The 72089-nt window shown below is 37.8% G+C and overlaps 2 protein-coding genes, 1 long non-coding RNA gene and 2 pseudogenes across 6 annotated transcripts; 2 read left to right on the forward strand and 3 right to left on the reverse strand.

Moving 5' to 3' along the window:
• Window positions 1-2874: 2874 nt before the first annotated feature.
• Window positions 2875-4003, forward strand: LOC149197741 (uncharacterized). Its single transcript, XR_016254783.1, has 4 exons — window positions 2875-3247; window positions 3338-3601; window positions 3689-3803; window positions 3952-4003. It is a non-coding gene; the product is annotated as an uncharacterized LOC149197741 (long non-coding RNA).
• On the forward strand, window positions 3708-5813 carry LOC149197742 (uncharacterized). Its single transcript, XM_089408784.1, has 3 exons — window positions 3708-4092; window positions 4310-4800; window positions 5199-5813. The coding sequence occupies exons 1-3, from the start codon at window positions 3708-3710 to the stop codon at window positions 5337-5339; spliced, it is 1017 nt and encodes a 338-aa protein (XP_089264910.1). The 3' UTR covers window positions 5340-5813.
• Window positions 5814-11202: 5389 nt separating this feature from the next.
• On the reverse strand, window positions 11203-12034 carry LOC149197743 (aquaporin PIP1-3 pseudogene; annotated as a pseudogene).
• A 1347-nt stretch (window positions 12035-13381) lies between these two features.
• On the reverse strand, window positions 13382-18051 carry LOC149197744 ((S)-8-oxocitronellyl enol synthase CYC2-like). Of its 3 annotated transcripts, none has more exons than XM_089405938.1 (6): window positions 17855-18051; window positions 17586-17663; window positions 14210-16950; window positions 13872-14119; window positions 13670-13739; window positions 13382-13521 (listed from the first exon to the last, which is right to left on the reverse strand). In XM_089405938.1, exons 2-3 carry the CDS (start codon window positions 17628-17630, stop codon window positions 15796-15798), a joined length of 1200 nt encoding a protein of 399 aa, XP_089262064.1. In that variant the 5' UTR covers window positions 17631-17663; window positions 17855-18051; the 3' UTR covers window positions 13382-13521; window positions 13670-13739; window positions 13872-14119; window positions 14210-15795. The 3 variants fall into 3 exon arrangements, with proteins under 3 accessions (XP_089262064.1, XP_089262063.1, XP_089262065.1); XM_089405937.1 differs by having other exon boundaries at window positions 13670-13784; XM_089405939.1 differs by lacking the exon at window positions 17855-18051 and having other exon boundaries at window positions 13670-13784; window positions 17499-17632.
• A 50232-nt stretch (window positions 18052-68283) lies between these two features.
• On the reverse strand, window positions 68284-70926 carry LOC149197745 ((S)-8-oxocitronellyl enol synthase CYC2-like; annotated as a pseudogene). Its single transcript, XR_016254784.1, has 3 exons — window positions 70730-70926; window positions 70461-70538; window positions 68284-69825 (listed from the first exon to the last, which is right to left on the reverse strand). The product of XR_016254784.1 is annotated as a (S)-8-oxocitronellyl enol synthase CYC2-like (transcript).
• Window positions 70927-72089: the final 1163 nt, after the last annotated feature.

A 72089-nucleotide genomic window follows, 5' to 3' on the forward strand; every position in this document is an offset into this window, starting at 1 on the left:
TAGTGATAAAAATATATTTTTCGTCGGAAGAACATAAGAATTCGATGGGTAGTTTTTAATTATAGAACAACTAAATAAAGCACATTTATTTTGCGGAATGAATAATTATATAACAACGTATTATAATTTGACCTTTCTTCTAGAGGATGACAATGGTGAGTGAGATAGTCCAATCACTGTATTTTTGACAATTTAAGAGGATGACAAGGGTAAGGGTGATTGAGATAGTTCAATTACTGTATTTTTGACAACCTAAAAGGCTAGGAAGGTTACTATTGCAACAAAGATTTTGAAACTGAGATTTAATGTGGTTGTACGTGGGGCACTCTAAGAGGAAGCGATTAACCCCAAAATCAATGTCTTCTAATGAGAAAACTTCTTTCATTGTGAATAGGGTTTCAAAGTTATCCATGACATTTGGATATTCATAAAGCTTTTAAGATAGGAATTCCAGTCGTGTAAAGCAATTTTATTATTATCTTTAGTTTTCCTCCTTAGAATCTCCCTCGAGAATTTCTTAGGCGCTACCTTAGAGAGGTGTAAGAGGTTTTCTTGTCTTTTACGAATATACTGCCTTTTTTTCCTTCTAGTTAAGGCTTTGTATATTTTTATCTTGACAATTTTAAGAGATTCATCAATAACTTCCTTAACTGCTCTCCCAATTTTCTCCTAATTTTGATTTTTTTTCTTTTTTCTTTAAGATTTCATTTTATTTATTTATTAATTTTTATTTTTTTTTAAATATATATTTTCGATTTCTTTTTTTAAATATATGTTTTTATCTCTTTTTACAAAAAAGAATAGAAAATAGAATTGTTGAATTTAAGCTTCTGTGATCCATATCTAATTTTTGAGAAGATTTCTTCGGGGGAGATCACATTATAATACATTTGTGGATGTGTTTCTAGCCAACGAGTGTGGTTCATCGTCAAGACAAGTTGGAAGATCTACTCTCCCTATCTCTGTCAAAGAAATCTTCTAAAAACTAGAAAATAGAATAATGATATTTTTCTTTTTAATTAAATTTTTATTTTTAGAATATAGATATATTTTAAGTTTTATTTGTTGTATTTTTTTTTCAACTAATTTTTTAAAAATCATTATATTTTAGTTTCTTCTTCTTTATTTCTTTTAAATTTGTATTTAAAATTACCCTAAATATTTTGCCCTAATTAAAATTTATTGATTTTTTTTTTAATTTAGAAAATTAGTTTGATTGTCTGTTTTTTTTCCATTATTTAATTTCTTAAAAAAAATAAAAAAATCATATTTTAATTAAAATATATAGTTTTCCCCGTTGGGGATGTTAATTTAGGGCAATTAATCTTCCAATTAATGCGGGGGCTACACGACATTAGTCTCGCATGCAATTAAAACCTTGGAGTGGGTCTTTGGCCATGGAGTGTAGAGTTGGTGGTTCATCTTGTGAGGTGAATACAAGAGCCAAGGGTTATTACTCACCTCGTGGAGCGTAATTTCTGATTAAGGGAGCTTTCCTAGTGTGGAATTTCCCTGTGAATTGCATGGAGTGTAGAGTTGGTGGTTCATCTTGTGAGGTGAATACAAGAGCCAAGGGTTATTACTCGACCTCGTGGAGCGTAATTTCTGAGTAAGGGAGCTTTCCTAGTGTGGAATTTCCCTGTGAATTGCTTAAGGAGGAGCAGAGCCTTGGGGCTGTCCACTTGTTGGTGCGTGGAGGTGGTGTTCCGTGTTCGGGTTTATTGCTAGTTGATAGAGTAGTTTCCTTCTCTTTGTGGGATGGAGAGTCAGAGGTGTAATTTTTCTCCCTTTGTTTTGTTTTCCTTTAGGCATGGTGATCAGGGGCTCATGTCCCAAGTGTCGTAAAACGATCAAAAATGAAAGTGCTCGGAATTGGTTCAAACTTGAATGATTGGAAAGAGCTCGTCCTCCTGATTCCGATGCCGCAAACAGTTCGAAAAACGGTCTCCGTATGCAGAAGTTATGCCAAAAACAAAATCGCCCAATGACTCTTAATTTTTGAATTTCTTCTTTAAAAAAAATTAAAAAAAAAAAATATTCCTTTTGGGCAGCGAATGGCAAGATGCCACGTGGCAGGCCCAGACGCCGCCACGTGGCCCCGATTGACATCAGTATATGTGGCGCATTTCAAAATGTTATGCCAAAAACAAAATCGCCCAATGACTCTTAATTTTTAAATTTCTTTTTAAAAAAAAAATTAAAAAAAAAATATTCCATAGAATATTCTTTGAAATATTTCTTTTGGGCAGCGAATGGCAAGATGCCATGTGGCAGGCCCGGACGCCGCCACGTGGCCCAGGGTGACATCAATATATGTGGTGCATTTCAAAATTTTGTGGGCAGAGTATTGAACCCAAGACCTACAGTGCACAAGTGCCACGCCTTACCGTTGGGCCACAACAGCGGAACTCGCATGCGATGCGGACCAAACTTATTTAAATGTTAAAGTTGGTTTGCGCAGGTGCCTAATAGAAAAAAGTAAGTTTTAAAAAGCAATACCCAGTTAAAAATCAAAATCCAATTTTAATGTAAAAACTAAGCTTTAAAAAACAATACCCACTTTAAAAGCAAAAGCAGGGGAGTGGTCGTGGGAACTTTTTGTTAACGGAGTAGTCTACCTAAACGGTAGAATGGCCCGTTTTCCGGCATCGGCCGGAAAATCGTCCGGCTCCAGCGACTAGAATGTCTTCACCCTCCACCACCCTCTCGACCACCCTCCTTCTCCGGCTCCAGCCACGAGAATGTCTTCCCCCTCCACCACCCTCTCACCCTCTCGACCACCCTCCTTCTCCGGCTCCAGCCACGAGAATGTCTTCACCCTCCACCACCCTCTCGAGCTCGACCACCCTCCTTCTCCGCTTCTCCGCCACCCTCCCTGGCAACCCTGACATTCCCTGCCAGGCCCTGACAAGATATCGGATTCGGATCGCAGGGAACAGACTAGCTATTGCAGCCGCGGTGTATTGTTCGGGAGCTCCTTATTCCGGTTCCATTTGAATTGTCACCCGCGCGCTGGTATTACCCTGTTGCGTAATCGCCAAGATTGCAATGCATAATTCTTGACCTGGAGAATCACTCCATTCCTTTTTCTTTCTTGTGGACCAAATTTCTTCATCATCATCAACCTCATCATTTCCTTAGTTTTGCCTGCATTTCATGGCCATGGAGTCTTACTCGCCCTCCGAGAACTCTCGCTCTCATCTCCATCTATGTGCTTTGGCAGTGTTTCAGAATTTGCTGAACGAAGGTACCCAATGAATTCATTTGGTTATTTCTTACTTTAATTTTATTGAAAATTCAGTCACTTGATATTTGGGTCTTTTTAATTTCAATTCAGAGCTTATCAAGATTATTCATCTGTATCAACTGGGAGATGGCACCGTTTCCGCTGTTCAACGAGAGTTTATGTTCTGCCCCAGCTCCTATAAGCAGATATGCCGTGACATCCACTTGTTCATGCTTGTGGAAAGGAGAAGGCACAGGAGTTCATGGCGAATCTGAAGGAAGGAGAAGAGCGCGGACTTTGGATTTGTATTCTCCATTATAACTGCAATCTCAGCCCTGGCAACTTCATAATTCCCAATATTCTAAACCTAGCCAGGTGGGCATTGCATGACTTTGTTAGAAAATTATAAATAGCCTAGACTTAATCAATTAATGATTAATATATGTCTGTATATATATCTAGGTTTTCGCTATAAATTTGAATGGAGCTGCATTCGTATCCATGCAGAAACCCTGCGCTGAATGCCATACCAGAACTAGCAATTGACCTCGATCGCGTTGCAAGATACGGACAAGCGGTAGATTCTTCTCACCCTCAGAAAAACATGGGCGAGAAAATATTAAACTGTGCATTAGCTAACACGCAGTCCAGATTCCTTAGCATTGAAAGTTTTTGGCCTGCTATTCCTGGCTTAACAACTGTGCTGGACTGTATTGATGATGCAGTCAGTAGGTCCCCCATTGTTGTTGAATGTACTCTGCGCATCGATCAGATCGATGAGTCTTATGGCATCAGAAACATCTGCAAAGAAGATAACCCTAATTCTATCCCTAACCCCAGGCAACCAATCACCTCATACCGGAAAGGTATGCTGCTATTCTTTTCCTGTTGCTTACATTTTACTCTTTAATTTTATGAAGATACACCTAGCAGTCATCAAATTAAAGGATCCAAACCGTTGTAGTTTATGAAGGACAGGGACACTTGACATTAGTACTGCAAATGTCTGGTCATTGACTTATTTGTAGTGGCTCAGAATCACAGACAAGTATAATGCTTGCGTTTATCTTATTTGTGTGGCAGGGTGTTCATCTTGTCACCCAAATGAAGTAAGCTCAATCACTTGCAATAATTCAAGATACCTTGAAAAGGAAAACCACACTGCTGATCAGAAGTCAAGTCTAAGTATAGCAGACATGGCAGTCTTCCAGTCAATTGAATGCAGCCATGCACCACAGAGTTCAAAGAATGATGCTTCTGAGGATTCATCAATGTTATGCTGTAAGAAAACTAATGTGGACCTTCCCAGTAGTGCTGGTGTAAAAGGTAAGAAGAGAAGGGCATCAAGTGAGGAGAAAGATGAGAATAGGCAAATCCACCGAGCACCCACCCAGCGTGTTGCCAACATTGCACTGAAGGATCTTGCAAAATATTTTGATGTGCGAATCACTGAAGCTTCAAGGAGTTTGAAGGTAGGGCTTACAGTCTTGAAAAGGAAATGTAGAGAATTTGGCATCCCTCGCTGGCCACACAGGAAAATCAAGTCGCTTGATAGTCTCATACAGGATCTACAGGTAACTTCTACGGCTTTTTGTATTTGCTTTAGGAGCATCTCTGTATCCTTGCACTAACGTTATAATATCATGCACATTGAAATTGTGGTTCTTACTCAGTGAGGACACCATTCTATTATGTCATTTCATTTAACTACAAAATTATGAAAAATAGTAGAAAACTTGAAACTAGTTCAATTCTATATTAATAAAGCGATGGTTTTATATAGATCGATGTCTTTGTTTCTATCCTCTTGATAATGGTAGCATATGAAAGGACTAAAGATAAATTTCACTAATAAAATAAGAGAAGGCATTTGTTCAGCTACATTATGTTTTATAACAAGTGATTTGTACTGTATGTTTCAGTCGGAGATAATTTTCCTATTGATTCAAATTGAATGCTTGATTTGGGGCAGGAAGAAGCCAAGAGACAGGAGAGAGAAGATAAGGCTGCAGCTATGGCAGCCATGAAAAGAACAAGAATATTGGAAACTGAGAGACAAAAGATTGGGAAGAAACCTGGAATAGACATCCAAAAAGACACCAAGAGATTTTGACAGGACATATTTAAGAGAAAGCACAAGGCAAGAGCTCTTAAAAAGAAGTATGATTAAACAAGTCTTCTGGTAGAAATCACATGAGAGAAGATGGAGATCCATCAGAAGAAGTTCCATCAGTTTCCACCATCCTAACATTGATGATAGATAAAGCCAGAACTTCCCCATCTACCAATTAATTATTTGTGTCTATCTTTTGTTTTTTGTGACAGAATTTTCAGCAAATAAATTCTGACAACTTCCACAGTTTATTGCCAACAAATTTGATGCAGAACGACATGAACTCTTTTTGTGGCTTGGTGCAGAAATCTTACTTCGTCAATTTTTTGTCAAAAAGACTGTGCCTATGAATGTATGAGGTGTTAAATTTCAAATGTTTGGAGATAAGTCAGTTTGGTTATTGACGATACAGATGTTTGTAACGCTATAAATTTTCAAAGTCATCAAAGCAAGGCAAGAAGTCTATTCATTGTTGCCCAAATGCTCTCAGAACATGTATATGGACAAAATATCCATCCATTAATCTACATGTATATGGACAAAATATCCATCCATTAAGTGATTAATCGATATAACAGTAACATTGAAGTACCCACAAATTGCAAATTCAATTTTGAATTCTTTTATATTTAGAGGCTCTGTGGTTTGTATATCAATTACTATTTGCATGTGTTTAAGAACCAAACCCTGCTTATGTACAGATAAGCTCCTTTGTCATAGTTCTTTGGCAGCTATCATCCATCAATGTGAATCATAATTCCTTTTAACTTATGTAACTAAATCAGCCAAGCTGGTATCCAACTCATCCTGTCTCTGGTTTGTCCATATCACGATCATCCAGTTCTCGGGATATTGATCCAACTGCATTTTTGAATTGTTCTGTCAGCAAGTTCAGATACTCTGACCCCAAATTTCTTGCCAGCAGATCATTTATGACTAGTACTACATTTATCTGTTTACTCTTAAATTTTCCTGCCACAGGCTCACACTACTACATTCAAATTTTCTGTTTGTCTTTAGAGATTGATTTGAATTTTGCACCTAATATGTTAATTTGTGCAATACATATCTTTTGTAAGGTGCATGTACACTGAAAAATGTAGCGACTGTGGAGCATTTGCCAATTTGTCATTTACCATTGTTTTATGCTTTTCATTCCTTGAAAGAGGATAAACTCCATAGGTTTGAGCTTTTGCAGTTTGTAACACGTCATTTATGGATATTCGTGAAGTTTATAACATGCCATTTTTTGGGAGGATGTAAACTCCATGCCTTCGAGTTCTGTCAAGTTTGGAACATGCCATTTTTTGATAGACGGTAAACTCAATTTCTTCGAGTTTATCCGGTTTGTAGCATGCCTTGACAGAGGCTAATAATCCGACTTGGAGCCTATCAAAGGCATAATCAGTCTTGATACATAACTCTTATAGTACAGATTGTTTTATTTTAGTTTATTGTTAGGATTTCATTCCTTAAAGCTGGTAGCTTTATTTCTCTGTAAAGTTGATCATTTTCAATGTAATAGGGGTTGGCTTTCGGGCCAAAGGGAGTAGTCTACCAAAAATCAAAGAAAAGGGTGTTGATTGCTTTGCTAAACAAAATCTAACCCATGTAGCATGCTTACAATAAATCCTCACTTAATTATATTATATGACTTGTCAAGATCAAATTCAAGGAAGTGAGCCTTCTTACTCATCTCCCTGGCCAATTTGATGCTCTGCAAGGTGATAATATTCTTTCTTATGATTTTGGAAGCTTGCGACTTGAATCATTTTCTTAAAATGTTTGTAATAACCTTGTGGGAGACATTGAGGAGGGTTACAGGCCTCCCGCCTCAAATTTCTTGGCATAGTAACATACTACAATGTTGACATCATCATAGTTTTATATCATCTCATGACACAAATGATTGGGAAATATAGAAAATATATTTTGTTAAATTGTTGAAGTGATTTGCCTCTCCATCAACAAACTCTGGTTGATCAAAGACATGTTCACATATTTTAGAAACCTAAATGTGAGAACTAGATTGAGATTAAATGAAGATGTTCAATTCTGTGTACAGTTTCACCCATTGCTTATATACTTGTTTTAGTCCCTTTTAGCATTCAGTGAGTGAATTAGTGATCTAAGGTACCTTTTTTTTTCTTTTCTACTCTGCCTTATGGACCAGCATTGATCTCTTTTATATTTGCCTATGAATGGCTTGACATTGGTAATTCAACTATATGAATGAGTTATAGCTCATATTTAGCATGGCTCTTATTGATTCTGTCTGTATATCATTTAGTTGTGGCACGGTAATAGAATACGGTTATTTGCTTTTCTAAAGCATTAAACAAAGAGTGTGATTTGGTCACAAAATGAGAAATTTTGAGTAATAATTCTAACGGTGCATCCATTTTCTATGGCTTCATTTCAAGCTTAAAAAGTGTATGTTGTAAATTTGTAACTTCCTTTTGTATCTATACACTACATCTCTGGAAGGGCAGGAATGGAAGTGAACAGATTCTTGAAATCTGCAAATGAATCTTCAGAGGAACAAACAGTGTTGTAGTGGGTAATAGACTGTCAAAGGATTTGATAAAGTGAACAAACAGTGTTGGAATGGAAGTGAACAGATCTCTTTTATATTTGCCTATGAATGGCTTGACATTGGTAATTCAACTATATGAATGAGTTATAGCTCATATTTAGCATGGCTCTTATTGATTCTGTCTGTATATCATTTAGTTGTGGCACGGTAATAGAATACGGTTATTTGCTTTTCTAAAGCATTAAACAAAGAGAGTGATTTGGTCACTATGACATTTTTCTTAAAATGTTTGTAATAACCTTGTGGGAGACATTGAGGAGGGTTATAGGCCTCCAGCCTCAAATTTCTCGGCATAGTAACATACTACAATGTTGGCATCATCATACTTTTATATCATCTCATGACACAAATGATTGGGAAATATAGAAAATATATTTTGTTAAATATTGATTGAATCTCTCAAATCATGGGTATAAGATGACCAGATGTAGATTTGTGGTTTTTCGAAGTCAATAATTGAAGCCCAGTTATAGTTGAATTGGAAACATCCATTGAAACTTCAGTACACATTTTCAGGTTAAGTTTGTGTTATGTACTATCGATAATTGTCATATTTGTGCCTCTGGAAACATATTAATCTCGTTAACTGAGTTTCGTTGAATAAACAACTGTTAGTTTATTTTATCAGTTTACATGGAATATTAAATTAAACAAAGCCATAGTAGCTTTAAACAGGTGCATTTTTCATTATTCATATACATTCTTGGACAACACCACTTTGAAATCAATCTTTGTTTGTGTTAGATATGGATAATGACCTAGATGAAGAAATTCCCTTAATGACCAAGATGAAGCATATCTATGCCCTCTTAATTCTGACGTCATGGAATCTAGCTATATCTGAGCTCAGATAAATTTATTAGTCGTACAAGAAGACTTCATTAATAAATCTAGGGACTTCAAGTTCTGATGTGTAGTGATTTCACATCTGCTTAATAGGGAACTATTTCAACAGCTCTTTGAAGTTTACAGAGATTTGGTGTCTTTATCAATCAATAATACTTGATAGCCCAATTGGGTTTGATACATGTATGCTTTATGATTATTATTGCCAGGTCTGAAGGCTTAAGTTATGAAATCATTCATTTTAACTGTCATCCGAGTTGGAATCTAAACATGAGTGGAGAGGTTCACTGCCCTACTCAGATTTTGTGGCAATTCCTGTTACTTTATGCTCATCCTTCAATAGTACCTATTCTGCAGATGAGCTACTTTCACACATATATTATAGCTGTTATCAATCAAATTGTGCACCCTGTTTAAGTTAAGACAAGACAATCAGTTAATCACTTTGAAGTTTGGAGATATCAGAAAATGTGATTTCTATAAAACACTCACAACAATAAATAGGATACCCTTCATGGGGTTCATATTAAAAATTGCATCCTGAAAATTTCACTTAGCATCTCCAGTCAAGTTAATAAATCATGTCAACCACATAAAAACAGGCTGGCCAGTAATCCCTTGATAATCCGTGAAGGTCTAAAGGTTCTAAGTCCATCAGATTGTAATTACATTAAAGCATTTAGCCATTATCTATGAAAAGGCTAATGGGGTTGTGGTTCAGCGGTGAAAAATATGGCATGCCAGACCACACACCAAGGTTCAACGGCAAAGACAGCGACATGTCACAATGACTTTTTGCATGTGCTAACGTGAATCTTGATACTTTGAAGATTCAAGAACTATTGAGTCAAGAACTAATTGTTATTCTTGCGCAAAGCCATTAAGTACCATGTGGATCAACTAAAATAGGAGTAAATGACGAGTTAATGGCAAATAAGGGCATTGGTTGCATCTCATTTTTTAGAATCACTAGAGGTAAGTACGTAATTGACTAGATGAGGGCTAGTTGCTAGCAGCAATGCCATAGGTAGTGTTCATCCACGGCCTTCTAGTAGCCAGCAAGCAGAATGCCAGTTATCGACAACATTGGTTGCCTTAGCCTCATTAGCTGCTAGAAGCAGAGTACTAATAGCCATCAAGGTGTGGGGGGATCTGTAAGAATGCTATTGACATTAAATAGAATCTCTTTATGATTTGAGTTCAATTTTGAGCTCATAAGCCAAGGGCTCAAATGTAGCTCCATTCTTATCAAGCACCGACATTCTCACCTTGGCTTTGGAGGTCAGTACTAGCCATTTATGAATTTGTCATCGCAGTTCACTCGCTCAAGCTTTTGCTCATAGTAGTCCTAAATGACCTGGGGTCATTCTCTAAATCAATTGACTTGGCAAAGACCATAATAGGAAACATTATTGGTGGATATGATTCCACTAGAGACATGTTGATTCATAATGAAAAGGAGTAGTGATGAATAAAACCCACGATAGCCTGACCTGATCCCTCTTATATCCCTTACTCCATACCGAAACCAGAGACCAATTACAAGCTCTCTGATGACTGCGTTAACGCCAGGTGATAACCTCCCACATGTAACAATGGCAGCATGGACTTCATCAGGGCTAAAACGTATCTCAGACCGAGGCCCTGCTCTGTGATATAGTACTTGTGTTTCCCTTGACATTGTCTGGATATCCACAACAATGTCCTCCATTACCATATCGTTCTCAGTCACAAAAAACCCTTCAATGGGGCGAAAATACTGGTTATGCATAAGAGGATTTCCAAAAGTGGGTACATCCTGTAAATATTCTCTCAAGTGGGGAGTACCCTGAATCCTCTTCTGCGCATGACATTTTATGACAGCCCCTGCTGTTGATGGCTCCCTTACTTTTCTTTTGCATTGCAGATATCAGGAAAGAATGCAAAGACAGAAACAGAAGATTTTATAAAATTCAAAGATGATGATAACGATGAAAGCTATTAAATCACTCACAAATGGTAAGGAATGAACACACTATATCATTCAGGCACGATAATAACAATAACAATGTATGTTATATAAATGAAAAGAAACCAGAGAAGATGGTATTCCTAACTGAAGTCACCCCTGATGTTCGTTAAACTCGTTTCAGAAACCAGAATTAGTTGTTCCAGAAACTAGACTTTTTTTCAACCACACTGGCTATAGCTTCCATTAAAAAAGAAGATAAAGACGAAATTTACAGACACACCCACTGAGTGCAACAACCAAAGTGTCCATTATTTTACAGTGAGAGGAATAATACACTCCACTGAAGCCCACAAGAGCAGAATTTGCCAGTGGCTTCCGCTGGCCTAAATCACACTTAAAACATAATATATGGATATCATCCATCCTGTAAAACCATTTATCAGACGACAATACACATGCGTTAACAGACCTCTCGGCGTTAAAGTTTAAGCCCCCTCTCCAATATGCTGGGCTAGGCTGGGCTGTTTCTTGGAGCGAGTTTTGAAGGGAATGGCACGAATGATCATCTCATGGTAAATAGCTGCCAAGCCAGCGCCCAAGAATGGACCGACCCAGAAAATCCAATGGTCATCCCAAACATGAGACTTGTTGTAGATGATGGCAGCTCCCAAGCTTCGGGCAGGGTTGATGCCAGTTCCAGTGATGGGAATTGTGGCAAGGTGAACCAGAAAAACTGCAAACCCTATTGGAAGTGGTGCTAGCAGAGGAACGTGAGAATCCCGGGCGCTTCGTTTAGCATCGGTAGCAGAGAAAACGGTGTAGACCAGAACGAAGATTCCCACAATCTCAACACCCAAGCCATCTCCCTTGGTGTAGCCATGAGCCACAGAGTTAGCACCTCCACCGTCCGCTTGGTACTCGCCTTCCATGAAGCCCTTCACAACGCCAGCGCCACAGATGGCTCCCAAGCACTGACATATCATGTAGAACACAACCCGGGGCAGAGACAGCTTTCTGGCCAAGAACAGCCCAAAGGTCACTGCTGGGTTAATGTGACCACCTGAAATACCGGCTGTGCAATAGACGAGACAGAAGATCATTCCACCAAAGGCCCATGCAATCCCCTGAATTCCAACAGATCCAGTGCAAACATTGTCGGCCCACTTGACACCCATGACCGTGAGGATCGTGACGTAAAGAAACAAGAAAGTCGCCATGAACTCTGCAATACCCGCCCTCCAGAAGGACCATGACGCCAACTCCCCGGGTTCGAACAGTGGCGCGGGATCCGGCTCCTTGTAATCCTTTTCCCTCATCTGTGCCGCAGTCCCCAGCGGCTACCTCTCGGAATACTTGTTCGCCTCGAGCTTAACGTCTTCTTCTTTTCCTTCCATTTCAACACAAAGAACCAGAGGATTCTGAGACTGTCTGAACTCAGTCGAAACAAAGCCAAAATAGTGCAGCAAATGCAGAAACTAGACTTTAGCTGTTGTAGAATTTATGACCAGAAGAATTGACCGGCTAAGGTCTGGTTGTTCAATTCAGTTAAGGTATATCATTGATTCTCCGAATACACCTCTGTCAGGGGATGTTAGGCCCCATTCCCTGCGATCCGAATCCGATTTTTTGTCAGATCGGGGGCAGGGAATGTCAGGATTGCCAGGGAGGGTGGCAGAGAAGCGGAGGAGGGTGGCGGAGCTCCGAGAGGGTGGCGGAGGGTGGAGACATTCCGGTGGCTGGAGCCAGAACTCGAAGGCATGGAGTTTACGTCCTCCCAAAAAATGGCATGTTATAAACTTCACGAATATCCATAAATGACGTGTTACAAACTGCAAAAGCTCAAACCTATGGAGTTTATCCTCTTTCAAGGAATGAAAAGCATAAAACAATGGTAAATGACAAATTGGCAAATACTCCACAGTCGCTACATTTTTCAGTGTACATGCACCTTACAAAAGATATGTATTGCACAAATTAACATATTAGGTGCAAAATTCAAATTCAAATTCTCTACATTTCCTTTTCAAGACTGTAAGCCCTACCTTCAAACTCCTTGAAGCTTCAGTGATTCGCACATCAAAATATTTTGCAAGATCCTTCAGTGCAATGTTGGCAACACGCTGGGTGGGTGCTCGGTGGATTTGCCTATTCTCATCTTTCTCCTCACTTGATGCCCTTCTCTTCTTACCTTTTACACCAGCACTACTGGGAAGGTCCACATTAGTTTTCTTACAGCATAACATTGATGAATCCTCAGAAGCATCATTCTTTGAACTCTGTGGTGCATGGCTGCATTCAATTGACTGGAAGACTGCCATGTCTGCTATACTTAGACTTGACTTCTGATCAGCAGTGTGGTTTTCCTTTTCAAGGTATCTTGAATTATTGCAAGTGATTGAGCTTACTTCATTTGGGTGACAAGATGAACACCCTGCCACACAAATAAGATAAACGCAAGCATTATACTTGTCTGTGATTCTGAGCCACTACAAATAAGTCAATGACCAGACATTTGCAGTACTAATGTCAAGTGTCCCTGTCCTTCATAAACTACAACGGTTTGGATCCTTTAATTTGATGACTGCTAGGTGTATCTTCATAAAATTAAAGAGTAAAATGTAAGCAACAGGAAAAGAATAGCAGCATACCTTTCAGGTATGAGGTGATTGGTTGCCTGGGGTTAGGGATAGAATTAGGGTTATCTTCTTTGCAGATGTTTCTGATGCCATAAGACTCATCGATCTGATCGATGCGCAGAGTACATTCAACAACAATGGGGGACCTACTGACTGCATCATCAATACAGTCCAGCACAGTTGTTAAGCCAGGAATAGCAGGCCAAAAACTCTCAATGCTAAGGAAACTGGACTGCGTGTCAGCTAATGCACAGTTTAATATTTTCTCGCCCATTTTTTTCTGAGGGTGAGAAGAATCTACCGCTTGTCCGTATCTTGCAACGCGATCGAGGTCAATTGCTAGTTCTGGTATGGCATTCAGCGCAGGGTTTCTGCATGGATACGAATGCAGCTCCACTCAAATTTATAGCGAAAACCTAGATATATATACAGACATATATTAATCATTAATTGATTAAGTCTAGGCTATTTATAATTTTCTAACAAAGCTGTGCAATGCCCACCTGGCTAGGTTTAGAATATTGGGAATTATGAAGTTGCCAGGGCTGAATACAAATCCAAAGTCCGCACTCTTCTCCTTCCTTCAGATTCGCCATGAACTCCTGTGCCTTCTCCTTTCCACAAGCATGAACAAGTGGAATATTGTCACGGCATATCTGCTTATAGGAGCTGGGGCAGAACATAAACTCTCGTTGAACAGCGGAAACGGTGCCATCTCCCAGTTGATACAGATGAATACTCTTGATAAGCTCTGAATTGAAATTAAAAAGACCCAAATATCAAGTGACTGAATTTTCAATAAAATTAAAGTAAGAAATAACCAAATGAATTCATTGGGTACCTTCGTTCAGCAAATTCTGAAACACTGCCAAAGCACAGAGATGGAGATGAGAGCGAGAGTTCTCGGAGGGCGAGTAAGACTCCATGGCCATGAAATGCAGGAAAAACTAAGGAAATGATGAGGCTGATGATGATGAAGAAATTTGGTCCACCAGAAAGAAAAAGAAATGGAGTGATTCTCCGGGTCAAGAATTATGCATTGCAATCTTGGCGATTATGCAACAGGGTAATACCAGCGCGCGGGTGACAATTCGAATGGAACCGGAATAAGGAGCTCCCGAACAATACACCGCGGCTGCAATAGCTAGTCTGCTCCTGCGATCCGAATCCGATATCTTGTCAGGCCCTGGCAGGGAATGTCAGGATTGCCAGGGAGGGTGGCGGAGAAGCGGAGAAGGAGGGTGGCGGAGCTCCGAGAGGGTGGTGGAGGGTGAAGACATTCCCGGTGGCCGGAGCCGGACGATTTTCCGGCCGGTGCCGGAAAACGGGCCATTCTACCGCCTAGGTAGACTACTCCTTTGTTAACTTCCTCAACACTTTGGCTTAATTTCATGCTATGACATGTTTGAAGATCTTAAACAATAAGCTAAGTTTTCGAATCATAGCGAAGATCTTTGAACAGTGGGCTAAGTTGATATTTTCAAAGTGGAGAATGCAAAGATTGAGATTGTGACACTATCCCTGCGTTTGATCAGAATTTATACGTGCATAATCAACTGGGTATTATCTACTAAATCATGAAAGTTGCAGAGAAGTACTATGAATGTCTACATTGGATCATAAAATAGGGAAGAAACTCAGGCTTCCCTTTACAGTCAAAGAACTCAAGCAGAATTTATGTTTACATAGTCATCTGGGTTTGATCTACAACATCATTAAAGTTGCAGAGAAGTACCATGAATGTCTACATTGGATCATTAGACAGGGAAGAAGCTCAAGCTCTGTTGACAGTCGAAGAACGACTTCCACCAACGGATTGCTTTATTCTATGGGTGATCAACCATATAGTGTAACAGGAAGACCAAAACCATGGGTTTTCCATTTAATTCGTTTTCAAGATACAAAGAGTAAATAAGCTGAGCTGCAGCCAAAACTAATAATGGTTGTTATACAATATTGTGACAGGCATTCAATGATACTGCTACTGCAACTTGGTGCCCCAATTAACACGGTGGGGACATCACAATCCCTCAGCCTGAAATTGCTTTAGTTGTTCAATATTTACAGCATGCACCACTTATAAAGATCGGAATGATATACACACCCGATGCTGTCAGATTGAGATTGTTGATGCACAATTTTTAACACCAAAACTAAATTGTAGGAAATTCTAGGATGGAGTTCCAGCTCTTTATTTGAGTCCATTGCAAAATCACACATCATCAAACATCAAGCAATTTTCAAAAACCTAGTTTTACAAACTATACTTGGACATGACAAATACACGTCGCACTGCAACTATGCTCTAATATTATCAACGCCTCCAACTGATTCAGAATATAGCATAACCATTCTGAATCACAAAAGCAACCTCTAAATGAAACTCCTCTGCTCAGTTCTAATTGGAGACATAAAGATGGATCAAGTTTAAGGAACAACATGAGATACCTTCATTTTGTCTATCCAATATGCCAGAGACGTTTCTGTATTTCGAAACCCAAAGAAACCATACTCTTTATTCTTATTCATGCTATGTACCAATTCCATGGGAAGATTTAATATCATATCTGCAAGCCACCAATTTCCCATTTCCTGAAATTTTGTTGGGTGCAGCTTATTTTCTCTGACAATTGCATCCCAGACTGGACCTTTGTCTTTCATAGCCTCAACCAGACTAAAGCCTTCACTTTTGTATGGTAATGGCTCCAGATCAAATTTTTCTGCTATGATTCCCCACAGGTGTTTCCATTTAGACACATCTCCATTACTACAATTAAAAGCCTGGTTCTTGGCATAGGCGTCTGTGGCAGCCCAAATTTCTTGCTCTGCAATCAAATCTGCATCAGATATATCCATAAACTGTTCCCATGTAATTCTGTTTCCTGGGTATTTGAAAGGCAGCCCTTCATGTTTGCAAATGGCAGCATAAACACAGAGTGTGCATACAACATTCATTAAGCTCGAAGGAGAAAAGCCAAATATGATTGAGGGACGATGAATAGACCATGTTAATCCCTCTTTCTTCTTGGCAGCCTCAAAAACAATATCCTCCAGAGTGTAATAAAAATTGGGCACAGGTAACCTAGGAAGCTCTTCATGATAAGGTGTCTCGTTCGGCTCAAAAGAGCGATTCCTGGCCACTGTATCAGATGGACCCACGTAGTGTTTTGCCCCAGTCTGAAGACAGATGTGCTGTAAATTCTCGGCATTGGGCAGCAATGCATCTAACACATTACTCAACATTTTTCCATTGTCCTCACAGTGCTGCTCCTCTGTTTCCCTGCTCACCCAAACAACCCAGAAGAGATGGGTTACATCCTTCAATGGTGAAATCTTTTCTAAAGTAAGTTCTCTATCCAGAACATCGCATTGAATGTATTGTACTGGAGTATCTGGTGACCAATCTGGCTTAGGCCTCCTAGCAACTCCATAAATTTTCCAAGGTCCACCAGGAGTGTCAGGCATAGGCAAGATTTCTGCCAAGCTATTGCCCACAATTCCTGTTACCCCTATAACCAGCGCAACTCTCTGTTGTTTCCCCGATTTGTCTTCAGAACCTTCAGCTTTGGTATCACATTTTCTCTGCATTGAAATAGGTAAGAGTTACCCGAAAAGCAAGTGCAACAATACAATATAATAAAGCAACAGGGAAATACCAAAAGCAGCGAAGTTACCCTTTAACCCATCTAAACACAGGAAAGTTGGTAAGCTCAAGTGTGCAAACTCTGAAGCTCAAGATACTTTTTACAAATTCTAATATTTAATAAATGCGCAATTTGTCCGGACTCGGAAGGAAAGGAAAAAGTACCTTGCTTGAGCTAATTTTGGCCAGCAATACCAAATGCAGCAGAGTTACCCTTTAACCAATCTCGGATTTTGGATTATGGATATACAGTAAGCTCGGATTTTGGATATACAGTGATCTAGGCTGTTTTTTTTTTAAATATTCCTTAATGCGAAATACTTCAAAAATATTTTTATTAAAAATCACCCGTTAAATTCCCTACCCATAAGATGATATATTACACACTTTGAAAATATAATCCTGCAAACTTACTCCCAAATAAGAAAAACCAACAGAAAAAAACCTGAAAAATATCCATGCTATTAAAAGAAATTCACACACTTACAAGAATTGATTTCGCAGTGACTAGGAACTCATTTCTCATGACAGGGCTGAAATAAATTGAAATAGAATTAGGTTAACAGCCACATACCCCGCCATTGCCAAGGGAACCTGCCTGCCTGGAATACCAGCTCATTGTTATACGCTACACGCTAATCCAAACACCAATCTGCGAAATCAGACATCAAAGCGAAGTTCAGAGAGCTATGCATCCAAAATTCGTGTTAATTAAATCTTGCCCGCCAAACTCATTCGGCCATCCTATAGTCTATCAGTTGCAGTACCAGAAGACCATGTTAGTGGATTCTACCCAATCAATGAAATTTCCACACTATCAGAATGAGTGTGAGATACGATTACCAGATGAATCAGCGTTGTGGTTCAGAAATGGAGGCAGCTGACCAGGGTTTCCTGATTAGGTTTCTGCAACAAATATTGCGTTAGGGATGTTCGGGAATTTCTGCAACAAATACTGCGTCAGAAATGTTCAGGAATTTTCTGCAACAAATACTGCGTTAGGGATGCTCACATATTTGGTTAAAGGAGACCAGAGACGAGGATTTATAAACTTTCTACACGTCAGGGAGGACGTAAGATGACCAATAGATTTAGATTTCTACGGACACTGAGTAGATTCCTCCATGTTTTCCATGTTTACCATTGTGGTGGGGGACTGTGGAATATTTTTTCCAGTAAGAGAAAAGCACGTGTTTTTATATATATAAAAGAAACAGTAAATATAAACTAATGGCTAATGTCACTATTGTCATCTATACATTAAATACCCAGAGGTAGTATTAAACAAAAATTTTGTCAACTATACATTTGATAACGAGAAGCAATATTAAACAAAATAAAATGTATCAAATATTGTTCTAACAAAAATGAAATCATCCATATGTCTGCTTGTAACATATACTGTGCATATATAAAAACAACAAAAAACCGATCTCAAAGCCGCCCTTTGGATAATGCAGATGAACCCAAATATTAGTTGTGATAATTTCATCCAAAAGTTGTTGTTTCATCGTCTACTGTGTTGTCACTCAACTTATTTTTATAGGTACTTTGTCTAATGCATTTTATAGTCCTATTTTAGACATGCTATTTTTATTTTAGTTAAATTCCAATCCAATAAGTTGAATGGTTGAGTTTCTGAGAGAAACCCAAAGATTCTCAATCTGTCTGACGCAACCATTTAGCATTGGTTGATATATTTTTGTGTTACCCCGTACATGTTCATTGATAGTCCGTGAGTCTCCATATATGTGGATGGAGGGAATGTCTAGGTAAGATGAAAATGGAGGGAACGTCTAGGTAAGATGAAAACCAAAAGAGGCCCCATAGGGCCATATTCAGCCTTCATATTTGTGCCCTACCAGCACCCGAGTGAACCCAATATTCTTGTTCCTTTGATATAATGATCCAAAAACCACATCCACAAATGCCCCTTTGTGCTGCTCCATCAAAGAAACCGGCTGGGTAGTCATTCCTAGGGCTTGTCTTCTTGCTTACAATCTTCTTAAGGCCACTGTGGTGTTCATTTTCATAGGTATACCATCCAACAATTCAATCCATCACCTGTGTATCATTTTCCTTATAGTTCTCAAAAATAATTCTATTGGGCCATCTCCATATTTCAGGGTTTACAGCCACATATTTTGTTCCATATGGCTCCATTGGTTGGGGTATTCTCAAGAGGTCACATTGTTGTTAGTGAAACAAAAATTCCAACATGATTTTGAAAAAAATTGGCAGAATTTTTTTAAATTTTAGTTGTTAAGCTTTTAAAATTTTGAATGTTTTAAGATATTTTTTTTTTTATCTTGATAAACAGTGCTGAATCTCTTTCTGCCATCAAAACAAATTTAAACACTTCCACATTCACATTTAAAAAAAAATAAATTCACCAAATTCCAAAGCTATCTAAATTCCTGCACCACTTTAACTTTTATCTTTTATGATGGAATATTTTAACATGAACATGTCCAAATACATTGAATGTAACACCAAGAAATAAAAACTGTACACAATCTGATCACGAAGTAGAAAAATGTTTTGCATCGATGTCATTATACGCCATGTGTTACGGTTTTTTAGAGAAAAAGAAAGGCAATCCTTGACCAGCCTACAGAATCCTCATGCTTAAGCACCGTCTAACAAACCTGCCTGTAACGTTGCTTTTTTTTTTCACTTTATCAACTTATCAACACATGATACCGATCTACAGAAAGCTGGATCAATCTGTAAGACACCTACCTTCCTGTAACGATGATTATTTATCACTTCTATCATCTTATATATTTAACTTTCTGTATCAATCTGTAAGACACCTACTTACGTGTAACGTTGATTATTTATCGCTTCTATCATCTTATATATTTAATCGCCTTTGAATTTTGTGCCCTATTCTTAGTATTTTAATAATAATATGGTGGAGTGTAATTCTTGATACAATTAAAATAGTTTTTAAATTAGTGTATGAGTGAGATATTTTATTTTTAATATATTTTATAACTAGCAATTATACTAGATGTTGTAAAGGAACTGTCTTAAGCCAGTGGCATATAGAAGAAAAGCATAGATGAAGGGAGATGTGATATGTTATGTGATTTAAATATTGTTTATTTTGGAAGCATTTCCTTTGCAATATAATTTACTACCTCTAAAAACATGTAATAAATTAATTTAACTTTGCAAGAGGTTTGATTTAATTGGATAAATTTTTGCACTTCTCAACAAAAAGACATGGCACAAGATGTTTTGTGAGCTACTAAAATACAAGCCTAGATGGCCCACAGTTGAAGCAACATTTCATGTTCAACCCCAAAACAATGAAGCAATCTTCATCCGATAGGAAAAGAAAATTTGAAGGCATTTGACTAATCACCATCTTTTACTTGAAAAAAATCTGACTCTACAAACAATATGATATGACAAATCTGCCAATCCGCCACCAACAGTGCAAAAAAATCCCATGTGCCATTCGACATGCATCTAGTACAAAAAAACACAAGAAATATCTCACAAGTGATGTCATTCTTTGTCACTTGAAGCATTGTTGTCTCACATGAGGCATGTGCTCTGTGACCCTGTTATATGATAGGTCTAGTTGTCATAACTTCACACATTTCCTCACGGGTATACTACCTGATCACATGTTTACTCCATATGAGGACTCTACTTTTGGGTGCAATGAATTCATTGTGCCAGAAGTTCCTCATAGAGATCCATTATTACCCACAAGGTTTCTTATGATCCCCAATATCCCTATTGGAGGTGAGTAGCTTATTTACCCCACCATTGAAAAATTGGATCTCACATGAGGTTGCTACCAATTTCAACTATATATGAGAGTCTGAAGAAATTGCATAGAACTTAGATGAGATGTGCAGTGGGCTTCTGACTTTCCCTTTGTCTTTAAGTGTGAAGATATCATCATATGGCTTGAACTTTCTTCTTCAATGCTAAAATTGGGATCTCATTTGATGTTACCAGTCTAGAATTGAAGCCTTGAAAAGGTTTAAAAATCTTTCAGGTCTACAACCTTCTGAAAAAGAAAGTGTCTCTTTTAGGATTCAGAGGCCTCAAGCTAACTTGATGGTGTTGGTGTGTTCTATGTGAGTGTGTTGACACCTAATCTTTGGGATTAGGAAATTCATGTAAATAATGTAAATAGAAAATAAGGAGATTAAGAATATGAAGAGACACTGGGAGGTGAAGCCCAAGAGTCTCTCCCTCCATGTATATATCCATGAGAAATCTTAATGCAAAAACACAATTCGCATTGTGGAGTTACCTCCTGGCCTGACATGGTATCAGAGCCAACTCCATTTTTAGCTTTTCTGCCCTTGTAACTCCCTTCTTCTACTTCTGCAGCCTGCGGGGAATGGTTCTGCCCTTATGTCTATTGAGGTACCATTTACTTTTGTTACACGAATTTTCTTGTTATAGATATTTAGCATGTGTTGTGATTATTCAAGAATCATTTGTGTGGGTGTGGAATTCAGTCGAAACTGCTGAGATGGTTTGTGATTTTTTCTCGAATTGTTAAGCATTGAGATAAACCACTGTAATGTGTTCTCCCTCACTATGCAATCGACTCCTATAGTGTTTTCTAGGTCGTTCTCGTGCAAGATTACAGACTTTGGTTTATGAATTTTGTAAGTTTATGAGTACTATATACTGGGTATTCAAGTTCAATTATTGGCATACACAGTGTTTGTCCTCGACTGTGCTCCTCACAACGGTTTCTCCTTCCAATAGTGTTGTGTTCTCTCGACATACCACACTCGAAATTCGCTACCTCGCCGCATAGGTGACTCCTCACCTCACTCCCACAACACCCTCGACCATCACAACCTTTGTTCGAGTCACTGCAGCGAACCATACCATAGTCAGTTGGCATCCAGCAGTGATACCTCCCACACACTTGTCCCAAGATCAACCTCGGGATTCCCTACACTGTACACAATCTCCACGGGTCACCCATCGTGGCTCCTCGTTACCACCAAACCCAACTCCTCCCCTCCACCCTCCTACTCACATTTTCAACAGTTGCTCAGAGCCTCGTCCTCTCGAACCTCTCCCTCGAGCCTGGGTCACTCGGTTGCAATTGCTCATTATAACACATTGCTCCCCTAGTCGACTCCCATACAATGCTCCCACCACACTGATAATACCAAATCCCAATTCAACCTCCCCCACATACAACCTCCCCCATATACAACCTCCCCTAAGTAATACCTCTTTCCTATATATCAGAGTGCAATTTTTACTATTTTTACACCAGAAGTGCATTTTTTGCCACTAGAACTGCATATTTTTTCCACCAGAAGTACAATTTTTTATATATATTGGAAGAAGAGTACATTTTTAATGCATTCATTGATATCTATTGTTGGAGTAGTTCTCCCGGGAAAAGAGAACTATCCTAATTGGTCAAGGAAGATAAAACAAACTCTCATTTTCAATGAGTTGTGGAAAGGAGTTTCTATAGGAGAAGGAGATAATGAACCTGCAAAGGCCACCTTGGATAAGAAGATTACCATTTTGGAAAACAAGAACAAAAAGGCCTGTGCCTTGATTGCATCATCTGTAAATGAAGAGGTGAGTTGTCATATTTCACCATTTTCAAATTCTTTTGAAGCCTTACATAAGTTGAAGGAACTTTATGACGCACTCTCTAAACTTGAAGTTGTCCAAATGATGATTAAACTATTCAGTCTTGAATTGAAAAATGATGATCCTCTTGATTTAGCATCAAAAGTAAGATCTATTATGCATGATATCAAGACCACTGGTGTTCAAATAAACATTCCTCTTATAGCTTATGTCAATGCACTATATCCCACTTATTCAAATTATCTTGAGTCATTGCAAACAAGTGAAACCTCAAGGAGATTACCTTTGCCTCCCTTGAGAAGAAGTTTGCTGAGAGAGAGAAGGTTTTTGGGAAGAAGACAACTCCTCAGTCTTATGAAGAAGTTGTGTGTCTTGAACATAAAGAAAAGAATCATACTCAAGATTCTTCTAGAGGAAGAGGTGGTCGAAGAGGTAAAGGAAGAAGAAATTTTAGAGCCAAGTGTGGCAGACAGTTTCAAGGAGAAAACTCTTATCTTCATTACATACATTTCAACATAGATGGACATGATGCATCCACATGTAAGTTGCTTTAGGAGAGAATTGAGTAGGAAATAAATGAGGCCAAAGGTAAAAACCATGACAAAGAGAAAGGTAAAACACTTGAATCTGCTCATTATGTTGTGGCACATTGTAATATTGGAATAACTGAAGACTTGTTTAATGATTCACTTGCTTCTTGGAAAAATGATTGGTTACTTGATTCATGAGTAACTTTCCACATGACTTTTAGAAGATATTGTTTTGAAGAATTTATTGAAATTGTTGATGGAGCAATATACTTTGCAGAAAAGTCAAAACTCAAGCCATCGGGGCTTGGCACCATCAGGCTCAACTTGTTTGGTCTTCAAGACTTTCTTCTACATGATGTTCTATACCTCCTGGAGCTGAGGAGAAACTTGTTGTCCTTGGTCCACATCCGCGAGCAAGGACACTCCACTCATATGTTTGATGGAAAGGTTGAGTTCAGAAAAGCATCAAATTGCTGACTTGTCATGACGGGGATAGAAGAAGAAATACTTCTGAAGCTGCAAGGTACCTCTACTCGTGCACAAAAATTCTCATATAGTTCTCATTATGATGAAGTTACATTTCCATCAAGTTTTATATGGCATGCTAGATTTGGACACTTGAATTAGGACAACCTTCGTAGGTTGAAGAAAAGTGTTGTTACTGGTTTGCCTACAATTCGTAGGAAACTTAAGCAATGTGATGCTTGTATTCTAGGAAAGCATAACAAACAATGTTTTCATGATTCACATTCCAAAGCACATAGAAAACTTGAACTCATTCATTCAAATTTATGTGGCCCAATGCTTGTTCCTTCTACAAATGGAAATAAATATATGATGACATTTATTGATGACTACACCAAAATGTGTTGGGTTTATTTATTGAAGAACAAATCTGATGCTTTTCAAAAATTCAAGAAATTTTATGCATGGATTGAAAATAATGCACAATCTCATATTGGCTCTATTTGCACTGATAATGGAAAATAATACACTTCAAATGAATTTGAAAACTATCTTCACCGGCATGGGATCAAACATCAAACAAATGCGCCATATAACCCCAACATAATGGAGTAGCTGAAAGAATTAACAGGACAATCTTAATATGGCACATTCCATGATGTTTTTCAAGCATGTAAAATTGATGTTTTTGGCTAATGCAATTCTACGTGTTGTGTATATAAAGAATTGGTGTCCTAATGCTATTAGAAACAAGATTCCTTAGGAAATGTCACAGGGGCTTCACTGGGGGAGCAATACCATACCACGTGGGTTCGTATTAGGGGATATATATTGAGGAAAAAATGGCATAATATATTGGGGGATATATAGGGGGTAAAGGGATTTTATATTGGTAGGTATAAAAGACGGAGCTCAAAGTCAATGAAAAAATATAAAGGGGTATAAAAAATGTTAATGAAAAAATGAATACCCACAATATCTAGTGGAATTAGGGGTTTTTTAAATTGGGAAGGCGTATTGGGTTTGTATTGGTAGGGTGTTAAATAATGTGATTGTTAGGGGTATTTTCCAATATGTAGTCAAATTAGGGGTATTGTTTAATATGCCATGAACGCACGTGATAAGTCAAAGGTTCATTGAGTGAAGCCCCTGTGTGAAATGTGGTATGGCCACATTCCTTCGATAAAGCATGTCAAGGTCTTCGGTTCCACCTGTTATGCCTTGATACCTTTAAAGGAACAAAGAAACAAACTTGGTGCAAGGAGTCATAAGTGTATCTTCTTGGGGTATTAAAATACCTCCAACGCATATCGTCTCTATGATGAAGTTAATAAGAAGTTTGTTGTATCTATAGATGCGATCTTTCTTGAATCTTCCAAGGCTCACAATGTTGTTGAGCGATAACTTGATCGCTTAGATAGAGTTAGACATGCAAAGTGATTTCAAGAATTTGATAATCAAATTTCACATCTTGAAGGGGCGATTCCTATACTAGATCAATATGGGGAATCTTCTTCTGAAGCACTCTCTCCCCAACATAAAGCTTCAGCCACTGATGACAATTTGAGTGATGTGATTGAATGAATTGGTAGAGTCAATCTTGATTTAGTCCCAACTCAGTCAACTAAGCAGCCTACACCATCTTAGAAATTTCCTCCAAAATGTTTGACAAAGACACTTGAAAGTGTTCATCCTAATGAGGTTGAAAAGACTGGAACATGAAATTCAACCAGGCAAACTGGAGGTGATGCAGACAATTTTGATTCACCTATTGATATGGATGTTTCTTATGATTTTGAACTAAATCTGTCCTCATATTTTGAACCAACTTCCTTCAAAGAACTCGCTTCTCATAATGAATGGAAAGAAGCGACGAAAAAAGAGTATGATGCCTTGATAAGTAATGACACATGGAAGTTGGTTGATCCTCTATTGGGAACCAAACCAATTTTCTGCAAGTGGGTCTACAAGAACAAGTATAAAGTTGATGGCTCACTTGACAAGCACAAATTGAGGCTTGTGGAGAAAGGTTTCATACAGAAGGTAGGGGTCCATTACGAGGATAATTTTCCCCCATAGCAAAATGGGCTACCATCTCGACGCTCTTTGCCTTGGCAGCTTAGAACGGTTGGAAAGTCTATCAAATGGATGTAAAAACTGCTTTCTTGAACGGAGATCTGAAAGAGAATGCTTTTATGTCCCATCCAAAAGGATTTGTTGTGAAGGGCCAAGAACACAAAGTATGAAAGCTTGTGAAATCCTTGTATGGCCTCAAGCAAGCACCACAAGCCTAGTATGAAAAGTTAACTGAGCATCTTCTAAAACTCAACTTCAAACATTATGATCTTGATGATGTAACTTTGTTTTTCAAGAAAGTTTTCAAAACAATTGTATATCTTGTGGTGTCTGTAGATGATCTTTTGATGACAAGGAACAATGAGAGCTACATTGCATCCATAAAAAGGGAATTGAGGAAAGGTTTTGAAATGACTGACTTGGGCTATGTTCACTACTATATTGGTATTGAAGTAACTCAACATCCGAAGTTTATATTCCTCCCTTAGAATAAGTACATTGTAGATATGTTGAACAGGTTTGGCATGCGTGAGTGCAATACTTTGACTACTCCAATGGAACAAAACTCTAAGCTCACATCCATTGAAGGAAAATAATTTGAGGATGCAACAAAGTATAGATAAATTGTAGGAAGTCTCAACTACTTGACTACTACCAGATTGAAAATTTAATTTTTTGTTGGAATCCTCTTCGAGTTTATGCAAAAGCCTTGTGGGAGACATTGGTCTGCTGCAAAAAGAGTTCTATGGTACTTAAAGGGAACTCAATACTTTGGACTCAAGTATACAGAGGTGGTCGGCTTCATCTTGATTGGATACTCTAATTCAGACTTTGATGTAGATAAAGAAACTGGGGTATCTACTTCAGGTTATGCTATGAGTCTTGGATCGGGAGTTGTCTCTTGTAGGTCATGCAAACAATAAATTCTAGCAGATTCCAAAACAGAGGAAGAATATGTGGCAGCAACTAAAGCAACAAAGGAAATTATGTGGCTCGGGAAAATTCTGGAAGATTTGCAGGTTAAACAAATCTTCCAGAATTATCCAATCATTTTGTAAGTCTGATATGTATCGCTCCCATATTACATTTACACCAGAAAGACCCAATTCGCAACACCTTTCCATATGGGGTAGAGTTGCATCAAATCATAATCTGCTAAGCTATGATATAAGAGAAATATACCCTTGTCATGTAGTAGTTTGATGACCTGTGACAGACTAAGTGTAATCGCCACACATTCCTTGGATGAGATCAATCCTTACTTTAACCTTTGTACCAAATCCAATCTCCCAATGAAGATTTCCAAATAGCCATTGTTTGATCTTCATAAAACTATTCTAGATATATGAACCATTTCTTTTAAGAACCTGTCTAGCACTAAACCACTCCAAAAAAGACAAAATTTTCATATATTTTTCCTTTACGATTGCATGCCAAATACCGCTTCCAGATATTGTTCGCTAAAAGCTCTTTATGAGGAGAGCCCATATGAAAATATTGATATCTTTTAAGCCTCATCCACCAAAGTCCTTCAGCTTTGTAATTTCACTCAAATGGAACATATGAAGCTTTTTTCTTCCCTTCGCCCTAGGCCAAAGGAAATTTTCTATAATGGTTTTGATTTTCTAAATGATTTTACTAGGTAACATGTATAAATGCATCCAATAATATGACAATCTGCAATTAAAAGTGTTTGTAAGTCATCACCAATCCATTTCCATTATATTTCTATTTACTCGTGATTTAATGAAAAATGACCATATACACATTTAGATTTTTTATTTATTTTGGCATATTTTTCTATTTAATTATGGGTTATTAAAGAAAGAAAGTCACATGAATTAAAATATCAAAGTTTAAATCTAAATAAGATAATTTATTAAAAACCATTTTTTAAGTTAGAAGAGTATTTTAAATATTTTATTATTATAATTTTAATTAATTTTATTTAAAAAATAATTTAAATATATAAAAAATAAAAATAAAATATTAATAATTAAAATTATACTTCAATAAATAATTTTTTAAAGGCTAAAATCCAATTTAATAGTGCAAACAACAATTATTATTTTTTTAAATCTACATAATTTAAGACGTAGTCTAACTTGTAGATGAAATAGCTTTTTTTCACAGAATTCACTAAAATCTGCCAATATAATTTTAAGAATTTTTGTTGTTTAAAATGCATTTTTAAATGCATAAATAAATTCAGTGCCACTAAAACCATTGTAGCACTCAAATTATGCAGATTAAATAGTTTAAACTCAAGTTTTTAAAATCTCTATCATTATGATTAAAATTAAACAGAAAAAATATATTGAAAAAATCCATTTCATAAAACTACACTTACAATTTAATAATAAAACTTATTTTACAAAAATGTGAAACTTACTTATATGACAGTTGGCGTCTTATAATTATAATTCATAGAAATATAATTGCACGGGGATTGAAGAGGAATATTAAACCGATACTAATTTCAACTCACGTTTCATGCAGATTAGCGGATTTTATTTATTTATTTTTAAGTCAATGAAACAAATTTAATTTATTTTTAGGTCAATGAAACTAAATTTTAATGAAATCTATTCTTATTTCAACTCACCGTTACTTATTTCAACGCGCGATATTTATTTATTTTTTTGAAGGCAACAAAACAAATTTAATGATAAAAATATATTTTTCATCGGAAGAACAAAATATTTTTTTCATGTTTACAAAGTTAAAGATAATTTATAAAATTAATTTTTTAATAATAAAAATAAAACTAACGAATAAAAGATACTCAAATAATTACAAAGATCCAAATTACAAAGATGCTCTCTCGAGAACTTTCCAATCACATAAGAATTCGACGGGTAGTTTTTAATTATAGAACAACTAAATAAAGCATATTTAGTTTGCAGAATGAATAATTATATAACAATGTATTATAATATTGACCTTCTTCTAGAGGATGACAACGGTGAGTGAGATAGTTTAACTACTATATCTTGACAATTTAAGAGGATGACAAGGGTGAGTGAGATAGTCTAACTACTATATTTTTTACAATTTAAGAGGATGACAAGGGTGAGTGAGATAGTCTAACCACTGTGTTTTTGACAACGTAATTAGTATTGCAACAAAGATTTTGACACTGAGATCTAATATGGTTGTACGTGGGGCACTCTAAGAGGAAGTGATTTTTATCCTCGATGGTCGTATTCTCACAGAGATGGCAGAACCTTTCCATCCATGGTGTTTTAGGAACTGCCCAACGACTCCTTTCACTATGGAGCTCATGAGAGTTTGTTCTAATCTTGGCTATATTAATTTTCTTCTTCGAGCTAGTTAAAACAGAGAGATACTTTTGATCTTCTAGGGTGGGGTTGATGACCTCTTTTATGGAGCTCATGAGAGTTCGTTCTAATCTTGGCTATATTAATTTTCTTCTTCGACCTAGTTAAAATAGAGAGATACTTTTGATCTTCTATGGTGGGGTTGATGACCTCCTTATAATATCTTAATTTTCTTTTAGCTACTAAATCTTTCTCACACCCTATAGCTCGCTTACCTTCACTTTCAAGCCATATGCTCAACTTCCTTTCCAAAATAATACCATTTAACTTGGCTAGGAGAGGGTTGATCATACTTATCCGACAATTAGAAGGGTTATTTATATCCCCACTTTTAAAAATAGGGATAATGAGGCTTTGAGTCCATGGTTTAGGGAACCCTTGCTTGACCGCTTGATTGAAAAGCTTGTGAATGTGGGGGATGAGGACATGACCTCCAATTTTTAAGATTTTTGCCTGGTAACCTTCAATGTCAGCTTTCCCATTAGCCAAGCGATTAACCCCAAAATCAATGTCTTCTAATGAGAAAAATTCTTTTGTTGTGAGCAGGGTTTCAAAGTTATCTATGACATTTGGAGATTCATAAAGCTTTTCAAAATAGGAATTCCAATCGTGTAAAGCAATCTTATTATTATCTTTAGTTTTCCTAGTTAGAATCTGCCTCCAAAATTTCTTAGGAGCTACCTTAGAGAGATGTAAGAGATTCTCTTGTCTTTTACGAATATACTGCCTTTTTTTCCTTTTAGTTAGGGCTTTGTATATTTTTATCTTGACAATTTTAAGAGATTCATCAACAACTTCCTTAATTGCTCTCCTAGTTTTCTTCTAATTTTGATTTTTTTTCTTTTTTTCTTTAAGATTTTCCTTTTTTTAATTAATTTATATTTTCAATTTCTTGTTTTAAATATATGTTTTTATCACTTTTTACCAAACAAAAAAAAAAGAAAATAGAATTGTTGAATTTAAGCTTTTTGGATCCATATATAGTTTTTGAGAAGATTTCTTCGTGTTGAAATTTGGTACCGGAGGATAGGTGGTTCCCTAAGGCTTTGATCTTTGGCCTAGGGAAAAGTGTCCAAAAGAATTTAATTTTTCTCCTAAAGTGACTTTATAGTTTTTTATAAAGTCAAATCTAATTTAAAAGTGACTTTAAGTGATAAAGTTACTAAAGTCTAATTTTTAAGTGACTTTTATAAAGTCAATGAAAAATTAGAAAGGAAATGTGACTTTGGAAATAAATGACTAAGTAGGTCTTTATTAAAGTGGGGTGAATTAAAAAATAGAAAGTGAGATTAATCTTAGCCCCAAATCTCAATCTATTTCAGCTTTTGGATTTAGGGATCACCCAAAAGTCACTTAAGGTTGGATTAAAGGAGGAAAAGGTCATTAAGTCACTTAAGGTTGGATTAAAGGAGGAAAAGGTCATTCATTCTTTCATGAGCAGATTGAGAGAGGGAGAGCAAGAGAGCAAGAGAGATTTCTGAGCAGGGAGAAGAAGGAGACAGCGGCTTGGCACACATTCCAAGGCAGCAGTTGAGCAGATTTGTACAGCTGATTCAGCACACAGTGAAAAGCAGATTTTGGCACGATTTTCTAGAAATCCGTACAGCTAGTTTGCACAGAAATCGAGGAGTGGTTTGCACAGAAATCGAGGAGCGGTTTGCACAGAAATCGAGGACCAATTTGCTGTTTTTTTCAGCACGCAAATCAAGGTCTGTAGAGCACATTTATTGCAGCCGTACAACACATTTAATGCTGGCCGTACAACATCATTTAATGCTGAAAGTGGGCACGAAAGTCGAGGAGGCCGTACAACATTTATTGCTGTCCTGTTTGCTGTAATTTCCAGTTTGCTGTGAGGCATGGGAAAAGAGATAAGTTGTAAATTTGCTTGCTGATTTTTTGCTGAATATTTCTCACAGTAAAAAGACAATTTTCAGAAATAAAGAAGAGCTCTCGAACTGGTTTTCCCCAAGAGTTGTAGGGGGTTTTTTTAGGGTCACCTTGACAAAAAATCTATGTGTTTAAATGTGTTTGAATGGTTGTTTGTAACTGCTGAATTTTATTTATGCATTTTCCAGCATTCTGTAAAATTTCCAGAATTTGTGTTTTCAGCAAAAAATTATTTTTTCAGTATTAAATGTATGGATATGGGAATGGGCATTTAACTATATGGGAGAAATAAGGTGAAATTGAAAACCGGGGTGGGAAAACAGAAATTTCTACATGGTATCGGAGCTTGAGTGCTAAAGTGCAGTTTGGGACAGCGAGGAGAAAAAATTACAGCTGCTGATTTTTTACTCAGAAAATTCCAGTAAGCTAATTTTTCACAAACAACAGTTTTATCTTTACTACAGCAGTGCTATTTTTCAGTTTTAGGATAGAAAGATGTCATTGGGATTGAGGGTGGAGGATCGGTTGGATGGGCATGCAAATTACAACGTTTGGAAGGAGAGAATGCAGAGTATATTTGAGGAGGCAGAAGTCTGGGATATCATGGTGTATACCACACAGAACCCTGTTGTTGTGCCTAGTGATGCCACTCACTTGGCTGAGTATAATAAAAAGAACAACAAGGGTAAGAGACTGATTCTAGACGGAGTCAAAGACCATTGCATTCGTCATGTGAGAGGAAAGAGAAATGCCCATGAGATGTGGACAACATTGTCCAATCTCTACCAGAGTACCAATGAGAACCGGAAAATGGTCCTGAAGAAGACGCTGAAGAACATTAAGATGGGTAATGATAGTGCAGTTGGATATCTCACAAAGATTACTAATGTGAGAGATGAGTTGGCAGCAATTGGAGAGGCCATTCAACCCACTGAGTTGGTGCGAATTGCAGTGAATGGCCTCCCCCGTTCATGGATGAACTTTGCTGATGGGGTTTGTGCACGTGAGACCCTTCCCACATGGGAGAGGTTTTGGGATGATTGCATTCAGACAGAGATTAGGGAAGGTCAGCTTGGGGCAGCCAACCCAGTTGAGCAGGATGAGGATGTAGCACTGTCAACAGGAGGCAAGAAAGGCAAAGGGAAGAAGTAGGCTTCCACAAGCAATGGTGAGGGCAAAGGCAAATGTAAAGGTAAACAGGGTGACACACAGAAGGACTATTCCAAGGTGAAGTGTTAGAATTGTCAAAAGATGAGACACTATGAAGTTGTGTGTCCAGAGAAGAAGAAGAAGAAGGTGAAGAACCAGAACGTGGCAGCTTCAGCAGAGGTTGAGGACTTTGCAGTTCGTTTTGACCGAGAGTTTGGGTTCACTGCGTATGAGTCCCCTAGTGTAGGATCACATGCCACACAGGTTCAGAGGGAGCATGCTTTTCCCTTGATTAGCGGAGCATCTTCGGGTATCTGGTATGTTGACAATGGGGCTTCACGTCACATGACAGGAGTCCGTGAGTACTTCTCATAGCTTTCAGAGACAGTTGCAATAGCATGGAAACAATTAAAAATGAAATCACTAAAAAAGCATTTCTGCAATGTTGAAAACTGAAAAAATAGTAGGGAATAATTCCTAAAATAGCCCTCCTCTTCTACATTTTTGAGCACCCTCAACCAAACTCATTCATTCTCCAACTCCTCACCATAATCTCGTCTTCGCTTGATGAAGATCCAATCAAGGCGCTTCTGCTTGATGTCACTGGACTTCCTCGTTCTCTTGCGGCTTTTATCACAAAATCACAGTTTGCAGTGCCCACAGAGACCTACATCATCAGGACTATCAATAGTAAAAACTGCATTGTTGAATTAGTAATGCAACCACCTTCAAATCGCCTGAGAATTAGTAACGCATAGGAAATCACTCAGGTAATCCTTATAGGTGTCGAAAAACACTTGGCAAATGGTTGAACACGGGTACGTTTGAGAATGTGAAAAGGTATGGTTGAGCATGCGCACGTTTGAAACCAGAATGTGAAAAGGTATGGTTGAACACGGATACGTTTAAACCACCCACGTAAGGTAATCATTAAATTAATGGACAAAACACTTGGGAAACAGTTGAATAGACATACGTTTCAAAATATGAAGAGGTATAAGGTGCACGTCTCAACTTTTAATCGTTTCACAAGCTTGAGGAAAACTGTTGGTGGGTTGTTCCTCTTTGATCCACGTCTCTTAGGTTAATATTTTATAATTTTTTTAAATACATTTCTCACTAATCAACATACGTGGTTATCAACAAGAGGCACAGTAAATTTTTAATCATGCTTTGTAAAAAATTAATTTAAGTATGGTTTAAACATGTGATCTAGACATGCAAGAAAGTTATTGTTGCAAATTTCATTCATTGATTTAGTGACGACTACGAGAATATACTGGCATCTTTCAATTCAGGCCATCCGATCAAAAAGATTAATTAAGAAAATGATTAAGTTGTCGATTCCGATAGGGGGATGCCTATCAGTGTAATTACAATGATTTCTGAGTTTTAACATTAAAATTGGTTTTTTCTTTTCGAGTGGGTATTGTTTTTTAAAGCTCAGTTTTGTTAGGTTTAACAGTAAAATTGGCTTTTTCTTTTTAAGTGGGTATTGTTTTTTAAAACTTAGTTTTCATCATTCACTTTTAAATGCTTTCGATTTTCATTTTTTGAGAGACAGGGAGGATAAAAAAATTTGAAGAAATATTTAGGTTACAATTTTTTCATATTACCGTTGGAAAAAAAATAGCTTAACAATCTTGATTTATTAGAAGGTACTAAGTTTACAATTAATGTGGATTTATTCTTGTGAATTTCAGTAATTTTATAAAAAGGGTTATCATAACAAATACCATGGAAAAATAACATGTCTTTACCACTATTGGTAAACACATTAAATAAATAACTCAAAGTTATTTTAATAATTAGTATTTTGTAATTTTGATTTTATTTTAAATAATTTGACGAAGTCAATATAATATTACATTGCACAATGTTTACAACATCGGATGTAGAGCTACTAATAACCATACTTTACTTAAAAATAGCTTAGTCTAGATAATAGCTAAAATTATTCGTTTGTAGTCATTTTCCCCCATCAATTTTACTTGGTTTTACATTTGACTAAAAAATAAACTATATTGTATTATTATTATTATTATTTAATTTTAAGGTCACGGCCAAGGGAGACACCAAATTGGTGTATGAGACCGCTTGTTTGTGGGACAAGGGACCCACCTTCGCCCATTGATTTGGCTACTAAGTCTACCAAGGCATATATATTCTACCCTCTTCTAGTTTTGACCCTGTGACCTCTTAGGAGGAAACACATGCTCTTAACCATTAGGCCCACTAAAAGTTAAATTACATTATGTAAAGTAAAACTATATTATTTATCTTATTGGTGTATGAGACCCCTTGTTTGTGGGACAAGGGACCCACCTCCGCCCATTGATTTGGCTACTAAGTCTACCAAGGCATATATATTCTACCCTCCTCTAGTTTTGACTATGTGACCTCTTAGGAGGAAACACATGCTCTTAACCATTAGGCCCACTAAAATCTAAATTATATTATGTAAAGTAAGATTATATTATTTATCTTATTGCATAATGATTATTAATTTGTACCCACAAGCTTCTCCGCTTGTATGCCCTCCATCCAACCTTGGGCATGGTGAACTATGCATTGGATTCACCCAATGTTTGAAATCCACCACGCGAGTCGAAGAGTAAGGTGCCATGGTTTTTCGAAGAACTTTGAGTCTTCCTCTCCTCATAAAATCAATCTTAATAAATAACTAGCACAACCACATTAATAAATGTGGTTGATTTATGCAGATACACCCTCCACAATTGTAACAACTACAATTAGTCATTGCTTCTTTAATAGATCAAATTTTCATTAAAAGTAAATGAATTAGTCATTGCTTCTTTAATAAATCAATTTTGCATTAAAAGTAAATGAATTAGTCATTACTTCTTTAATAGATCAATTTTGCATTAAAAGTAAATGGTTGAAACATAGCCCATAACAACATTATAAGAAGAATTATCACACCTCAAACAAACTAATAATAAATGATATTTCATAATTTTTATGGGAATTAAATTTGTATATTACCATTCTTGTAATGTGCTATGTAATATAAAAATATTTAATACAATAATCTACACATTATTACATTTCTAAATATATAAGATTAGATAAATATGTATGTTATTGCAATTTAATATATACTTCTAATAACCTATATGCTAATTAAAACTCTTATTTATATTTTTAAATAACTCAAAATTATGAGTATTGAGTTTAATTCATAGTATGTAATACTCTTTTACGTGTTATTGTACTCATTAAATGCAAAATAATTGTTATAATTAATATCAGTTATGAACTCGAACATAGTTAGAATTCATTATACATTGCAAATTAGTTTAACTCTTTTATTTTCTCTAAAGGTTTGTTTATCTAAGTTTTAATGTACAAATCAATATCATTTCAATTTGTTGAACCAAAAATAAATTTCTTTAAAATTTACTACTTTTAAGTCAAATTCATAGTTGAATGGAACCGTCTTTGATATTGATGTTTAATTCCTCGTAATAGTGAGTCTAGATCTAGTTATATTGGTAACTAATAGTTATTAGAAAAAATAGAAGAGAGAGAAGAGAGATTTTCATTGATAATCCCGAGTACAAATATATAAGACACAAATTACAGATTTTGACTCACCATTACAACTCACACAAGTTGAGAATAATTAATATTATTTTGTTATTAATGGAGAAAATAGTTACGTTGTTGTAACTTTCTCCCTAGTTTAGGATTAGTTCCTATAATTATGGGGTTTGGGTGCAACTTCCTATTTCCTAGTATTGTATTTATTGATGTAATCTTTGATTGATTGAGGAATAGAGTGGACGAGAGTGATCTCTCAAGTTTTGTGAGTGTAGTCTCCAGGTGCAGGCCACACCTGAGAGCTACAACTCTTTCTTTTCAATTATGTTCACATTTTATCTTGGTATCAGAGCTCAGAGTGAGTGAGCCTGATCTTTTGTCACCTGTGAGGCTGAAGTGCCTGTAGTAGCTAGCTTGCCTGTGTGGCTGGAATAGCTTGTGTGGCTTGAAGCGCCTTTGTGGCTGTGTGTACACGAGAGCTCTGTGCTCGAAAATTGAGCAGGTGGACTGCAGAACACCTGGCTCGGACTCGAAAGTTTTGGCGCGGATTTTTCACGGATTGGCGCGGATTTTGCGCTGACAGTCGCGCCAATAGAGGAATTAGCGCGGTTATTGAGGAATAAACTGCGCCAGAGTGCCAAAAAGCCCGATTGGCACGGGATCTGTGAATAGCGTGAACTTAGTTTGGCGGTTTGCAAACGGTGCAGATCGGCGGAGTTGCAGACCCGTCCGGTAGAGACAGATCGTGAAAGCGCCAGAGGAGATCTGCGGGAAACCTCGACTTCGTTTGGCGAGCAGGATCGGCGAAGTGGCAGATCAATCCGGGAGAGGTGGATCGGATCAATAGTGATCAGATCATTGTTTCGGCTGTGTTGAAATCGCCGAATTTGCTCATTGGAGTGGGAGTTCCAGACACTGCAGATCGGTGGCAGAGGTGACAGATCGATTTGACAGGTATTGTTTTTGTTGTTGTTAAGTAGATTCACAATGAGTAATACGATGGAATCTTACCTTAACGAGTCTGGTAAACTCAACGGGTCTAACTTCACGAATTGGAAGTTTAAGATCCAGACCCTGCTCGAAGGTGCGAACGCTTGGACTATAGTGACAGGTGATGAGCAGAAGCCGACTGTGTTGGAAATAATACTGAGAGGGGGGGTGAATCAGTATTATCAGATTAATCAAACTTTTTAAATGCTCAGAAACATATACGCTACTTCAGTTAAGTGAACCAGCGTGTACACGCTACTGTGACGAAGTAAAACAGCGTATAAGAAGAAAACCCACAATTTAGTTAGCTTATTCTTCAATTAAGTGCATCAGGACATTATTCACCACATTAACAGTAAACATGTGCAGTATAACAGAACAGATAAAAAGCCACACACATGAACACCAAGATATAAGGTGGAAACCCAATGTGGGTGAAAACCACCTGCTGCAAGTTGTCTCTATCTTTCTTTAATATGAAACTTCAGTTTACAAACTTTTGTACTGGTGCAGCCTTATACCAGTACGCAGGCTACAACCTGCAGAAGGCTACAACCTTCTCTCGTTCTCCAAACTTCCTTGGAAGGGAGCTCCAACCCCCTTTGTTCTTGTATTAGCCAAGATACTAGTACGTAGGTGCTGACCTACAATCTTCCTTCTTTCAGGTATCACTTTTCATACATTTTCAGACTTGGATATTCCTGAAGCACAACATTACAATCTGAAGACCACAATTCATTCAATTTCCACAACAGATCATTGAAGCATAAAACAACCAAACTTTGAATCACTGAACCACTGAACCCTGTCAATCACCAGTTACCAGAACACAGAGCAGACTACAGAACTCTGCAATAACATTCAGACCCCACTGTAAACCCAAAGTCAAGCTTCAAAAGATATACGCTACTTCAATGAGCAAAACCCGCGTATACACGCGCTTTTACCGAATCCAACCTGCGTACAGATCTAAAAATAAACTTTCTCAATTTGCAGCTGTACCAGACATTAGTTAGACCCAGAACGTAACATTGCGACAATATGCAGATCTAGAAATACGCATAATCAACCATATCATGATAGTGCATTTCAAACCATTAGATCCCGATCTATCCTTAGATCTAGTCTTCCATCAACCGATGTGATCTCTCCTTAGCTCATATCAAGCAACCCGAACCCTGCATATCAGATCTCTTTCTCTCTTAGATATTCAAGCCTTGTCGAAAAGATAATTTTGCCTAATGATCTTCTTCTCCTTATATAGTCTTAGGCCTAGCTTAATACCAAGAGCCAAAACCATAGTAACACAATACCATCAACTTTAAAACTAGGGATCGACACGCCCGTCGAGACATAATGGTCCGAAATCATAGGCACAACTTCCAAGGACTAACCACCATGGACCAAAGGAACCTTTCCACATACACGCGCTTTTTCTGAATCGGACTAGCGTGTACACGCGACTTGGGCTTAACGAAACGGCGTGTATGAGCTTCCTTGGCATGCTGTACAGAGATCTGTCTTCTGATTAAGTTGCCATCACCTGTACCAACCTCTGAGCACCTGTACCAACCTCTGAGTGAGTTGCCATCAAGGACAATACTTGAATCATAATGCCAACAATCTCCCCCTTTGGACTTGATGGCAACCACCACACCAAGTCACCAAGTCATTCTCCCCCTTTGACATCAAGGGCAAAGGGTGGACCAAGATATTCTCTTCCTTTGCTGAATCACACTGTCCATACTCCCCCTGAGTACCTGCTGAAATCTCTGAATAATCTCCCCCTTTGTATATGCCGAGGTGTACCAATCTGTCCATGCTCCCTCTGAGTACATGCTGAATCTCTGTACCGCTGAGGTGTGTTGTACATGCTCTTCCTGACTGTAGGCAAGATCTGCAAAAGATGTTCTTCAAGAAGAACATGACTCTATACATCATAAAGAACCTTCCTATCACTTAGGACTCATACATACATCCATCTCTCAACTAAGTGAGGATATACAAAAAAAAAATTGACTCATCCACCCAACCAAGTGGGTATACATCAAAAATTTATAGATGACAACCAATCACATTGCATCAATCATCCCAGGCATAGTGGGGAAACCAAAAATAGGCCGTTATATGACCTTGACACCATGAAAGAGATACCACAAAAGCGATATATGACATAGAGACGAAATAACTAGACCAAGACTTATGAAAGTCAGCAGCATCTGATAATCACCATTCAGATCAGCAACCAAGAGATCCTTCTGTTCTCCTTTCGCCTTTGTTCCTCCTGAAATCAACACCAAATGTGAACTAGAACCAAAAGCTTTAAGATAATGCCAACAATGCATCATTGGAAGATTATCTGCTCCCCCTGAACCTGTGCCTGTTGCACTCCCTGAAACTGTGCCTGAAGAATTCTGACATTCCCATTGCTGTTCAGAACTCCAGAGTTTTCCCTTGCTGTTCAAAACTTCATATACGCGATTTTTCCTGTATAGAACAGCGTATGTACGCGGATATACTTTCTGCAACAAGCGTCCAACATATACGCGACTTACCCATCATGAAACCGCGTGTATACGCGCATATTCCTTCCGTAACCTGCGTATACCAACTTTTCTGTAGAACAAACAAACTTCAACAACAGGATGAAGCATCAACTACTCCCAGCTTTTGTCTGAGATATTCAAAAGTTTCCCTGGGCAGTGGTTTTGTGAGAATATCAGCAACTTGCTCCTTAGAAGGAACATACTCCAACTTGACCTTCTGCTCAAGCACTTGTTCCCGAAGAAAATGGTACTTGATTGGTATGTGCTTGGTCTTTGAGTGCATGACTGGATTCTTTGAAATGCTGATTGCACTTGTATTATCACATAAGATAGAGACAGGTGGAGTGCAAGTGATTTGAAAGTCCTGCAAGGTCTGCATCATCCAAAGAAGTTGTGTGCAACAAGATGCTGCAGCCACATATTCTGCTTCAGCTGTAGATAAGGCAATCGAACTTTGTTTCTTGCTGAACCAAGATACTAATCTGGAACCCATGAAGAAAGCACCTCCACTTGTGCTTTTCCTATCATCCACACTTCCAGCCCAATCTGCATCTGTGTAAGCATGAAGAGTGAGATCTGTATTTCTAGGATACCATAAGCCATAGTTTTGGGTCCCTTGAAGATATTTGAAGATTCTTTTGACTGCCTGAAGATGAGTTTCCTTTGGGTTGGCTTGAAATCTTCCAACCATTCCTACTGCATGTGTAATATCTGGTCGAGTACCTGTCAAATAAAGCAAACTCCCAATCATGGATCTATAAGTGGGTTGGTGAACTGCTGCTGATTCATCATTTGCACTGAGGCTGCATCCTGTAACCATGGGTGTACATACTGGCTTTGACTCTTCCATGCCATACTTCTTCAAGATCTGCTTGAGGTATTTGGTTTGAGACAAGAAGATACCTCCTTCATTTTGTTGGATTTGCAATCCAAGAAAATATGTCAATTCTCCAAGAAGTGACATTTCGAATTCTTTCTGCATAACCAAGGCAAAGTTTTGACTCATGGTCTCTTCATTGCTGCCAAAAATAATATCATCTACATAAACAACAAGAATTAGCAATTTGTTATTTTCAACTTTTATATAGAGATTGCTATCTGCTGATCCTTTTGAAAAGCCTTGTTGGTGAAGATATTTGTCCAACCGATAGTACCAAGCCCTTGGAGCTTGTTTGAGCCCATAGAGTGCCTTTTTCAATCTGCATACAAGGTTTGGATCATTCCCAAGAATGAACCCATCTGGCTGCTCAATATATACTTCTTCTTCTAAGTCTCCATTCAGGAAGGCTGATTTCACGTCCATTTGAAATACCTTGAAGTTTTGAAAGCTTGAGAGAGCAAGGAACATTCGGATGGCCTCTAGTCTTGCCACAGGAGCAAAGGTCTCTTCAAAATCTATTCCTTCTTGCTGTGCATACCCTTTACAAACAAGTCTGGCCTTGTTTCTAATTACTTCTCCATTTTCATTTAACTTATTCTTGAAGACCCATTTTGTTCCTATTACATTCTTATCTTTTGGTCTAGGAACTAATTCCCAAGTGTTGTTCTTTTCGATTTGCTCAAGTTCTTCATCCATTGCTTTGACCCAACATTCATCTTTGCATGCTTCTTTCACATTTTGTGGTTCAATGGAGGAGAGTAGAGCCAAGTAGCTTGAAGCTTCTGCAAGTGTCCTTCTTGTTTGTACTCCTGCTTCTTTCTGCCCCACAATCTGAGTTTCTGGATGATTCTTTTGGACATATCTGGATGGAGTCTTCTCTTCTATTCTTGTCTGCTCCTCTGGTTCTTCTTGAGATTCTTCTTCTTCTTGAGGTTCTTCTTCTTCATCATTTCGCCTTTGAGAGTAACCTTCATCTTCTTCAATGTCTTCATGATGAACTTGCCTAGGAATATATCCCTTCTCATCAACCACTATATCAATACTGTCAACAATTCTGCCAAGTCTTTTATTGTAGCACTTGTATGCTTTGCTATGTGGAGAATAACCAAGAAGAATGCCCTCATCTGCTCTAGGTTCAAGTTTGCCAAGTTGCTCATCAGTATTCTTAATATAACATTTGCTCCCAAAGATTTTGAAATGCTTCACGGAAGGAGTTTTACCACTCCAAAGCTCATGAGGTGTTTGAGTGCTGTTTACTCGGACATTTGTTTTGTTAAGAATGATAACAGCAGCATGTGCAGCTTCACCCCAGAAGGTTGCAGGAGTACCTGATTCATCGAGCATAGCACGAGCCATTTGTTGGATAGTTCTGTTCATTCTTTCCACAACCCCATTTTGCTGAGGAGTTCTAGCTGTAGAGAATTCTCTTCTTATCCCATGTTCATCGCAGAAATCAAAAAATTCATTTGATGTGAACTCCCCACCTCTGTCAGATCTGAGGCACTTAATTTTGTGTCCTGATTCATTTTCAGCCAATGCTTTGAAGGATTTGAATTTTTCGAATGCTTCATCTTTGTGCTTCATAAGCCCTAACCAAACAAACCTTGAGAAATCATCAATGAATAATATCAGATATTCTTCTCCTCGAGGTGTCCTTTTCCTAAATGGACCACATACATCTGTATGGACTAGCTCAAGAGGCAAGCTAGCTGATCCTTCCTTCTCTGGAAAGTTAGTTCTGGTTTGCTTTCCAAACTGACAAGATTTGCATATGGTGTTGTCTGGAATTTTGATATCTGGAAGATCGCGAACTGCCTGATATTTGCATGCTTTCCTTATTTGTGAGAAGCTTAGATGTCCCAACCTTCGATGCCATAACCAGTGCTCTTCATCCTTGCTAAGATAGCATTGTTGTTGTCCTTCTTCAAATATGTACAGATTATTTGGAGTTCTTTTGCCTTTGAGAACTGTTTTACCTGTATCAAGATCACGAACAAGACATCCATTCGATCTGAAAATAACCTCGGTTTTTTGATCACACATCTGGCTGACACTTAGAAGATTATGCTTCAATCCATCAACATACAAAACATTTCCAGCCTTGACCTTTTCTTTCAAAGGAGCAATACCTTTTCCTTTTATAGTTGCAGGAGTATCATTTCCAAAAGAAACTTTCTTTCCCTTTTCTAAAGTAGAATAAGATTCAAGTTTTTCTTTATCACCTGTCATATGTTTCGAACATCCACTGTCAATGTACCATAGATTTTCCTGTCCTTCTGCATAAAACGCTATCCCACATCTTTCTGTCTGAGGTTCTTTTATTCTCCATTTTTTGGTGCTCGTGGCTTGTTCCTTTTTCTCCTGAAACCTGCTCCTGCATTCAGATTCTTTATGACCAAAATTATTGCAAATAGAACATTCAACTTCATTTTCAAGAACCGAAAAGTTGTTATAGGTCCTCTTTGTAATCCCTGTCATACTTCTTTGTTTTTGAGCTTCCCTAGTCATGATTGTTTTATATGCAACACATTGAGCTGCTTTGTGACCAAAGTTATGGCAAGAGAAGCATTGCCCATTGAAGAAGCTTCTGCGGTTATTGAATCTACCAGCCAACTGATTGTAATTTCTATTTTCATCTATTCTTGTGCCAAACTGAGAAGATTTTACCTGTGGTTGGTTGTAGCTTTTGTTCACCCTTAAGAAGGATTGTCCCTGATAGTTTCTGTTTGTAATTCGTCCCTGCTTTACCTGATTATCTTCATTGTTCTTCTGCTCATTTCTTCTTGCTGCATCAAGATAACTTTTTGAGGTGGATGCTTGAGAGGTTTCTCCATTATAGCCCAAACCTGTCTTGTTTAGAGGAGACCGCTGCACATTGATAATCTCATCCAAAGTTTCAGATCCTTTGACAAACTTAAGATTAATAGCTTTTGTTTTCTCAATTTCTTTTCTGAGACCAACAATTTCACCTTCTAGTTTTTCAAGATGTTTTTCCTTTTCATCAATTTGAAATTGCAAAGTATCAATGATCACACTCTTTTCTTCTATGCATCTCTTGAGTCTAGTAATTTCATTATAGAGATTATCCACATCTACGGCATCCTCATAATCATCATCTTCAAATGCCATTAATAGCTTATATTTATTACCTTGTTCATCTTCATCACTGTTTGATAAGCCATCACTATCTTCATGGGTGTAGTAGCTTTTCTTATTTGCACTTTGTTTCTTATTCCATCTAGCAGGTTCTTTTCCTTTATCCTTATTAGGACATTTTGCAGCATAATGACCTACTCTTCCACAAGCAAAGCATTTGAAAGGTAGCTTACCTCTGAACCTTCCAGCACCCCTTTGAAGATTTCTGACAAAATTTGATTCTTCTTCCTCTTCTTCTGGAACATGGCTTGCTTCATAGTAATCTTCTTTTCTTGATGCCTTAAAAGCAGCTTCCCTTCTGTCTGATGGACCTCCCTTTCTCATTTCATAAGCAGTTAGAATTCCATGTAGCTGAGACATAGTGAGAACTTTGAGATTTTCCTTTTCTTCTATTGCAGATACTTTAGATTCAAACTTGGAGGATAATGATCTTAGAATCTTTTGAACTACTATAGTCTCTTTTATTTCTTCACCCAAATTTTTCATACAATTAACAATCTCATCTATCCGAAGAAAATAATTAGCCACACTTTCATCATTATACATCTTGAGGGTCTCATATTGAATCCTGAGAGTTTGAAGTTTAGCTTGCTTTACCTGTTCATCTCCTTCATAGCTAGTGATCATTTTGTCCCATATCTCTTTTGCTGATTTGAAGTGCATGACCTTCATGAATTCTGTTTGAGATATACTTCCTAATAGAGTACTGACTGCTTTTGCATTTGTTTCATATGCCTTTTTCTCAGCTGGATCTGTAGGAGTAGCTGAAGGAAAAGCATAGCCTGTTTCTACAATGTCCCAAACTTCTGTACCAAGAGATTGAAGATATGCAGTAACTCTTACCTTCCAATAATTGAAATTTGTTCCATCAAAAACTGGTGGCCTGATTGATGCTTCTTTCTCGTAGTTGCTCATGATGAATGATCTTCCTTCAAGCGATCAAGCTTCTCTGAAGGACCTGCTCTGATACCAATTGTTGGAAATAATACTGAGAGGGGGGGTGAATCAGTATTATCAGATTAATCAAACTTTTTAAATGCTCAGAAACATATACGCTACTTCAGTTAAGTGAACCAGCGTGTACACGCTACTGTGACGAAGTAAAACAGCGTATAAGAAGAAAACCCACAATTTAGTTAGCTTATTCTTCAATTAAGTGCATCAGGACATTATTCACCACATTAACAGTAAACATGTGCAGTATAACAGAACAGATAAAAAGCCACACACATGAACACCAAGATATAAGGTGGAAACCCAATGTGGGTGAAAACCACCTGGTGCAAGTTGTCTCTATCTTTCTTTAATATGAAAATTCAGTTTACAAACTTTTGTACTGGTGCAGCCTTATACCAGTACGCAGGCTACAACCTGCAGAAGGCTACAACCTTCTCTCGTTCTCCAAACTTCCTTGGAAGGGAGCTCCAACCCCCTTTGTTCTTGTATTAGCCAAGATACTAGTACGTAGGTGCTGACCTACAATCTTCCTTCTTTCAGGTATCACTTTTCATACATTTTCAGACTTGGATATTCCTGAAGCACAACATTACAATCTGAAGACCACAATTCATTCAATTTCCACAACAGATCATTGAAGCATAAAACAACCAAACTTTGAATCACTGAACCGCTGAACCCTGTCAATCACCAGTTACCAGAACACAGAGCAGACTACAGAACTCTGCAATAACATTCAGACCCCACTGTAAACCCAAAGTCAAGCTTCAAAAGATATACGCTACTTCAATGAGCAAAACCCGCGTATACACGCGCTTTTACCGAATCCAACCTGCGTACAGATCTAAAAATAAACTTTCTCAATTTGCAGCTGTACCAGACATTAGTTAGACCCAGAACGTAACATTGCGACAATATGCAGATCTAGAAATACGCATAATCAACCATATCATGATAGTGCATTTCAAACCATTAGATCCCGATCTATCCTTAGATCTAGTCTTCCATCAACCGATGTGATCTCTCCTTAGCTCATATCAAGCAACCCGAACCCTGCATGTCAGATCTCTTTCTCTCTTAGATATTCAAGCCTTGTCGAAAATATAATTTTGCCTAATGATCTTCTTCTCCTTATATAGTCTTAGGCCTAGCTTAATACCAAGAGCCAAAACCATAGTAACACAATACCATCAACTTTAAAACTAGGGATCGACACGCCCGTCGAGACATAATGGTCCGAAATCATAGGCACAACTTCCAAGGACTAACCACCATGGACCAAAGGAACCTTTCCACATACACGCGCTTTTTCTGAATCGGACTAGCGTGTACACGCGACTTGGGCTTAACGAAACGGCGTGTATGAGCTTCCTTGGCATGCTGTACAGAGATCTGTCTTCTGATTAAGTTGCCATCACCTGTACCAACCTCTGAGCACCTGTACCAACCTCTGAGTGAGTTGCCATCAAGGACAATACTTGAATCATAATGCCAACAGACTGCGAGCACACAGAAGGAAGACTAGGAAAAACGAGAAAACAAGGCCAAGGTCCTGTTAAAGATGTCTATGAAAGACAATGTCATTGCACACATCAGAGACTGTAAAACGTCTGCAGAGATTTGGACGAAAATCAAGAATCTGTATGAGACCCAGAATACAAACAGAGTTTTGGCTCTGAAAAGCAAGCTATTTTCAATGAGGATGGACGAAAGGGAGTCTGCTACTGCATTTGTCGCGCGAATTAAGGATGTTAAAGACGGATGGGTGGCCATTGGAGTGGCGGTGGCTAATGAAGATCTTGTTGCAATCACAATGAATGGGATGCGTGATGATTTCCAAACCTTCATCACTGGAGTCTCGACAAGGGAGAAAACACCCACTTTTGATGATCTCACTGCGATCTTGCAGCAAGAGGAAGAGCGACGACAGATTCTGAATCTGAACCCCCAAAGTGACGATCTTGCGCTGGTGGCAAAACGACGACTATCCAAAGGGAAACAGTCACAACAGCAATCAGTCCAGAAAGGAGGAACATCACAGAAGAATCTGCATTCTCATAAAGGTATGCTTGCAAATCATTCTGAAAAGAAATGCTTTTATTGTGGAAAGAAGGGTCATATACAGAGAGATTGTTATTATAAGAAGCAGGCTGATGAGGCAAGGAGGAGACAGGTAAATCCAAAACATAGAGGATATTTTGTTGAAGAAGAAGACTTCAGTCATGAATTTCAACTGTTCACAGTCGACTGTGCCCTTTCTGCATCAAATGAAGATGACATCTGGTATGTCGATTCCGGAGCATCCTCTCACATGACAGGTAATAAAGAATTTTTCGACAGTCTTGAAGAAATTATAAATGGATCAAAAATATATCTAGGGGATGATAATGGATATCAGATTAAAGGTCATGGGGTGATTTCAGTTAAGTTACCAAATGGAAAAATTAGTCACCTTTCAAATGTTTTATATGTACCTGGAATAAAGAAAAACCTGATATCTGTATCCATGATGGCTGATCAAGATATGCATGTCGAATTCTTCAAGACTCACTGTGTGATAAAGGATTGCAGGAATGAAATTGTTGCAACAGGCATGCGAGTTGGAAGCCTATACAGATTGGATGCAAAAAGTATATCAAAGCAAGCCATGGTTGCAGGAGAGTCGACAGCTGAACAACTCTGGCATCAGAGGTTTGGTCATCTGAATCTGCAGGATCTCATGTTGTTACAGAAGAAAGGTATGGTCGAAGGTCTCCCCATCTTTCGTAACATTCAGTTAAACTGTGAAGGTTGTGCCTTAGGAAAGATGCACAGAGAACAGTTCCCTGTGCATGATAGGAGGAGGCAAACAGAAATCTTAGAGCTAGTGCACACTGATGTATGCGGTCCCATGCAGACTAGGTCGCTAGGGGGAGCATATTATTTTTTTGTTGTTTACTGATGACTGCACTAGGTATTCATGGGTTTATTTTTTAAACAAGAAAAGTCAGACTTTCCAATGTTTTATAGATTTCAAAACTCTGGTGGAAAGACAGTTTGGAAAAAGTATTAAAATTCTCCGATCTGATCAAGGAGGAGAATACAAATCAAAGGAATTCATGAAATACTGCAAATCTCACGGGATTGTTCAGCAGTATACAGTGCCGCACACACCACAGCAAAACGGAGTTGCAGAGCGTAAAAACAGAACCCTGGTAGAGTGTGCAAGGAGCATGCTGCAAGGTAAGGGTCTATCTAATACCTTTTGGGCAGAAGCGATAAATACTGCTGTATATTTGAAAAATAGAAGTCCTACTAGGTTTCTTGGCTTCAAAACTCCTTTTGAAGCCTTGTATGGATTTAAACCAGTAATAAATCACTTAAGAGTCTTTGGGTCAAAGGCATTTGCACATGTAGCCAAAGCTGATAGAAAGAAACTAGACCCTAAGGCAGTCAAATGCATCTTTGTTGGTTATGGCACAGAGTTTAAAGCATACAAACTGTTCAATCCTGAGTCTCGTAAGACATTTGCAAGTAGAGATGTAGTCTTTCATGAACAGGTACAGGAAAGGAAAGCTCATGTTGGAGATGATTGGCACATTCCATTGCTGTTGGAGGAAAGCAGCGAGGATGAAAGGGAGCAGGAACAGGAGCAGAAAGAAGAGATTGAAGAAGAACAACAAGAAGGTGAAAGAGCAGGCCCAGTTATTGCAGAAGAAAACAAATTTGAGGTAAGTCCCCTACTAAGAAGGTCAGGTAGGAAGACTCAATTACCATTGAAGTTGAGAAACTATGCGTTGATGTCAAAGTTTTTGAACATTATAGAGCCCTCTAATTATAAAGAAGCTAGTCAATTTGAGGAATGGAGAGCTGCAATGAATGAGGAGATGGAATCAATTCTTAGAAATAATACTTGGGAATTAGTAGAGCTGCCTAAAAATAAAACACCTATAGGAAGCAAGTGGCTGTTTAAACAAAAAATGAATGCAGACGGAACTATAGATAAGTTAAAAGCTAGGTTGGTTGCAAAAGGATATTCACAGCAGGAAGGTATTGATTTTGATGATACTTTTGCACCTGTAGCAAAGCTAAATATAATCAGAATGCTTATTGCTTTAGCTACTAAATGTAATTGGGAATTACACCAGCTTGATGTTAAATCTGCATTTTTAAATGGTGATTTAAAAGAAGAAATTTACTTAGTACAGCCAGAAGGATATGTAAAGCAGGGGCAAGAACATCTTGTTTGCAGATTGAAAAAGGCTTTATATGGTTTAAAGCAAGCACCCAGGTCTTGGTACGAAAAGGTTGATTCTTTCTTTATAGAGTATGGTTTCCATAGAAGCTTAAATGACCGAAATTTGTATACCAAGTACAATGATCAGGGGCAGATTATTTTGATTTCTCTATATGTGGATGATATGATTCTAACAGTAAATGCAGATGACTTAATCAAAGGAATCAAAAGGCTAATGGCACAAGTTTTTGACAACTATTGTTTGGGATTAGAAGTATTCAGAGATACTGGGCAAACTTTTCTTACCCAAGGGAAGTATGCTAGAAATCTGTTGGAAAAGTTTGGGATGGATCGGTGTAGATTAGCAGCGACACCTTTGCAGCAGAATTTGAAATTGAGCAGTGACGATGGCACTAAGGAGGTAGATGCCACAATGTATAGACAACTGGTTGGCAGCCTGATATATCTTACAACAACTAGACCCAACTTGGCATACTCAGTTAGTGTATTAAGCCAATTCATGTCAAAACCGCGTGAAAGTCACTGGACAGCAGCAAAAAGCGTGTTGAGGTATCTTTCTGGTACTGTTCATTTTGGTATTTTATACACTGATGTATCTGATGTTACTCTAGCAGGTTTTTCAGACTCAGACTGGGCAGGTAACCTGGATGATCGGAGGTCCATCACAGGTTATGCATTTAACATAGGTTCCGGGGTAATTGCATGGAGCAGCAAGAAACAAAGTACTGTAGCTTTGTTGTCATGTGAAGCTGAGTATCAAGCATTGTGTGCAGCAACATGTGAAGCAATCTGGTTGAGGAGACTTCTTAAAGATGCAGGAAAAGAACAGAAGCAACCCACTTCTATCAAAAGCGACAACCAGAGCACTATCAAATTAGCATACAATCCAGTCTTTCATAAAAACACCAAACACATAGACACCCAGTTTCACTTTGTTAGAGAAAAAATACAGTCAAAAGAAATTGCTGTCGAATATTGTAAAACTTGTGACAATGTGGCTGATATCTTTACAAAGCCTCTTGCACGAGTGAAATTTGAATTGTTTAGAAAGATGCTAGGAGTTCAGGAGAACCCTTTCTCCATTAAGGGGGGGAGTTGAGAATAATTAATATTATTTTGTTATTAATGGAGAAAATAGTTACGTTTTTGTAACTTTCTCCCTAGTTTAGGATTAGTTCCTATAATTATGGGGTTTGGGTGCAACTTCCTATTTCCTAGTATTGTATTTATTGATGTAATCTTTGATAGATTGAGGAATAGAGTGGACGAGAGTGATCTCTCAAGTTTTGTGAGTGTAGTCTCCAGGTGCAGGCCACACCTGAGAGCTACAACTCTTTCTTTTCAATTATGTTCACATTTTATCTACACATTGGAAACAACGACTTCTAAAGTGACTCTTCATAACCCTAATAACAACTACAAATAACATAGAAACATTATTTCCAACAATAATAGTGTGTCATTACCTATTGTTTGAAAATAATAAACCTAATAATACAAATTACTCTAACCTTAAAGTTACCTACCTAGGATCTTGTTATATAATTATTCACACTGCAAAATAAATGTGCTCTATTTAGTTGTTCTATAATTAAAAACTACCCGTCAAATTTCACAACTATATTGAAAATGGTGGTTAATTTCATATCTGGTGATAACACTAATAATTTAAATGCGGATCTTAGATCATTTATAAAACTAATTTTTTAATAATAAAAATAAAACTAACAAATAAAAGATACAGAAAGATGCTCAAATAATTACAAAGATGATCTCTCGAGACGTTGTCCAATTACGCCCTAGAGATGATTTCTAAATTTCAGAGGTTAAGAATGATGTGTTAAATTTAAATTTGAAACTTCTAATTCACTTAGATGTTCTCTTACAATATATATTATGGTTATCATCTCTAACATCTGCGTTTAAATGGTCTCTCATAGTTTAAAATATACATTTATTATTGTTATCGCTAGATATGAATTTAATTACCATTTTCAATATAGTTGTGAAACTCGACAGTAGTTTTTAATTATAGAAGAGCACCTTTATTTTGCAGTATGAATAATTATATAACAAGATGCTAGGTAGGTAATTGTAGAAGTAATTTTTATTACTAGGCCTATCATTTTCAAGTAATAGGTGATGATACACTGTTATTGTTGGAAGTAACGTTTCTATGTCATTTGTAGTTGTTATTAGAGGTTACGAAGAGTCAGTCTAGAAGTGGTTGTTTCCAATGTGTGAGTTGTAATGGTGATTTATTACCAGGCATACCATTCTCAAACAATAGGTGATGACATGCTACTATTGTTGGAAGTAATGCTTCCATGTCATTTGTAGTTGTCATTAAGGGTTATGAGGAGTCAGTCTAGAGGTCGTTGTTTTCAATGTGTGAGTTGTAATGGTGATCTGGTTGTGTCGAAGTTAGTAATTTGTGTCTTATATATTTGTACCTGTGATGATCAATAAAAGTATTATGCGAGATTTATGTTGTGTATAATACCTCTCTACTCTCTCTTCTATTTTTTCTAATAACTATTAGTTACCAATATAATTAGATCTAGACTCACTATTACGAAAAGTTAAGCATCAATATCGAAGACAATTCCATTCAACTATGAATTTGACTTAAAGTAGTAAATTTTAAAGAAATTTATTTTTGGTTCAACAAATCGAGATGGTATTGATTAGTACATTAAAACTCAGATAAACAAACATTTAGAGAAAATAAAAGAGTTAAACTAATTTGTGCTGCACAATGAATTCTAACCAGGTTAGAGTTCTTAACTAATATTAAATATAATAATAATTTTGCATTCAATAAATACAATAACACATAAGAGAATATTGCATGCTATAACTTAAGCTCAATATTCATAATTTTAAGTTATATATAAATATAAATGAGAATTTTGATTACCATATAAATTATTAGAAATATATATTAAATTGCAATAACATACATATTTATTTAATTTTATACCATCAAAAATGTAATAATGTGTAGATTATTGTATTATTATTATTATTTTGTATTATATATAACATAGCGCATTATAAGAATGGTAATATACAAATTTAATTCCCATAAAAGTTATGAAATATCATTCACTATTAGTTTGTTTGAGGTGTGATAATTCTCACAATGTTGTTGATGTGTTATGTTTTAACACTCTACTTCTACAATGCAAAATTGATCTATTAAATAAGCAAAAACTAACTATAGTTGTTACAATTGTGGAGGGCCTATTGATCTATATTAATGTGGTTGTGCTAGTTATTTATTAAAGTTTATTTTATCAGAGATGGAAGACTCAAGGTTCTTAATAATTTCATCTATTATCTAGACTACGCTATTTTTAAGAAAATTATGGTTATTGCGTTTGAGTCCTCTACATCCTAGTGCAGCAGTGATGTTGTAACATTGTGTAACATAATATTATGTTGATTTGGTCAAATTATTTAAAATTAAATTAAAATTAAAAAATAATGATTATTAAGATAAGTTTGAGTTACTCATTTAATGTGTTTACCAATGGTAGTTTAAAGGCCCATGGTATTGTACAGCCATACTATTTTTCCATGGTATTTGTAAAAAATAATAATAATTAAGATAAGTTTGAGTTACCATTTAATGTGTTTACCAATGGTGGTTTACACGCCCATTGTATAGTATAACCATGCTATTTTTCCATGGTATTTGTTATAATAAGCTTATTTATAAGCTTATTTATAAGCTTGCAGAAATTCATTATGGAATGCAAGAATAGATTCACATTAAATGTGGACTTGATCCTTCTTAATAAATCAAGATTTAATAAATTTAAGTGATTTTTTTCAATAACAATGTGAAAAAATTATCTACCTAATTATAAATTGTTATAACCAAAATTATGTAAAGTTAATCTAAATATTTCTTGAAATTTTTTTATAAAAATAAAAAGAGATTATAAAAATAAAAAGAGAAAGCGTTTAAAAGTGAATAGCGAAAAGTAAGTTTTAAAAATCAATACCCACTTAAAAGAAAAAGCCAATTTTAATGTTAAACCTCAGAAATCATTGCAATTTTAATAGGAGTGTAGGGGAGTGGTCGTGGGAACTTTTTGTTGACTTCCTCAACACTTTGGCTTAATTTCATGCTATGACATGTTTTGAAGATCTTGAACAATAAGCTAAGTTTTCGAATCATAGCGAAGATCTTTGAACAGTGGGCTAAGTTGATATTTTCAAAGTGGAGAATGCAAAGATTGAGATTGTGACACTATCCCTGCGTTTGATCAGAATTTATATTTGCATAATCAACTGGGTATTATCTACTAAATCATGAAAGTTGCAGAGAAGTACTATGAATGTCTACATTGGATCATAAAATAGGGAAGAAACTCAGGCTTCCGTTTACAGTCAAAGAACTCAATCAGAATTTATGTTTACATAATCATCTGGGTTTGATCTACAACATCATTAAAGTTGCAGAGAAGTACCATGAATGTCTACATTGGATCATTAGACAGGGAAGAAGCTCAGGCTCTGTTGACAGTCGAAGAACTACTTCCACCAATGGATTGCTTTATTCTATGGTAAAAAATAATAATATTTAAAACAGAAGCTGGTGATCAACCATATATTGTAACAGGAAGACCAAAACCATGGGTTTTCCATTTAATTCGTTTTCAAGATACAAAGAGTAAATAAGCTGAGCTGCAGCCAAAACTAATAATGGCTGTTATACAATATTGTTGTTGGGGATTTTTCTGATAAAATCCCCAAAACAAACAAAATAAACTCACAGAGGCAATGCTCTGTTTCTACCTTTCAAGGATCTTTTTGTGCACAGGGAAGCTTAAAAAAAATAACTGAAGAACAGAGTATTACACCACCATAAAATGATTTCTATTCAAAAATATATTGCCTCATACATATTCATCCTCTTTTACTGAGAGGGATTTACCAAAAACAACATTCAACCAAAACTCTGTTTTCACCTGAGAATTTACTGAGCTGGGTTTACTGTTGTAAAACCCTTTTTACATTACTGCTGTAAAACAAATTTACATATGAAGCTCAAAACATTATATGTCTTCTTCACTCCCCACACTACTGTGCATTTCCTCTTGCAAAAATCAACAGAGTCCAACTCGCTGGAAAATACATGCGCTCCACCATTTTTCTTTATGCACTGCTGTGCATTAATGCATGTTTTTTTTTGCTGCTCCTTCGTTTTACAATGGCCAACACATAAAAAACATTACAGCACACGAGCTCTTTTTCATTCGACTCGTTATATATGAAAATTACCCTAAAAACTAAAAACATATGTAAAAACAAACACACATAATTATAATTACATTTTACGTGCCGTAAGAAAAAACATAAATATCTACCTACGCATATGACAATTCATTAATAAAAGGTATGGTCAACGAGACTTGATTTTACTCCACGCTAAGCCTTTAATGCAAGCTTGTACGCAGGTAGGAGCGATGGACGGCGGATAACAATCAGGCAGATCGAACGGCGGACGAAGATATCGGGAGGCATTACATGACTGAACGATAGCACCCGAGATTGTCAGACTTGCTTACGTAGGGGGAGAGCCACGCGTCTGAACCATATTGTATCAGGCTCAAATATACGGAAAATGTCTTTGTCGGAAAGTGGTCCGAGAAATCTCAGGCGGGTTTGGTGAACGGTTTCTGGCGATATACGTCTGCGTTGAAATTACATATTCAACACTCCCCTTTAATTTCAACTGCTGGGCATTCGGTCATACCCAGACACTTTCTCAAAAATTCAAAGCTTTTCTGATCCAAAGGCTTTGTCAAGATGTCTGCTACCTGTTCTTGAGTCCTGCAATGTTCTAAGACAATTTCTCCATTGTTCACCAATTCTCTGATGTAGTGAAACCTTGTATCAATGTGTTTCGTTCTCTTATGAAACACTGAATTCTTTGACAATGCAATAGCTGAGCTATTGTCACAAAAAATCATTGTCGCTTTTGCCTGCTCTTGGCCTAAGATTCTCAACATTCTTCTCATCCACACTGCTTGACATGCTGCTGCTGTAGCTACCACATATTCAGCCTCTGTTGTAGACAATGCTACAATGGACTGCTTCTTAGAAGCCCATGAAATGGCTCCTGAACCCATATGAAAAACATGGCCGGAAGTGCTTTTTCGATCATCTACACTTCCAGCCCAATCACTATCAGTGTATCCAACCAAATCTGAATGTTCTGAGACATTATATAATATGCCAAACATTTTGGTACCTTTGACATACCTTAAAATTCTTTTTGCTGCCTGCCAATGTGCCTCCTTTGGCCTCTCCATGAATCTGGAAATTAAACTAACATCATACATAATGTCAGGCCTAGTAGCTGTTAAATACATAAGGCTGCCAACAATACTCTTGTACAAACTAGGATCAAAATCCTTGCTGCTGTCCTCTCTGCTGAGTTTTAATCCCATTACTGTGGGAGTGATCGCTGCCTTGCATTCTTGCATGTTAAATCTGCTCAATACTTGATTTACATATCTTGCTTGTGAGATAAAAATTCCTTTTTCATTTTGATCTACTTCTATGCCTAAGAAGTATCTCAAGAAACCCATGTCAGTCATTTCAAATTCCTCTTTCATGACTGATTTAAAATTCTCAATGAGCTGATCATCATTACCTGTGAAAATAACATCATCAACATATAAGACAACAATTAAAATTTTACCATCCTTTTCTTTGATGTAGACGATGGGTTCTCCTTCACACTTGTCGAATTCATTATCCAATAGATATGAATCTATCCTGCTGTACCATGCTCTTGGCGCTTGCTTCAGCCCATAAAGAGCCTTCTTCAATTTTCACACTTTGTGCTCTTCACCTTTCTTCTCATAGCCTAGAGGTTGTTCAATATAAACCTCCTCCTTTAACACTCCGTTTAGGAATGCTGACTTCACGTCCATTTGGTAAACTTTCCATTTGTTTTGAGCTGCTATGGACAGCACTGCTCTCACGGTTTCCATTCTTGCAATCGGTGCAAAAGTCTCCTCATAATCTCTCCCATACTGCTGCTTGTACCCCTTGACAACCAGCCTTGCCTTGTGCCTTTCTATCTTGCCTTCAGCATTGCTCTTGGTCTTATAAACCCATTTTACTCCAATGACTTCTTTGCCTTTTGGTAGCTCAACCAAGTCCCATGTTTTGTTTCTCTCTATGGCATTCATCTCTTCATCCATAGCTTCTATCCATTTCCTATCTTTAATTGCATCCTCGAAATGAATAGGATCATCAACATGACAATACAAGGCAAATAAGGAATTCATTCCTTCATCATAAATGTCACTTAGATTTCTAAATTTCTTACCTCTTTCACTTGGTGTGCAAGTGCTTGAAGATGCACTTGAATTTCCTCCTTGTGGTGTGCTTGGAGAAGCACTCTCATTTATCCTCAATGGTGTCCCTTGCTGTCCTTGTGTTGGCGCTGCTGTTTGGGGATGCATTTCAGCCACTTCCTCTTCATCTTCATCATGAGACAAACAGTTTTTAACATTCATTGTTTTCTCTATGCTTCCATCCCAAGCTTCCTCTTCAATGAATTGAACATCTCTGCTGACAAAAAACTTATTGGTGGATGGAATATACAACCTGTAAGCTTTGGATTCCTCACTGTATCCAATGAAAAGACATTTCTCCCCTTTGCTGTCCAACTTCCTCCTTAGCTGATCTGGTATGTGTGCATAGGCCACACATCCAAAAACTCTCATGTGGGTGACTCCTTACTTTCTCCCACTCCATGCTTCTTCCGGCACTTTGTTCAACACTGCTTTTGTAGGACACTTGTTCAAAATATACACTGCACAATTTACAGCTTCAGCCTAATAATCATTTGGCAAATGCTTTGCCTTCAGCATGCTCCTCGCCATATCCATGATGGTCCTGTTCTTCCTTTCAGCAACTCCATTTTGCTGTGGGGTTTACCTTGCTGTAAACTGTTTGTGAATTCCATTTTCCCTACAAAATCGTAGGAATTCCTTGGAGATATACTCACCTCCTCTATCAGTTCTCAAAACTTTAATATGCAGCCCGCTTTGGTTCTACACAAATGCCTTGAAATTTTGGAATTTCTCAAACACATCACTTTTGTTTTTAAGGAAATATACCCAAGTCTTTCTTGTAAAGTCATCAATGAATGTTAGGAAATATTGGCTGCCTGCTAATGATGGAGCTTGCATTGGTCCACATAAATCTGAGTGGATGATTTCTAAGGGTGCCTTTGCCCTTATGCTTTTCCCTGATGGAAAACTTTCTCTATGTTGTTTCCCCAAAATGCAACCTTCACATAGGCTGTCCGGTTACTCTATCAATGGTAATCCTCTTACCATTCCTTTCCTGCTTAACAATTTTAGACCTCCAAAATTGAGATGTCCAAATCTCAAGTGCCACAACCAATTTTCATCCTTTGGCACGCTTTGGAAGGCCTCTTGGGTGACTGCTGCAATTACATCTTTGTTTTTCAAATCTGCCGTGATTCTAAGAGGGAACATCCTGTTCCTTGTCATCTTTACTTCAGCAATGCATCTTTTTCTGGGTGCTATATCCATGATGGTGCATACATCATTTTTAAAGAAAACATTGTACCCCTTATGGACAAGTTGTCCAATACTCAAGAGGTTACATCTCATTCCAGGGACATAGTAGACATCTGCTATGGTTTTCCTTTCTCCTTGCTTTGTAAATATTTTTACCTCTCCTTTTCCCATAACAGAGATTTTGTTATCAGTTCCAAGTGTAACTTCTGATTTCACATTCTGATCTAGAGCAGAAAAGAAGGCTATGTTTCCTGTCATATGGTTTCTGCAACCTGAGTCTAAAAACCATATGTCTTCACTGTTTGTTTCAGCCATGTTACAGGCTAACAACACATTATTTTGGCTGATGTTTTCTCTAGTGACATTTGCATTTCGTCTATTACTCATATCATGCTGCTTCTTCCTGTTGGCATTATAATTCAAGTGTTGTCCTTGATGGCAACTCACTCAGAGGATGGTCACTCAGAGGATGGTACAGGTGCTCAGAGGTTGGTACAGGTGATGGCAACTTAATCAGAAGACAGATCTTAGTACAACATGCCAAGGAAGTTCATATACGCATGTTCGTTAAGCCCAAGTCGCGTGTACACGCTAGTTGGTTTCAGAAAAAGCGCGTGTATGTGGAAAAGTATCTTTGGTCCATGGTGGTTAGTCCTTGGAAGTTGTGCCTATGATTTCGGACCATTGTGTCTCGACGGGCGTGTCGATCCCTAGTTTTGAAGTTGATGGTATTGTGTTACTATGGTTTTGGCTCTTGGTATTGAGCTAGGCCTAAGACTATATAAGGAGAAGAAGATCATTAGGCAAAATCATCTTTCGACAAGGCTTGAATATCTAAGAGAGAAAGAGATCTGATATGCAGGTTCTGGGTTGCTTGATCTAAGCCAAGGAGAGATCACATCGGTTGATGGAAGACTAGATCTAAGGATAGATCGGGATCTAATGGTTTGAAATGCACTATCATGATATGGTTGATTATGCGTATTTCTAGATCTGCATATTGTCGCAATGTTACGTTCTGGGTCTAACTAATGTCTGGTACAGCTGCAAATTGAGAAAGTTTATTTTTAGATCTGTACGCAGGTTGGCTTCGGTAAAAGCGCGTGTATACGCGGGTTTTGCTCATTGAAGTAGCGTATATCTTTTGAAGCTTGATTTTGGGTTTACAGTGGGGTCTGACTGTTATTGCAGAGTTCTGTAGTCTGCTCTGTGTTCTGGTAACTGGTGATTGACAGGGTTCAGTGGTTCAGTGATTCAAAGTTTGGTTGTTTTATGCTTCAATGATCTGTTGTGGAAATTGAATGAATTGTGGTCTTCAGATTGTAATGTTGTGCTTCAGGAATATCCAAGTCTGAAAATGTATGAAAAGTGATACCTGAAAGAAAGAAGATTGTAGGTCAGCACCTACGTACTAGTATCTTGGCTAGTACAAGAGCAAAGGGGGTTGGAGCTCCCTTCCAAGGAAGTTTGGAGAACGAGAGAAGGTTGTAGCCTTCTGCAGGTTGTAGCCTGCGTACTGGTATAAGGCTGCACCAGTACAAAAGATTGTAAACTGAAGTTTCATATTAAAGAAAGATAGAGACAACTTGCAGCAGGTGGTTTTCACCCACATTGGGTTTCCACCTTATATCTTGGTGTTCATGTGTGTGGCTTTTGATCTGTTCTGTTATACTGCACATGTTTACTGTTAATGTGGTGAATAATGTCCTGATGCACTTAACTGAAGAATAAGCTAACTAAATTGTGAGTTTTCTTCTTATACGCTGTTTTACTTAGTCACAGTAGCGTGTACACGCTGGTTCACTTAACTGAAGTAGCGTATATGTTTCTGAGCATTGAAAAGTTTGATTGATCTGATAATACTGATTCACCCCCCCTCTCAGTATTATTTCCAACAATTGGTATCAGAGCAGGTCCTTCAGAGAAGCTTGATCGCTTGAAGGTAGATCATTCATCATGAGCAACTACGAGAAAGAAGCATCAATCAGGCCACCGGTTTTTGATGGAACAAATTTCAATTATTGGAAGGTAAGAGTTACTGCATATCTTCAATCTCTTGGTACAGAAGTTTGGAACATTGTAGAAACAGGCTATGCTTTTCCTTCAGCTACTCCTACAGATCCAGCTGAGAAAAAGACATATGAAACAAATGCAAAAGCAGTCAGTACTCTATTAGGAAGTATATCCCAAACAGAATTCATGAAGGTCATGCACTTCAAATCAGCAAAAGAGATATGGGACAAAATGATCACTAGCTATGAAGGAGATGAACAGGTAAAGCAAGCTAAACTTCAAACTCTCAGGATTCAATATGAGACTCTCAAGATGTATAATGATGAAAGTGTGGCTAATTATTTTCTTCGGGTAGATGAGATTGTTAATTGTATGAAAAATTTGGGTGAAGAAATAAAAGAGACTATAGTAGTTCAAAAGATTCTAAGATCATTATCCCCCAAGTTTGAATCTAAAGTATCTGCAATAGAAGAAAAGGAAAATCTCAAAGTTCTCACTATGTCTCAGCTACATGGAATTCTAACTGCTTATGAAATGAGAAAGGGAGGTCCATCAGACAGAAGGGAAGCTGCTTTTAAGGCATCAGGAAAAGAAGATTACTATGAAGCAAGCCATGTTCCAGAAGAAGAGGAAGAAGAATCAAATTTTGTCAGAAATCTTCAAAGGGGTGCTGGAAGGTTCAGAGGTAAGCTACCTTTCAAATGCTTTGCTTGTGGAAGAGTAGGTCATTATGCTGCAAAATGTCCTAATAAGGATAAAGGAAAAGAACCTGCTAGATGGAATAAGAAACAAAGTGCAAATAAGAAAAGCTACTACACCCATGAAGATAGTGATGGCTTATCAAACAGTGATGAAGATGAACAAGGTAATAAATATAAGCTATTAATGGCATTTGAAGATGATGATTATGAGGATGCTGTAGATGTGGATAATCTCTATAATGAAATTACTAGACTCAAGAGATGCATAGAAGAAAAGAGTGTGATCATTGATACTTTGCAATTTCAAATTGATGAAAAGGAAAAACATCTTGAAAAACTAGAAGGTGAAATTGTTGGTCTCAGAAAAGAAATTGAGAAAACAAAAGCTATTAATCTTAAGTTTGTCAAAGGATCTGAAACTTTGGATGAGATTATCAATGTGCAGCGGTCTCCTCTAAACAAGACAGGTTTGGGCTATAATGGAGAAACCTCTCAAGCATCCACCTCAAAAAGTTATCTTGATGCAGCAAGAAGAAATGAGCAGAAGAACAATGAAGATAATCAGGTAAAGCAGGGACGAATTACAAACAGAAACTATCAGGGACAATCCTTCTTAAGGGTGAACAAAAGCTACAACCAACCACAGGTAAAATCTTCTCAGTTTGGCACAAGAATAGATGAAAATAGAAATTACAATCAGTTGGCTGGTAGATTCAATAACCGCAGAAGCTTCTTCAATGGACAATGCTTTTCTTGCCATAACTTTGGTCACAAAGCAGCTCAATGTGTTGCATATAAAACAATCATGACTAGGGAAGCTCAAAAACAAAGAAGTATGACAGGGATTACAAAGAGGACCTATAACAACTTTTCGGTTCTTGAAAATGAAGTTGAATGTTCTATTTGCAATAATTTTGGTCATAAAGAATCTGAATGCAGGAGCAGGTTTCAGGAGAAAAAGGAACAAGCCACAAGCACCAAAAAATGGAGAATAAAGGAACCTCAGACAGAAAGATGTGGGATAGCGTTTTATGCAGAAGGACAGGAAAATCTATGGTACATTGACAGTGGATGTTCGAAACATATGACAGGTGATAAAGAAAAACTTGAATCTTATTCTACTTTAGAAAAGGGAAAGAAAGTTTCTTTTGGAAATGATACTCCTGCAACTATAAAAGGAAAAGGTATTGCTCCTTTGAAAGAAAAGGTCAAGGCTGGAAATGTTTTGTATGTTGATGGATTGAAGCATAATCTTCTAAGTGTCAGCCAGATGTGTGATCAAAAAACCGAGGTTATTTTCAGATCGAATGGATGTCTTGTTCGTGATCTTGATACAGGTAAAACAGTTCTCAAAGGCAAAAGAACTCCAAATAATCTGTACATATTTGAAGAAGGACAACAACAATGCTATCTTAGCAAGGATGAAGAGCACTGGTTATGGCATCGAAGGTTGGGACATCTAAGCTTCTCACAAATAAGGAAAGCATGCAAATATCAGGCAGTTCGCGATCTTCCAGATATCAAAATTCCAGACAACACCATATGCAAATCTTGTCAGTTTGGAAAGCAAACCAGAACTAACTTTCCAGAGAAGGAAGGATCAGCTAGCTTGCCTCTTGAGCTAGTCCATACAGATGTATGTGGTCCATTTAGGAAAAGGACACCTCGAGGAGAAGAATATCTGATATTATTCATTGATGATTTCTCAAGGTTTGTTTGGTTAGGGCTTATGAAGCACAAAGATGAAGCATTCGAAAAATTCAAATCCTTCAAAGCATTGGCTGAAAATGAATCAGGACACAAAATTAAGTGCCTCAGATCTGACAGAGGTGGGGAGTTCACATCAAATGAATTTTTCGATTTCTGCGATGAACATGGGATAAGAAGAGAATTCTCTACAGCTAGAACTCCTCAGCAAAATGGGGTTGTGGAAAGAATGAACAGAACTATCCAACAAATGGCTCGTGCTATGCTCGATGAATCAGGTACTCCTGCAACCTTCTGGGGTGAAGCTGCACATGCTGCTGTTATCATTCTTAACAAAACAAATGTCCGAGTAAACAGCACTCAAACACCTCATGAGCTTTGGAGTGGTAAAACTCCTTCCGTGAAGCATTTCAAAATCTTTGGGAGCAAATGTTATATTAAGAATACTGATGAGCAACTTGGCAAACTTGAACCTAGAGCAGATGAGGGCATTCTTCTTGGTTATTCTCCACATAGCAAAGCATACAAGTGCTACAATAAAAGACTTGGCAGAATTGTTGACAGTATTGATATAGTGGTTGATGAGAAGGGATATATTCCTAGGCAAGTTCATCATGAAGACATTGAAGAAGATGAAGGTTACTCTCAAAGGCGAAATGATGAAGAAGAAGAACCTCAAGAAGAAGAAGAATCTCAAGAAGAACCAGAGGAGCAGACAAGAATAGAAGAGAAGACTCCATCCAGATATGTCCAAAAGAATCATCCAGAAACTCAGATTGTGGGGCAGAAAGAAGCAGGAGTACAAACAAGAAGGACACTTGCAGAAGCTTCAAGCTACTTGGCTCTACTCTCCTCCATTGAACCACAAAATGTGAAAGAAGCATGCAAAGATGAATGTTGGGTCAAAGCAATGGATGAAGAACTTGAGCAAATCGAAAGGAACAACACTTGGGAATTAGTTCCTAGACCAAAAGATAAGAATGTAATAGGAACAAAATGGGTCTTCAAGAATAAATTAAATGAAAATGGAGAAGTAATTAGAAACAAGGCCAGACTTGTTTGTAAAGGGTATGCACAGCAAGAAGGAATAGATTTTGAAGAGACCTTTGCTCCTGTGGCAAGACTAGAGGCCATCCGAATGTTCCTTGCTCTCTCAAGCTTTCAAAACTTCAAGGTATTTCAAATGGACGTGAAATCAGCCTTCCTGAATGGAGACTTAGAAGAAGAAGTATATATTGAGCAGCCAGATGGGTTCATTCTTGGGAATGATCCAAACCTTGTATGCAGATTGAAAAAGGCACTCTATGGGCTCAAACAAGCTCCAAGGGCTTGGTACTATCGGTTGGACAAATATCTTCACCAACAAGGCTTTTCAAAAGGATCAGCAGATAGCAATCTCTATATAAAAGTTGAAAATAACAAATTGCTAATTCTTGTTGTTTATGTAGATGATATTATTTTTGGCAGCAATGAAGAGACTATGAGTCAAAACTTTGCCTTGGTTATGCAGAAAGAATTCGAAATGTCACTTCTTGGAGAATTGACATATTTTCTTGGATTGCAAATCCAACAAAATGAAGGAGGTATCTTCTTGTCTCAAACCAAATACCTCAAGCAGATCTTGAAGAAGTATGGCATGGAAGAGTCAAAGCCAGTATGTACACCCATGGTTACAGGATGCAGCCTCAGTGCAAATGATGAATCAGCAGCAGTTCACCAACCCACTTATAGATCCATGATTGGGAGTTTGCTTTATTTGACAGGTACTCGACCAGATATTACACATGCAGTAGGAATGGTTGGAAGATTTCAAGCCAACCCAAAGGAAACTCATCTTCAGGCAGTCAAAAGAATCTTCAAATATCTTCAAGGGACCCAAAACTATGGCTTATGGTATCCTAGAAATACAGATCTCACTCTTCATGCTTACACAGATGCAGATTGGGCTGGAAGTGTGGATGATAGGAAAAGCACAAGTGGAGGTGCTTTCTTCATGGGTTCCAGATTAGTATCTTGGTTCAGCAAGAAACAAAGTTCGATTGCCTTATCTACAGCTGAAGCAGAATATGTGGCTGCAGCATCTTGTTGCACACAACTTCTTTGGATGATGCAGACCTTGCAGGACTTTCAAATCACTTGCACTCCACCTGTCTCTATCTTATGTGATAATACAAGTGCAATCAGCATTTCAAAGAATCCAGTCATGCACTCAAAGACCAAGCACATACCAATCAAGTACCATTTTCTTCGGGAACAAGTGCTTGAGCAGAAGGTCAAGTTGGAGTATGTTCCTTCTAAGGAGCAAGTTGCTGATATTCTCACAAAACCACTGCCCAGGGAAACTTTTGAATATCTCAGACAAAAGCTGGGAGTAGTTGATGCTTCATCCTGTTGTTGAAGTTTGTTTGTTCTACAGAAAAGTTGGTATACGCAGGTTACGGAAGGGATATGCGCGTATACACGCGGATTCATGCTGGGTAAGTCGCGTGTATGCTGGACGCTTGTTGCAGAAAGAATATCCGCGTACATACGCTGTTTTATACAGGATAAATCGCGTATATGAAGTTCTGAACAGCAAGGGAAAACTCTGAAGTTCTGAACAGCAATGGGAATGTCAGAATTCTTCAGGCACAGTTTCAGGGAGTGCAACAGGCACAGGTTCAGGGGGAGCAGCTTAAAAGTCTCATAAAGCATTGTTGGCATTCAGATGTTTTGGTTGTTGGTTTCAGGAGAAGGAGCTCAGAAAGAAATCCTGGTTGCTGATCTAACAAGATGTTTATCAGATGCTGCTGGTGTCTTTCCTAAGTCTTGGTCTAGATCTGTTGTCTCTATGTCATGTATCTCTCTTGTCATATCTCTTTTATGGTGTCAAGGTCATGTAACGGCCTATGTTGGTTTCCCCACTATGCCTGGGATGAATGCTGTAATATAATTGGTTGTTTCTGATATGTCCCCTCTTGGTAGGGAGTATGGATGTATGTATTGAGTCTTTTGGTGATAGGAAGGTCCCTTATGGTGTATAAGTCTTGGTTCTTGTTGAAGAACATCTTTTGCAGATCTGGCCTACTGTCAGGGGGAGCACGAGTCAGCACAGCCAAGCAGAGGTATCAGCATGTCCTCAGGGGGAGCACAGCCCTTTGCCCTTGATGTCAAAGGGGGAGAGTGACTTGGTGTGGTGGTTGCCATCAAGTCCAAAGGGGGAGATTGTTGGCATTATGATTCAAGTGTTGTCCTTGATGGCAACTCACTCAGAGGATGGTACAGGTGCTCAGAGGTTGGTACAGGTGATGGCAACTTAATCAGAAGACAGATCTTAGTACAGCATGCCAAGGAAGTTCATATACGCATGTTCGTTAAGCCCAAGTCGCGTGTACACGCTAGTTGGATTCAGAAAAAGCGCGTGTATGTGGAAAAGTATCCTTTGGTCCATGGTGGTTAGTCCTTGGAAGTTGTGCCTATGATTTCGGACCATTGTGTCTCGACGGGCGTGTCGATCCCTAGTTTTGAAGTTGATGGTATTGTGTTACTATGGTTTTGGCTCTTGGTATTGAGCTAGGCCTAAGACTATATAAGGAGAAGAAGATCATTAGGCAAAATCATCTTTCGACAAGGCTTGAATATCTAAGAGAGAAAGAGATCTGATATGCAGGTTCTGGGTTGCTTGATCTAAGCCAAGGAGAGATCACATCGGTTGATGGAAGACTAGATCTAAGGATAGATCGGGATCTAATGGTTTGAAATGCACTATCATGATATGGTTGATTATGCGTATTTCTAGATCTGCATATTGTCGCAATGTTACGTTCTGGGTCTAACTAATGTCTGGTACAGCTGCAAATTGAGAAAGTTTATTTTTAGATCTGTACGCAGGTTGGCTTCGGTAAAAGCGCGTGTATACGCGGGTTTTTCTCATTGAAGTAGCGTATATCTTTTGAAGCTTGATTTTGGGTTTACAGTGGGGTCTGACTGTTATTGCAGAGTTCTGTAGTCTGCTCTGTGTTCTGGTAACTGGTGATTGACAGGGTTCAGTGGTTCAGTGATTCAAAGTTTGGTTGTTTTATGCTTCAATGATCTGTTGTGGAAATTGAATGAATTGTGGTCTTCAGATTGTAATGTTGTGCTTCAGGAATATCCAAGTCTGAAAATGTATGAAAAGTGATACCTGAAAGAAAGAAGATTGTAGGTCAGCACCTACGTACTAGTATCTTGGCTAGTACAAGAGCAAAGGGGGTTGGAGCTCCCTTCCAAGGAAGTTTGGAGAACGAGAGAAGGTTGTAGCCTTCTGCAGGTTGTAGCCTGCGTACTGGTATAAGGCTGCACCAGTACAAAAGATTGTAAACTGAAGTTTCATATTAAAGAAAGATAGAGACAACTTGCAGCAGGTGGTTTTCACCCACATTGGGTTTCCACCTTATATCTTGGTGTTCATGTGTGTGGCTTTTGATCTGTTCTGTTATACTGCACATGTTTACTGTTAATGTGGTGAATAATGTCCTGATGCACTTAACTGAAGAATAAGCTAACTAAATTGTGAGTTTTCTTCTTATACGCTGTTTCACTTAGTCACAGTAGCGTGTACACGCTGGTTCACTTAACTGAAGTAGCGTATATGTTTCTGAGCATTGAAAAGTTTGATTGATCTGATAATACTGATTCACCCCCCCTCTCAGTATTATTTCCAACACTTCCTACATTCACTGGCATAATGCCCATATTTTTTACAATAATAGCATTGGACATTGGATTTTTCATACCTTTGTCCTTGAGCATGATGTTGTCCTCTTTGTTGGCTGCTGTCTTGGCCTTGGTTCTGATTTGGATGGCTGCCTCTTCCTTGAGCATTTGCTGGGCTGTTCCTTCCACCTCTTCTGCCTCTTCCTCTCTTGTTTCCTCTGCCTTGACCTCTTCCTCTTCCAAAAGACATCTGGGTCTTGAAGGCTTGCTCTAGAGATGAGTTTTCATTTCTACTCAACCTCTACTCATGTGTTATCAGTGATGCATGTAGCTCATCAACTGAAAATTTTGAGAGATCCTTTGTCTCTTCAATGGTGGTGACAATCGCATCAAACTTTGAGGGTAAGACCCTCAATATTTTCTCCACAATCCTCCTATCTTCAAGGGTTTCTCCATGAGTCCTTATCTGTGTGACCAAACCAATTACATGTGTGAAGAATGAGTCAATGTTGTCTGACTCCTTCATGCACAAATTCTCAAAATCTTTCCTCAGCAATTGTAGTTTTGCTGTCTTCACTCTCTCCATGCCTTGATAGGATGTCTTGAGGGTTTGCCATGCTTCATTGGATGTCTTAGCTGCTGCTAACCTTGGAAACACACTTCCATGCACTGCTTGATACAAGAAGAAAAGGGCTTTTGAATCCTTCTTCTTGCAGCTCTTTAATAGATCCTTCTCTCCTTGAGTTAATGCATTAAACTCATTTTCATCTGCTGGTTGTTCAAAACCTTCCTCAACTATTTCCCATAAGTCTTGGGAAGAAAACAAGGCTTTCATTGTTATTGCACAATAGTCATAGTTTTTACCATCAAATAATGGGAGCTGCATACCCATGCTATTACTGGTGCTTGTGCCAGCCATTCTTGCAGGCTCAACTATGCTTCAATTTCTTGACTGTGTATTTTAAAACAACTAACTGCTTCTTCAGCAACACATAAAAAAACTTTGTGAAATAGCTGAGTATTTTCTTGACTGAGCCTTCACTCTGCTTGAGAAGTTTTACTGCTGCAACAAACTCCTCCCTTCAGCTTCTTGAACACCTTCAAAGAGCCTAAGCCTGCTCTGATACCACTGTTGGGGATTTTTCTGATAAAATCCCAAAAACAAACAAAATAAACTAATAGAGGCAATGCTCTGTTTCTACCTTTCAAGGATCTTTTTGTGCACAGGGAAGCTTAAAAAAAATAACTGAAGAACAGAGTATTACACCACCATAAAATGATTTCTATTCAAAAATATATTGCCTCATACATATTCATCCTCTTTTACTGAGAGGGATTTACCAAAAACAACATTCAACCAAAACTCTGTTTTCACCTGAGAATTTACTGAGCTGGGTTTACTGCTGTAAAACCCTTTTTACATTACTGCTGTAAAACAAATTTACATATGAAGCTCAAAACATTATATGTCTTCTTCACTCCCCGCACTGCTGTGCATTTCCTCTTGCAAAAATCAACAGAGTTCAACTCCCTGGAAAATACATGCGCTCCACCATTTTTCTTTATGCACTGCTGTGCATTAATACATGTTTTTTTTCGCTGCTCCTTCGTTTTACAATGGCCAACACATAAAAAACATTACAGCACACGAGCTCTTTTTCATTCGACTCGTTATATGAAAATTACCCTAAAAACTAAAAACATATGTAAAAACAAACACACATAATTATAATTACATTTTACGTGCCGTAAGAAAAAACATAAATATCTACCTACGCATATGACAATTCATTAATAAAAGGTATGGTCAACGAGACTTGATTTTACTCCACGCTAAGCCTTTAATGCAAGCTTGTACGCAGGTAGGAGCGATGGACGGCGGATAACAATCAGGCAGATCGAACGGCGGACGGAGATATCGGGAGGCATTACATGACTGAACGATAGCACCCGAGATTGTCAGACATGCTTACGTATGGGGAGAGCCACGCGTCTGCACCATATTGTATCGGGCTCAAATATACGGAAAATGTCTTTGCCGGAAAGTGGTCCGAGAAATCTCAGGCGGGTTTGGTGAACAGTTTCTGGCGATATACTTCTGCGTTGAAATTACATATTCAACAATTGTGACATGCATTCAATGATACTGCTACTGCAACTTGGTGCCCCAATTAACAGGGTGGGGACATCACAATCCCTCAACCTGAAATTGCTTTAGTTGTTCAATATTTGCAGCGTGCACCACTTATAAAGATCGGAATGATATACACACCCGATGCTGTCAGATTGAGATTGTTGATACACGATTTTTAACACCAAAACTAAATTGTAGGAAATTCTAGGATGGAGTTCCAGCTCTTTATTTGAGTCCATTGCAAAATCACACATCATCAAACATCAAGCAATTTTCAAAAACCTAGTTTCACAAACTATACTTGGACATGACAAAATACACGTCGCACTACAACTATGCTCTGATATTATCAACGCCTCCAACTGATTCAGAATATAGCATAACCATTCTGAATCACAAAAGCAACCTCTAAATGAAACTCCTCTGCTCGGTTCTAATTGGAGACATAAAGATGGATCAAGTTTAAGGAACAACATGAGATACCTTCATTTTGTCTATCCAATATGCCAGAGAAGTTTCTGTATTTCGAAACCCAAAGAAACCATACTCTTTATTCTTATTCATGCTATGTACCAATTCCAGGGGAAGATTTAATATCATATCTGCAAGCCACCAATTTCCCATTTCCTGAAATTTTGTTGGGTGCAGCTTATTTTCTCTGACAATTGCATCCCAGACTGGACCTTTGTCTTTCATAGCCTCAACCAGACTAAAGCCTTCACTTTTGTATGGTAATGGCTCCAGATCAAATTTTTCTGCTATGATTCCCCACAGGTGTTTCCATTCAGACACATCTCCATTACTACAATTAAAAGCCTGGTTCTTGGCATAGGCGTCTGTGGCAGCCCAAATTTCTTTCTCTGCAATCAAATCTGCATCAGATATATCCATAAACTGTTCCCATGTAATTCTGTTTCCTGGGTATTTGAAAGGCAGTCCTTCATGTTTGCAAATGGCAGCATAAACACAGAGTGTGCATACAACATTCATTAAGCTCGAAGGAGAGAAGCCAAATATGATTGAGGGACGGTGAATAGACCATGTTAATCCCTCTTTCTTCTTGGCAGCCTCAAAGACAATATCCTCCAGAGTGTAATAAAAATTGGGCACAGGTAACCTAGGAAGCTCTTCATGATAAGGTGTCTCGTTCGGCTCAAAAGAACGATTCCTCGCCACTGTATCATATGGACCCACGTAGTGTTTTGCCCAGTCTGAAGACAGATATGCTATAAATTCTCCGCATTGGGCAGCAATGCATCTAACACATTACTCAACATTTTTCCATTGTCCTCACAGTGCTGCTCCTCTGTTTCCTTGCTCACCCAAACAACCCAGAAGAGATGGGTTACATCCTTCAATGGTGAAATCTTTTCTAAAGTGAGTTCTCTATCCAGAACATCGCATTGAATGTATTGTACTGGAGTATCTGGTGACCAATCTGGCTTAGGCCTCCTAGCAACTCCATAAATTTTCCAAGGTCCACCAGGAGTGTCAGGCATAGGCAAGATTTCTGCCAAGCTATTGCCCACAATTCCTCTTACCCCTATAACCAGCGCAACTCTCTGTTGTTTCCCCGATTTGTCTTAGAACCTTCAGCTTTGGTATCACATTTTCTCTGCATTGAAATAGGTAAGAGTCACCCGAAAAGCAAGTGCAACAATACAATATAATAAAGCAACAGGGAAATACCAAAAGCAGCGAAGTTACCCTTTAACCCATCTAAACACAGGAAAGTTGGTAAGCTCAAGTGTGCAAACTCTGAAGCTCAAGATACTTTTTACAAATTCTAATATTTAATAAATGCGCAATTTGTCCGGACTCGGAAGGAAAGGAAAAAGTACCTTGCTTGAGCTTATTTTGGCCAGCAATACCAAATGCAGCAGAGTTACCCTTTAACCAATCTCGGATTTTGGATTATGGATATACAGTAAGCTCGGATTTTGGATATACAGTGATCTAGGCTGTTTTTTTTTTAAATATTCCTTAATGCGAAATACTTCAAAAATATTTTTATTAAAAATCACCCGTTAAATTCCCTACCCATAAGATGAGATATTACACACTTTGAAAATATAATCCTGCAAACTTACTCCCAAATAAGAAAAACCAACAGAAAAAAACCTGAAAAATATCCATGCTATTAAAAGAAGTTCACACACTTACAAGAATTGATTTCGCAGTGACTAGGAACTCATTTCTCATGACAGGGCTGAAATAAATTGAAATAGAATTAGGTTAACAGCCACATACCCCGCCATTGCCAAGGGAACCTGCCTGCCTGGAATACCAGCTCATTGTTATACGCTACACGCTAATCCAAACACCAATCTGCGAAATCAGACATCAAAGCGAAGTTCAGAGAGCTATGCATCCAAAATTCGTGTTAATTAAATCTTGCCCGCCAAACTCATTCTGCCATCCTATAGTCTATCAGTTGCAGTACCAGAAGACCATGTTAGTGGATTCTACCCAATCAATGAAATTTCCACACTATCAGAATGAGTGTGAGATACGATTACCAGATGAATCAGCGTTGTGGTTCAGAAATGGAGGCAGCTGAGCAGGGTTTCCTGATTAGGTTTCTGCAACAAATATTGCGTTAGGGATGTTCGGGAATTTCTGCAACAAATACTGCGTCAGAAATGTTCAGGAATTTTCTGCAACAAATACTGCGTTAGGGATGCTCACATATTTGGTTAAAGGAGACCAGAGACGAGGATTTATAAAGTTTCTACACGTCAGGGAGGACGTAAGATGACCAATAGATTTAGATTTCTACGGACACTGAGTAGATTCCTCCATGTTTTCCATGTTTACCATTGTGGTGGGGGACTGTGGAATATTTTTTCCAGTAAGAAAAAAGCACGTGTTTTTATATATATAAAAGAAACAGTAAATATAAACTAATGGCTAATGTCACTATTGTCATCTATACATTAAATACCCAGAGGTAGTATTAAACAAAAATTTTGTCAACTATACATTTGATAACGAGAAGCAATATTAAACAAAATAAAATGTATCAAATATTGTTCTAACAAAAATGAAATCATCCATATGTCTGCTTGTAACATATACTGTGCATATATAAAAACAACAAAAAACCGATCTCAAAGCCGCCCTTTGGATAATGCAGATGAACCCAAATATTAGTTGTGATAATTTCATCCAAAAGTTGTTGTTTCATCGTCTACTGTGTTGTCACTCAACTTATTTTTATAGGTATTTTGTCTAATGCATTTTATAGTCCCATTTTAGACATGCTATTTTTATTTTAGTTAAACTCCAATCCAATAAGTTGAATGGTTGAGTCTCTGAGAGAAATCCAAAGATTCTCAATCTGTCTGACGCAACCATTTAGCATTGGTTGATATATTTTTGTGTTACCCCGTACATGTTCATTGATAGTCCGTGAGTCTCCATATATGTGGATGGAGGGAATGTCTAGGTAAGATGAAAATGGAGGGAATGTCTAGGTAACATGAAAACCAAAAGAGGCCCCATAGGGCCATATTCAGCCTTCATATTTGTGCCCTACCAGCACCCCAGTGAACCCAATATTCTTGTTCCTTTGATATAATGATCCAAAAACCACATCCACAAATGCCCCTTTGTGCTGCTCCATTAAAGAAACCGACTGGGTAGTCATTCCCAAGGCTTGTCTTCCTGCTTACAATCTTCTTAAGGCCACTGTGGTGTTCATTTTCATAGGTATACCATCCAACAATTCGATCCATCACCTGTGTATCATTTATCTTATAGTTCTCAAAAATAATTCTATTGGGCCATCTCCATATTTCAGGGTTGACAGCCACATATTTTGTTCCATATGGCTCCATTGGTTGGGGTATTCTCAAGAGGTCACATTGTTGCCAGTGA

This window comes from Pinus tabuliformis, chromosome 2_2, assembly GCF_031772625.1.
Source record: "Pinus tabuliformis cultivar Carrire ecotype Pingquan chromosome 2_2, CPIR1, whole genome shotgun sequence".
NCBI lineage: Eukaryota > Viridiplantae > Streptophyta > Pinopsida > Pinales > Pinaceae > Pinus > Pinus tabuliformis.

Excerpts from the sequence above, each read along its gene's own strand:
- LOC149197744 (XM_089405938.1), bottom strand. The coding sequence starts at position 17,630 with ATGAGCTGGTATTCCAGGCAGGCAGGTTCCCTTGGCAATGGCGGG. Across the intron at positions 16,951-17,585 it reads GTTCCCTTGGCAATGGCGGG|AGAAAATGTGATACCAAAGC; the intron begins GTATGTGGCTGT and ends ATTTCAATGCAG.
- LOC149197742 (XM_089408784.1), top strand. The coding sequence starts at position 3,708 with ATGGAGCTGCATTCGTATCCATGCAGAAACCCTGCGCTGAATGCCATA. Across the intron at positions 4,093-4,309 it reads AATCACCTCATACCGGAAAG|GGTGTTCATCTTGTCACCCA; the intron begins GTATGCTGCTAT and ends TTTGTGTGGCAG. Across the intron at positions 4,801-5,198 it reads GTCTCATACAGGATCTACAG|GAAGAAGCCAAGAGACAGGA; the intron begins GTAACTTCTACG and ends GATTTGGGGCAG.